The following is a 72,089-nucleotide window of genomic DNA, read 5'->3' as shown; positions in this document are numbered from 1 at the left end:
TGCTTACTGTTTCAGTTTTTGGGTTTCAGGTACCTCTTCATCCAAGGGGAAGGAGCCGGTGGCGTAGCATGGCATCACACACACTCACATATGATTTCCGCACGGTGTTTTCTGGGATTGTACTCTGATATGACATTTGTTCATGGTTGTGGGTTTCAAATATGATACTTGGTTTCGAGATGATGTGTTTATACAATATTTTCTAATGAATGTTTTATGAATTAATTAATCAAAAATGAAATTTTTGGGCTTGAATTTTGGGATGTTACAAGTTGGTATCAGAGCCCTGGTTTGAGGGATTCGGACACTCCCTCGGGGGTGTCTGGACTCAAACTTAGGGGATAAAAGATTTTTTTCAATAAAATGGTTTTCTAAAAATCAAAGCGAAAGGATTTTACGAAAGACAAGGTGTGTGATGCATGCGACCGGTCGGGCTCAAGTAAGTTTTCCCCAAGATACCCATGCATGTTATGTTATGCTATATGGCTTGATTCAGAATTGCATGCTAGAATATGACTAAGGATCTAGGAAGATGCCTTGTGTTCCTGATATATGATTCTGATAATCGCATGCTAGTTAGGGATAAGGATCTAGGAGGAGGCCTTATATGCCTATTGTATGAGTTGTATGCTAGGGCTATTTAGTCAGCAGTAGGATGGCCTGTATAGGTTATGCCTGATTTGGTTACTCGATGCACGAATGTTGCTTGCATTGTGCTATGGGGGTTCTGGCTATTTCCAACTAACTAAGGAGCGGATATGTAACAGTACTTGCAAGTTAGTTAGGGGAAATGGTAGGGGCTCCTGTGCAGCTGATGGCGGAGAGTAGGTCGGAGAGTGCCCTAGGGAAGCCTAGGATGAGGTTAGTGGAAAGGGGTATCGGTGAAGGGACCTGGTGAAGTTGAAGCAATCCTTGAGGAAAGCACAGGTAGATGTGGAAGGTAGTATGGGCCCGTACTACTGAAAGCAGAGGACCCGTACTCGAATCAAGGAGGGCCTAGACGAAATCGGGAACCTTGGGAAGTGTGTTAGATCTCTCGAGTATATGTATGATCCTGACCTTTATGCGTGTATTTTCAGTATGGTGACCACACGACTTGGAGCAGGAGGTTCCGGATCAGGATCAGGATCGGGCCCGGGTTCGGGATCCGAGCAGGTTGGTGACGGGCTACGCAAGTTCATCGCGTCTGAGATCACGAGAGGCATCCTTGAGTCGACCCCTATCATCGTCGGGTCGATCAAGGAGGGGATTGTTGAGCTGATGGAGGATCGTCTCCGATCATTCAAGAGTGATATGGCGTCTAGCCATATGGGTACGCACGCACTGTCCTTTAAGGACTTTCGTGGGAGTGGTGCGCCGGATTTCCAAGGGGTGAAAGACCCCATTGCTACTAGGAGATGGATCGCAGACATTGATTCTACGCAGCTGACGAGCTTCTGCCCAGAGGGGTCGAAGGTGAGATATGCAGTAGGATGCTTGCGAGACAGGGCTAGAGATTGGTGGGAGTCTGTTGGTGACTCATTGGGAGCCTCGGCTGTCGAGGCTATGACTTGGTCGGATTTTGTGACCAGATTCAATGCGGAGTTTACGCCAGCTGTGGAGCTTCAGCGGCTGGCCAGGGAGTTTTTGGATATGAGGCAGACTACGAAGACTGTGGCGGAGATCACCGCCAAGTTCCACGAGAGGGCATTGCTGGTGCCCCAATATGCGGGTGATGAAGATATGAAGAGGACCCGCTACCATGACATGCTACGAGCTGACATTCGGGAGCATGTTAGTTTTTCAGCTTGCCCTACCTTGGATTCTATGATTGCTAGGGCTAGGGAGAGGGAGATTGATCTGGAGCACGTCCAGAAGAGGAAGGCAATGGAGGGGCTGACGACTAGGGCTTCGGGGAAGAAGCCCAAGGGATCTGATGGTAGGCCGAAAGGCCAGGCAGGATGGGACCGTTGTGGGAAATGCAGTCGGTCACACGAGGGAGCTTGTCGCACTATGTCGGGTTCGGGCTGCTATAAGTGTGGCAAGGTGGGGCATTTTGGCAAGGATTGTACTGCCCCCGCCCATGTAGTACAGATGACAGAGTTGATTTGCTTCCATTGCAATCAGAGGGGCCACAAAAGGGCCAATTGCTCGAGATTGACGGCAGCGTCAGCAGCAGTGCCAGCGGTAGCACCGGTCTTAGCGACGGCGCGGGTTACAGATGACCGAAAGGTCAAGACAGAGGTTCCAGTGGTGCGGAGCCGAGCATTTCAGCTGACAGCCAAGGAGGCTCGCGTTGCACCTGATGTGGTGACATGTATGATTATTTCCCTCTGATCTCTTTCTGTTGTGATTGTGTTATTGATATGTGCTCTGTTTAGGATCGTTCCATGTGAACGACATCCCAGTTCTGGTGTTGTTTGACTCGGGCGCTACCCGATCATTTGTATCTCTTGCGCTTATCAAGAGATTTTCTGAGTCTTCGGGCATGTTGGATTGCCCTCTAGAGGTAGAGATTGCATACAACCATTCGGTGCGGGCATCGACGGTGTTTTGAGATTGTGTGCTAAGGTTATTTGAGGAGCGCTACTTGGTAGACTTGGTTCCCATTCCATTGCGTGGGAACAAGGTGATCATAGGCATGGATTGGCTCAGCCCTAATGGGGCAGTGATCGAATGCACGCAACAGTTGGTGTAGGTCAGGACCCCAAGTGGGGGAGAGCTGGTGATTCAGGGGGAGAGGCCACAGTGAGGACCAGCTTTATGTTCAGCAGCGAGAGCTAGGCGCTACCTCCAGCAGGGTTGCGCAGGTTATGTCACGTATGTTATGGATACCCGGGAAACGGGTAGGGCGACGGTGGACGATGTACCTGTGGTGCGGGAGTTTGCAGACGTATTCCCCGAGGAGTTGTCTGGGATACCTCCGAAACGACAGGTGGAATTCAGGATTGACCTAGTTCTTGGTGCGGATCCGATAGCCAAGGCACCATATCAGTTGGCTCCTCCTGAGATGCAGGAGTTGTCTACACAGCTGCAGGAGCTGTTAGACAAGGGTTTCATTAGACCGAGCAGTTCACCCTGGGGAGCCCCGATTCTGTTTGTGAGGAAGAAGGACGGGTCGCATCGGATGTGTATAGATTATCGGGAATTGAACAAGGCGGTGAAGAACCGCTACCCACTCCCCAAGGATTGATGACCTCTTTGACCAACTATAGGGAGCATCTTGGTTCTCCAAGATTGATTTGCGTTCAGGGTATCATCAAATGAGGGTCAAAGAGGAGGATGTGCAGAAGATTGCGTTTCGGACGCGTTATGGCCATTATGAGTTTGTGGTGATGCCTTTCGGGCTCACCAATGCTCCTGCCGCGTTCATGGATCTCATGAACCGCATGTGTAGACAGATGTTAGATCGGTTTGTGATAATATTTATTGATGACATCTTGGTTTACTCCAAGACGCGGGAGTAGCATGAGGAGCATCTGCGGGAGGTTCTGGAGACTTTGAGGAGGGAGAACTTGTATGCTAAGTTCTCAAAGTGTGAGTTCTGGTTATGCGAGGTGCAATTTCTTGGGCACCTTGTCAACCAGAACGGGATTTCGGTAGATCCGGCCAAGGTAGAGGCCGTGATGAATTGGGAGGTTCCAAGGTCTCCATCTGAGATTCGGAGCTTTCTAGGATTGGCAGGCTACTATCGGAAATTCATTCAGGACTTCTCCAAGATAGCGGTTCCGCTCACCCGACTGACTAAGAAGTTGGTGGTGTATCGCTGGGGGCCTGAGCAGCAGGCCGCATTTGAGACGTTGAGACAGAGATTGTGCGAGGTGTCAATCTTAGCCTTGCTAGAGGGCATGGAGGATTTGTTGTGTACTGCGATGTATCCATCGCAGGTTTGGGAGCGGTATTGATGCAGAGAGGGCATGTCATTGCCTACGCGTCGAGGCAGCTAAAGCCTCACGAGGCGAACTACCCGACACATGATTTGGAGTTGGGGGCTGTTGTGTTCACCCTCAAGATTTGGCGTCATTACCTCTATGGGGTTCGTTGTACGATTTACACGGACCATAAGAGTTTGAGGTATCTTATGGACCATCCAAATCTGAATATGAGGCAGCGTCGGTGGCTTGATGTGGTGAAGGATTATGATTGTGAGATCCTCTACCATCCGGGAAAGGCCAATGTCGTGGCCGATGCGCTTAGCCGCAAGGCAGCGCCGATCAGGGATATCTGTCTGAGAATGACAGTGATGACTCTGCTTCTGGAGCGGATCCGGGAGGCTCAGCAGGAGGCCATGAAGGAGGAACATCGGAAGAGTGAGCGGATTGTGGGGCAGGTTTCCTCTTTCGACTATGATAGCCGAGGGTTATTGACTCTGCACCGTAGGGTGTAGGTCCCTTATCATAGGGGAGTACGCCAGGTCCTGATGGAGGAGGCGCACAAATCCCGATTCTCCATCCATCCCGGGGCGACGAAGATGTATAGGGATCTTCGCCTGGACTATTGGTGGCCCTACATGAAGCAGGATGTGGCTTGGTACGTGGAGCGGTGCTTGACCTGCAGGAAGGTCAAGGCCGAGCATCAGAGACCTCACGACAAGATGCAACCGTTGGATATTCCGCTGTGGAAATGGGAGGACATTACGATGGATTTTATCACGAAGCTTCCCAGGACCGCGCGGGGGATGGATTCGATATGGGTCATCGTGGATCGATTGACCAAGAGCGCCCACTTTATTCTGATTCAGGAGAGCATCTCGGGTCGAGAAATTGGTCGATATCTACATCAGGGAGGTGGTGGCGCGGCACGGAGTGCCAGTTTCAGTGATTTCAGACAGAGACGTGCGGTTTACTTCCAGGTTTTGGAAGAGGTTTCATGACGAGCTTGGTACTCGTCTGCATTTTAGCACCGCTTTTCACCCGCAGACGGATGGCCAGAGCGAGCGGACCATCCAGACTCTGGAGGATATGCTGCGGGCATGCATTTTAGATTTCGGAGGTAGTTGGGATACCTACCTCCCGTTGGCAGAGTTCTCGTATAATAACAACTATCATGCGAGTATCGACCATCCTCCCTTTGAGATGTTGTATGGGAGGAGGTGCAGGACCCCGATATGTTGGGGTGAGGTTGGCCAGAGAGTCATGGGGAGCACCGAAGTAGTGCTCGAGACGACAGAGAAGATTCAGCAGGTCCGGAGCAGGCTTCAGACTGCTCAGAGTCGGCAGAAAAGTTACGCCGATAAGCGTCGATAAGACCTGGAATTCCAGGTCGGGGATATGGTTCTCCTGAAGGTGTCGCCATGGAAGGGCGTCATCCGATTTAGGAAGCGGGGCAAGTTGGGGCCAAGGTATATCGGACCGTTCAGGGTTGTAGCCCGGTGGGCAAGGTGACATATCGGTTGGATCTGTCAGCCGAACTCAGTCAGATCCACAACACCTTCCACGTCTCTCAGCTGCACAAGTGTCTAGTGGACGATACGGCAGTGGTACCCTTGGAAGACATTCAGGTTGATGGCAGCCTGAATTACATCGAGCGGCCTGTAGCGATCCTTGACCGGAAGTCGAAGGATATGAGGAACAAAAGAGTAAAACTCGTGTATGTGCAATGGCAGCACCGGAAAGGGTCGGAGTGGACTTGGGAGCCGGTGAGTGAGATGATGGAGCACTACCCCGAGCTGTTTCAGGATCGAGCGGCAAACTTCGAGGATGAAGTCTAAAATAAGTGGGGGAGATTTGTAGCACCTGGTTCTTGGTATGTATTCTATTATTAAATCTTCATTTATTTTTTCATTTTTGGCCTTGAACTCGGCAAGTCGAAGGACTGACTCGCCGAGTAGGAGCGGGATGAGGCGCGGGGTTCAAGTTGCGGACTCGGCGAGTAGCCGCTGCTTGGACAAAAACCCTAATCCAGGGGTTTGCACCCTATTTAAACAACCTTATGCAGCCTCCTTTCCCCCTTTATGCTCCCAAACACTCCTCATAGAAAACCCTAGCCGTTTTTGAGAAGATCTAAGGCTTTTTGAGTGATTCTTGTGAGTTTTGACCTCAAGGAAGAAGGAAGAGCATAGAAGGATCAAGAGGGGACTGAAGGATTCGAGTTTGGTTCATCATTTGTAGTCTTTGGAAGGTATAAAGTCTGAACCTTGCTCATTCATTTGTTAGATCCCTCTTTGAGGTGATTTAGGGCTTTTATAAGCCATTTTTGGTGGCCAACCATGTTTGCAAACATGGTTGGGGGTTTGGGCTTCTGAATCATGTCATTTTATGAGTCACAAGTCAGATCTAGGTTGCTTTTTGCACCAAGGAAGGCCTCATGCAACAAAAGAACCATTTTAGAGCCTTTTAAGCTCTAATATCCCATGCATGCACGTAAAGTTTGTAACTTTACGTGCTAGATCGAGTTTAGGGGCCTGGATCTATCATTTGGTTAAGTGTTATACATCAGAAATCGAAGTTCTTAGTAAAGGATGGGATAGACTCGGCGAGTCCAAGGGTTTTGGTCCCATATCAGTAAGGGTCATAAGGGCCAGTTGAGTGTGGAAGGGTTTTAGGAGTCCGGGGGAGTGACCCAACGTTCTGGACTAAGCAAAGTGTTATGGGAATTCATGGCACTCGGCGAGTGCATGAGCGGACTCGGCGAGTCCAAGACAATCTTCATGGTACTCGGCGAGTTGTTCATCAACTCGGCGAGTCGAGGACAGGACATGAGTATTAGTTGATGATGTACTCGACGAGTTGTTCATACAACTCGGCGAGTCAGATGTGGATTTAGTCAATGTTCTTTTAAAAGGAAAACTCGTTAAGTCGTCGCCTAACTCGACGAGTAGAGACGGGTATGAAGTCTGATGGAAGGATAGGGACTCGGCGTGTTGACGAGTCAACTCGGCGAGTCAGGTCAACTGGTAGTTGACTTTGACTTTGATTTGGTCAAGGGGTAAAATGGTCATTTTACCCTAAGGGTAGATGTCAGTTTCTGACTAAGTGTTTTGTGGGAATTATAGTCGGATGATTTTCGGAGCAGCAACGGCAACAGTCAGAGGATTCCCGCACAGTTCAGCAACTACGAGGTGAGTTACCTTCCAGTAGGGGTGGGTCTAAAGCCACAATGTCGACCCACCATTGAGGAGTATTTAGAAGATAATTGTCTTTGTGATGATTTATCTTGTCCTAGTATGCGTTTGGTTATAAGTTATATATGTATGATATGTTACATGATAGGGATAGTTTCCCTGATAGTGGTCCTTAGGACCAAGGGGTAGGTCAGTACCCGGATATGTCTGAATGTGTGCTTATATTTTGCTATTGTATTGCTAGTGGTAGGGGGTGTAATAGTCCCCAGTTACCGGTTGAAAGATACCGACGACGGTTACCGGTTGAAAGATACCGATGATGATTATCGGTTGAAAGATACCGATGGTATTGTATGATATGTGGTATGATGGGGGAACTCACTAAGCTTTGTGCTTACGGTTTCAGTTTTTGGGTTTCAGGTACCTCTTCATCCAAGGGGAAGGAGTCGGCGGCGTAGCATGGCATCACACACACTCACATATGATTTCCGCACGGTGTTTTCTGGGATTGTACTCTGATATGACATTTGTTCATGGTTGTGGGTTTCAAATATGATACTTGGTTTCGAGATGATGTGTTTATACAATACTTTCTAATGAATGTTTTATGAATTAATTAATCAAAAATGAAATTTTTTGGCTTGAATTTGGGATGTTACAATTGATTTTTAACAAAAAGCTTACTTTGGGTCTAATTAATGTATACTCTATATATCTGTTTTGAGAGGGTGATACGTCTATGGAAAGAACTATATACAAACAACGTAATCAGATTTAAAATATATGTATTTTAGTGGTGTGAAAATATCACGTTAAGTATTTTTTCACAATTTTTTAAGCATCATAAGATTATCTTACAACTATATATATATATATATATATATATATATATATATATATATATATATATATATATATATATATATATATATATATATAAAAGAAGCATTACAATAGACACTAAATTTAAAGACTCTTCAGTTTAAGGGATGTTTGAATCACGGAAAAAAACTAGGTAATCGGATTTAAAACAGACCTGTTAAAGTGGTGTGAAATGACATGTTAAGCGTTTTTGCACCTTTTTTCATATACTAATACATTACAACAACATCCTCAAAATTAAATACATAAACATCGCAACATCATCATAAAAATAAAATAAAAACGTTACAACACACGTTAAATGTAGAGACTCTTAAACTTATGGGAGATTTGTACGAATTCATAGCCAACAATGTCTTATTTCTTAGTCAACCTTATCAAATTTTTAGTCAAACCTAAGTATCTTAAAAAAAAATCGTAGATGAGGAAGAGAGCAAATAGCAGATGGAAGAAAACTCATATTCTATTTAGTGTTCTCGATTATAAAAAAATGGAATTATATAACATTCGTCAAATAACAGATGGAAACCTAAATAGCATATGAGTTCTAGACATTTGCGAAATTATAGGCTATTTTGCAAATGAATAAAAAAATGGTTTTTTTAGAAAAATAATTAATAAATTTAGCTTAATTACCAAATGTCTCTTTTTATTTTGTTTATTTAATTAGGTATATTGACCAATAAAAAATAAAAAATATATAATCCAATAACTTAAAATTTTTGGATAAAAATTAAAAGGTTTTATCATAAAAAATTATTAAAATGTTAAAAAGTTATTTTATTAAATATGTTGTTAGAGTGTTTTTTTATAGGTGTTTTTTATAATTGTTTTTCTTATTATGAATCGAACCATTAGAAAATAAATAATTTATTTGTTTATATATATATATATATATATATATATATATATATATATATATATATATATATATATATATATATATATATACACTAGCCGTTTACCCGCGCAAAACGGCGGACAACAAATAGTTTGTTTCGACAATTAATTTCTTTTCGATGGAGAATGATTATTTTCAATTCAATCATTAGTTTGCTTTAGAAAACATGTCATATTAAAAATAAAGAAAATTCATGAAATGACCAAATTATAGGGTGTTGAGTATTTATTTGGATGAAAAAATATCTGGTCAAAACCTTGGAAGAGAAGATTTATAGGAGTTTGTTTAAATTCTAATATTATTTTATTAGTGATTAGTTGTACAATTAGCTTAATGATTTGGACGTCTTAAAAAAATATTATTATTTTATTCAATCTATTTTTAGAAATAGTAGGATTTGTTTTATAAGATAGTAAAGATACATATATATATATATATATATATATATATATATATATATATATATATATATTAGTTGTGAGACCCATGTATTAAATGAGCTAATTAAAAATAATAATAATAATAATATGAAGGTCTAAATAATTGAGAACGTTGAATTTATAAGAAAATAATAAAAATAATGAATTATTAAAATTGAAATGTTTTTTATCTTTTAAATTTAAACAAATAATTTAAATGAATAAAACTAATAAACTTTAATTTAAAATTTTTGAAATTAAAAGGTAAACTCATTAATGAAATTGATATTCATTTATTACTATATTTATTGCAATTATTACATTATAAAATAGGAAAACCCATAAAATGACATGTGGAAAAAAAAAATTCAAAATTACCACAAATTGACATTTGTCAAATTGAAGGAAAGAATTTGTAACACCGTAAATTTCCAAACAATTTTTTTTATTTAAAAATCACATTAATTTCATTATCACAATCACAAAAACCCCAAACTATTTAGTTATCAAAACACATGTAAAAAATTGTTCAAAACACAATCCAGGACCCTCCAAATCATATCTCCACTCGTGTGTGTACATTCACGTCGGTGCCTTCCCGTGATCCTGGAAAGCACCTAAAACACATAAGACATAACACATAACACGGTAAGCACAAAGCTTAGTGAATTACCCAAAATACCACACACATCTCATTAGCCTCTCATGACTATAGTCAAATAAGACCCTCCGGTCAATATGTCTCGGTGGGACCCTCCAGTCCCACAACTCGGGTGGATCCTCTGGTTCTAACTCAATAAGCTCAGGATAATACACATCATAAATCACAAAGACATAATGCATGATATCACAATACTCAATATAAGCACATAAGACCCTCCGCCACACATAGATTACCACTCTAGGTAAGTATAGTGAGAAAACTCACCTCGTAAACAACCAAGGAAACTGAATACCCCTCGAACAGTCTAACCCCTGCCTACATGTAATAAGCATCTCTAATTAACACTTAAAGATCACAACTCGAAATAAACTCATGATAGTCCCTTTTTAACTCTTGGGATGGGTAAAAGACCATTTTACCCCTCCTTGACCTCTATCCTTCAAGTTTGACCAAACCCTAAAGTCAACAGAAGTCAACACTCGAGTTAACAGTCCATGTTAACCCAAATCGTCGAGTCCCTTTGGTTCCTCAGAACCTTCATGAAAGTCCAACTCAACTCGCCGAGTTGACCCGTCAACTCGCCGATTTATCGTGTGTTTAGTCTCATCGGGAAAACCCGAGCTGACTCGTCGAGTCAGCTCATTGACTTGGCGAGTCCATTCAGTCTGTTTTCTCATTCAGATGTTTTAAGGTAGATCTACAACTCCAAACCCTAGATCTAGTCTCCCAGGGCTCGAATGTCACGTAAAGCTTCGATCTTTACGTTCATGCATGACATATTTGCTCCATAATGCCAATACAAGCTCCCATAATGGTTTGGTTGTAACAACGTAAATTTTCAAAACAATTTTTCCATTTCAAAATACTATAAAAATTCATATGTAATATCTAAATCCATGTATCAACATCATCTTGATAAACAAATCCCAAGATCTCAATGTAAATAAAACTCCATCTGTGTGTACGGTCATGTTGGCGCCTTCCCGCGATCCTCACTGGTACCTGAAACATATAACACACAACACGGTAAGCATAAATGCTTAGTGAGTTCCCCAAAATATCACATACAACACATACGCCACTCAAAGCTACAGCAGGACCCTCCGGTCGATGTGTCTCAGCGGGACCCTCCAGTCATGTAGCTCGTTGGACCCTCTGGTCCGGTCATAGCTCGTTGGACCCTTCGATCTGGTTAGTATCGTTTCGGTCCGGTCTATATCGTTGGACCCTCCGGTCCGGTCTATACAACACATAGCATACATATATCACAATGCACATAATCTCATACATACATATAGCACACAAGACCCTCCGGTCTACACATAGATGCCACTCTAGGTAATGTATAGTGAGAAGACTCACCTCGGGTATCTTGAATAATCTCGCACACGAATATACTGATCTAGCCCCCGCCTAATCACATAAACATTATCCTCAAATAAATAATGGCTCTCAAAGGCTAGATTAAATCCCTTTCTACAATCCCACAGAAGGGTAAAAAACCATTTTACCCCTCCTTGACCCAAAAGTCCAAATGTTGACTAAAACCCTAAAAGTCAATGAAAGTTAATAGGGGCAGTATGCGACGCGTACCAGCTCTTGTACGCGGGGGGTACTCCGGCGATCCAGAATCGATGTCTCAAACCCTTACGCTGCGCGTACTGAGATTTACGCCCCAACGTAAGTCTCGGTTTCATGCTCTTATGGATTTTTGGTCTTAAACGGTTAAGACATAAACTCAAACTCTAGATCTGACTTTTCTAAGGTCACTTAATCCATAAAGTTGAAACCTTTAAGCCTTTGCATGGCTGTAAAGGTCACCAATCACTCTAAACACCTTTCCTCTTTCCACATTAAGCCAATATCTCATGCATGAATTAATATTCACGTCCAAGATTGGATTTTTATGAACCTTCAACTCCTAATACACTGGAATAGGGAAGATCTAAGCATATGGAGACCATTTGCTCATAAAGTCTCCACCTTGGGACCAAAAACCCTAAAAATTGGTCCACGAAGCACAAACAAAAAATGACAAGGAAAGCTTTGAGTTTTTTACCTCTAAAAGAAGCTCCAACCTCTGTAGAACTCAGATCTACTCTTGTCCACCAACTTCTAGCTCCTATAATGGCCTCCTTTTCTCCTTCACTACCTTGAAATGACACTTTCAAGCTTAAGAACACACACAAGCTTATAACGGGTTTTTGCTCTCTTAGGGTTTCACTCACTGAAGTATATATGGTGGCTGGGGTAAGGGTCTTATCATTCCTTTTATAGCGCACAAGTCTCATTTAGGGTTTTGAGTTTGGGCCCGCTACGCAAAGCGTAGCTTAAGGTACGCCCAACGTACCGGGTGGAGTGCGCGTCCATAACAGGCCCATAAGTACGCGCAACACTTTCACTTTTAGGAGGGTTAAACTTGACAACTTGATAAATAAGAAGGGTTTAAGAGATGCACCTGAATTTCAGAATGTTACATTGGTGCTCAAAGGCTTGCCTCTAGCCCCATAAAGCTTGGGTCTTTGGACTCACAAGACCTCATACAATCCAGATCTGAGGTTTCAACCTCAAGATATGCTCAAGGGACTTAATAACACAAGATAGATGGGGAAAAGCCTTAGAACTCCTCAAACTAAGATCTCACAAGAAAGATGATCAAGATAGCATCTTTTTACCTTAAACAGAAGCTATCCTCTGAGAACCTCTAGATCCAAACGTCCCTCCTTGCTCCAAGCCTTGATACTTTCCTCTTCTTCTCTCAAGGTGCACCAAAATGCTCAAGATAGCCTCTCCTTCTCACACAACAAGCTAAAACTCGATTAGGGTTCTTCACAATGCTCAAGGGTGATAAGGGAGTCATAAATGAGGGCTTAAGGCCCTTTAAATAGGCACAAACCCGAAAATTTAGGGTTTCCTCGCACAACGCCAACTCGGCGAGTCGGCTCTCTGACTCGTCGAGTTAGTCATTAAACCCACGTGACCAATCCGATTCTACTTGACGAGTTGGGGATACAACTCGTCGAGTCACTCATTAAATCCCAAAAATAAATATATAAATATTATACCTGAGAATCGGGATGTTACAATTCTCCCCCACTAGAATCAAACTTCGTCCTCGAAATCATGCTCCAAACACAACTCTGGATACTGCTCGCACATCTCGGACTCCGGCTGCCAAGTCCATTCAGATCCCCTGCGGTGCTCCCACTACACCTTAACGAGTCGAACCTCTTTGTTCCTCAAGGTCTTAACCTTCTGGTCCAAAATTGCTATTGGTTTCTCAATTTAATTCAGGCTAGCATCAACCTGAATGTCCTCTAATGGTACCACTGCTGTCTCATCGGTCACACACTTCCTCAACTAAGACACATGGAAGGTATTATGAATTTGGCTCAACTCTGCAGGTAGCTCCAACCGGTAAGCTACCTTCCCCACTCTGACAGACACTCTAAAAGGACCAATAAATCTGGGACCTAACTTTCCTCGCTTCCTAAATCGGATCACCCCTTTCCATGGGGATACCTTCAGGAGGACAAAATCTCCAACCTGGAACTCAAGCTCAGATCGTCACCGGTTTGTATAACTCTTCTGGCGAGTCTACGCTGTCAGTAACCTCTGTCTAACCTGTTGAATCTTCTCAGACGTCTAAAGCACTATCTCAGTGCTACCCATATGAAGGGTTTTGAGCATTTTAACACTCCTATGGTGTACATGCAACCCTATAAACCTTGGATCTATGTTTTACTAAGATACATGCAAATTTGATTTTTTTTCCAAGGTTCTTATCCTAACTAGCATGACATGGGGAACTTGAACATAAAAGCTATTAGAATAACATACCTTTGTTGTTGCTTGAATTCCTTAAGAACTTTGTGAGCCTAGCACCCCAAATGTGATGCCTCAAATGTTTCACACAACGCTAAAACTCTTTGAATAACTTGAGAGAAGTACACTATCACTCAAAATCGGCTAGCCCTCCTTGTTCTTTTCTATGTACCAATTTTGCTAACCTATGGGGTCTTTATATAGTGTGTCACAAGTAGGATTACACCATGTAAACCCTAATTGACATGGCTTTTCATTTCCTCCATGATCCATGGGTTTTAACCTCCATGGAGCATCCATGGAGCACCCTATGGGTTTTAACCCAATTCAACAAACCATGGATCTTAGCCCACTATATAAGAATTGATGATTTACAAAATCAATCCCCATATATTTAATTAGTCTCTTTTTAATCACAAAATTAATTCCAAATTAATTCTTGATCAATACTAATTAAATAATATGATTTCATATTAATATATTATAACTTATAATATATTAACAAATCATAAGTTTCATTCTTCTCATATTGTCTATCCAATTATCATGATGCCATGCAACCCAAATGGACCATGCCGACCGGGTCAAATACATACCAGAAATAGTTATGGACTTAGACACGTTATCCAACACTCTCCCACTTGGATAAATCTAATAACTATAACTGCAAGTATGACTTCAGGAACCGATCAGCAATCGTAGCTCTTTCAAAGTCTCGTTTCCATCGGAGGTGTGTGCAAGCGCCTCAATGGATCGATTCGGTTTTACACGATTAAAGAAAACTAGTGTTTTACTGTCTGTTTTCTTAAAACTATTGTATCTTTTGCATGCGTTTTGGACGTTCTTTATATTTTCGGAAACATGGGAACATGTACTATAAGGTTTTAATGTTTGCTTCGCTCATAACTGCTTAATACAAATTTTTAGTTTTTCAGACACAATAACTAGTGTTGTTGTGTTGCAGACGCATTAACGCTCTCACCGCTTTTACCTGTGTGGTAGTATGTATGTGATGAGTTGGGTCTTTATTGTTGATTCTTGTTTTATCTGAATTGAATTGCTGATAACTTTGGGATTTGCTGAGAATCAGTAGGGTTGCTGTAACCCCTGAAACGTGCTGTTAATCCACAACGTGTGCTGTTAGCCCACTGGGATTGTTGATAATCCACAAGATTGTTGATAACTCATAGTTGTTTATTATGTTGTGTTGTATGGATCTTTTAGGAGGGAGTCACTAAGCTTTATGCTTACAATTATGGATTAAATATATTTCAAGTACCTCTAATGATCGCGTGAAGACGAAGACATGACTGTACACTCCGACTTGCAAATCTTTTTATGATTTTTCACATTTTGATACTCTGATTTTGGGATGACTGTATTGATACAACTAAGATTTTTTTTGGTTTTTATGGTACTTGAGATTTTTGCTAAGTTAAAAATGAAAACTTTGTTGAAAAATTTTGGTTGTTGCAAATTTACATTTTAAGATAAATGAGTTGTCACTGGGTTGACCTGTTTATTTAGTTCACAACCCAACCTATTATACAAGTTTGTTACACTTGGGTTAATCCATTTAAAATCAAATAAATTAACTAAATATTACACCATTTAAATTAGTTCCATGTTGTCGGTGCTAAGAAAAAGGATGAGAATTAGGATTGCATTTTTTTAACATAAATAATAATACAATATTATAATTTATAAATTAATACTTTGATTAATACATGGATATATTCAAATAATTACTGAATTAAATATATATTAAGGTTAAATGGGCTAGCATGTTAATAACGGGTTGATAATTTTTACCCAACTCAACCTATTTAATTAAATGGGTTAAGCGGTTTACCCTTTTAACTTAAATAGGTTGAAAATCTCAACTAAACCCGCTAGTTTTGGGTTGGGTTTGGTTCGATTTAACGTTTTTGGTCAATTTTTGCTCGCTATAATGCTATTATCAAAACGAAGACAAGAAACACATGATTCTACTTCCAATACGAGCCACGTATAAGAACATCTTATTAATGATTTGTCCCATATAGAATGTCATGCGAGTAAAACCTGAAGAAATTTATCATAATGACTAAATGTATATAAAAACAACAAAAACTTATTTTGCAAAAAAAATATATATTAATGAATAAATATGTACAAAATGAAAACTTAACATAGAGTAGTTAGTCAGTCATAATAATTGAATGTGTAAAAAACAATAAGTTTAAATGCTTATTTTATAAGAAAAACAACAAAAAGTAAAGGTATATATATAGCGAAAACCATGTTAATCTATTAAGTATTAAGTCATTTTCCTAAAAAAAATATAGCGTAAAAAAATTTAACAAACTTATTTACCCAAAAATATTATCTAATAAATTCGTATTATAAATGTTTTAAGTTTGTAAACAACCAATGAAATATTATTAAGTTAATTGTATTATTTTAGTTAGTTATCATTGACTTAATTTTTTATGGAGACTTGAGACATCTAATCCAACATTTTGGAGATCTAAAAAATGATGTGGTTGGTAGTTGCTACTTGGTATTGGCATTCGCACTTGCTGGACTGGACCATTTCGGATCCCTGTGATGTGTCCAAAGAGGGACAAAGTCCGCTCACCCCAACCCTACGCCCACCCCACCCCACCCCACCCCCACCTCTCCCAAACCCCAAATCTCTGTAATTTTAACTCTACAATTTTATTCCAACCAAGTAGCGTTTGTTTCGATCCAATTTTCCTCATCACCATCGGTCTTCTCTCACTGCTTTGTAAGAACTCTCTATCTCTATCTCTATCTATATCCATATTCCTATCTATATCATATTATCAATTCCAATCTCGTCTTCACTACACGCATGCCTTGTTCTTGTTTAAAAACGGGATTCACGCTTAATTTTAGGGTTTTTAAAGTGACACCGGTTGTATAAATTTATGTTTTCCAATCTCGTATCTGTATACAATCGTGATTTACACTTAATTTAATTTTTTTTTTGTTTACTTATGTTCAATAATAGATTTCATTTCCATTGTTATTTGATATCTCTAATTGGTGATCGACGTCTGTGGTAGTTTGAATTTAAATTTCATCTCTTGTAAGAAAGAGATAGTCTTAGTATACTTAGACTTCGATGACAAAAGGCCACTATTGAACTTTAACATTGATTTGAAATCTCAAAAGGACTTCAAGTTAGATTGATAATATAATTTGAACTACATATATAAATCGATGCTGCATTAAGTTTGTAACAGCTTGCTAGATTTGAACTTAAACTATCAATGCCTGTTACTTATTATGCTTTGAACAGAGAGTGGGTATTTTTGGATATTATGCTAAATGTCTATTTGGAGATGTATTTCACTGTCTATACTTTGGATTTTGGAAGAAAGTGGATCATTGTATAGGTTGGTGAATTCTATTCCTGATTTGCTACAGTTTATATTTACAGGTCTATTTGTTAATGTGAAATCAGTTTTCAAAGACTGATGACAGAAAGCAATAGAACTTGATTTGCTTTATCTTGTTTAGAAACTGGCTTATGCTTATCATTACATAATCAATGGCTCGAAAAGGAAACCAACAGAAGAATGGGTTGGATGGAAGCACATCAAACCACAAAAAAGGAGGTCTCCAATCAGGAACTGCAATGCCAAATAAAAAGGGAAAGGGAAATGCAAGCAACTTGAAAGATGCGAAAAGGGAAGAACTTTCAAACGATACCCCACCAAACATATCTGTGACAGATTCCCTTCACAAGAAAAAAACAAACAAATCTGGTAGACATATTAAAGTAGAGACTCAGGGTACAGCTGGAACATCTTCTGTAGAACAATTAGAGCCTCGTGATGTTACTGAAGATTGCAGTGCTGACATGGCAACAACTGGAAGTTCTTGTTTGGAAGAAGAAAAATGGTCATCAGCTAATGGTATAAATGGATCAAAGAATCGAAAAAGTAATTCTGCTCACTCTTTAAATGGATTAGATGAAGATGGTTTACGTGAAAGTGTCGAGCTTCCGGAAACATTGGGTGTTAAATACTTGAAGACATTTGTGTTGTCTGTGTCACAGGCATCAACAGAATGGTTTGAAAGACACAAGCCATTGTTTGATATTTTAGTAACCAAAATATTAATCTCTCGTGAGTATGTTAGAATGAAAATCAAGTATGCTTACCCAATTGTGTTGAAGTGGCTTACACATTTCTTCAACATATTGCTTCTTCTTTCAATGGTTTGGTTGGATTGTGTCCTTAGAGGTATAGACTCTGTTATACGCATGGGGACAACATCATTTTTCACGGTTATTTGGTGCAGCATCTTTTCAGTGGTTGCAATGATTGGAATGCTTAAGTTTATTACTGTTGGGGTAAGTTTACTTTATCTTTTTTCAGCTTCTTTATGGTTTTGTTTGGTATGATGGAATTGGCAAAGGAATGGAATGGTTCTGAAATTTTTTTAGAGAGTTGTCATTAAAGTTTAAATAAGAAAAGTTCATTCCATTCCTAGAGGCCATTCAAAAGTGATCATGGAATGTAATGACTCATTCCATTCCATCCAACCAAACTATGATTTATTAATGTGGTTTGTTCAGAACAATGTACTCTGGCTCATTTGATAATTGACTTTCATGTTTTTTTACAGGCCATAGTTGCTTTAGTAGCACTTTTTGTAGGGTTCACAATTGGTCTTCTGTTGCTTGCTGTTTCCGGGTTTGTTTTCTTGTGGTTGTATGGAAGCTTTTGGACAACCTTAGCTGTCCTCCTTTTTGGAGGTGAGTCCTTTTAACTATTCAATTGGTGTCTGGTTCGCATAATGTCCCTGAAGGAAATGGAATCTGTCAAAGGAGTTGGAATCCAAGGGAATTGGAATGGAATTCAATAGTACAAGTCTTTTAGCAAAAAAAAAAAAAGAGAATGTAATTGAATTCCATCCACCCACCCACCTCTAGGAATGTAGAGATCCCTCAGACATGGGTTTTGAAGGAATTTCCCAGGATTTAATTCCGTTGGTTTGGCAACCAAACGTGCCATGGAATGGAATTCGAGATTCCAATTCCTTCAGATTCTTTGAACCAAACATGCCCATTGGACATGTTTAACTTTAACCTTCTTTTTGTGTGGAATAGCTGATATATATATATATATATATATATATATATATATATATATATATATATATATATATATATTGGTTTTGTTATTGATGTTATTCTTCTTTAATATGCAGGAATGGCATTCATGTTTAGCCATGAGCGTCTTGCACTGCTAATAATGACTGTGTATTCTGTATATAGTGCATGGACACTGGTTGGGTGGCTTGGTATTATTGTGGCTTTGAATTTATCATTTTTCTCAAGTGATGCTCTTATATTCTTCTTGAGAAATAACATGAATGAACAAAGAAGATCCAACAGTGTCCCTGAACAAAATGGACCCGGTGTTTTCAATGGTGAAGAAGCACGTGCTTCATTTATGGATGGTGGGACCCCCACCCACCCCCACCCCCCAGCTGACCGGAGCCCAGGGGTTCCTTCAACCAGTGGGTCTGATGACTTAACATCTGAAGATGAAGTTGTTCGATTGTTAAACTCTGTTGATCACTATTCAGCTTTTGGATTGTCTAGATTTCAAGAAATAGATGCGTTGTTTCTCAAGCGAGAATACAGAAAAAAGGTTTTTAATTTTTAATTTCATTTCAAAGATGGGTATTCTGACTATAAGAGAAAAGAATGAATAAGAATATAAGATGATGTGTTTATACTTTTCTTTTGTTTATTTGATTTTGATTCCAGGCGATGTTGGTACATCCTGATAAAAATATGGGTAATGAAAAAGCTGCAGAAGCTTTTAAGAAACTTCAAAATGGATATGAGGTACCCTTTTGTTGTTTCCTACTTCTGTCTTTTTATCTTGGTGCATGTGAATGCCTAAGCCTAACTATGGTGCAAATTTTTTGTTTATATCAAGGTTTTGCTAGATACTTCTAAACGAAAAGCGTATGATGATGAATTGAGAAGAGAAGATCTTCTGAATTATTTCCGTAGATTTCAAAATGCTTCTCCCAAGGTTTGATTATTATTAATTTCTCTTTTACTTTTGCATGGGTTGTTTCACTCAAGATTCAACCATCATATTATACAGCTTGTTATTGTCATATTTTTCTCTATTGTAGAATGTAGGCCCCTAATGTTTGAAAGAGTGAAGGTTTTTAGCATGTAGTTCACTCTCCATAGAAAAAAAGAAAGAAACAAATAGAAGTTAATGTCACTTGCTCTTCTTCCAGGAGTCCAATAGGAGCAAGTTTTATTGTACACATAGTTTAAGAGTAGCCTTTGATTTAGTCATGCATCAACAGAAGTTAAGAGCACAACCCTAAAACACCCTTTAATAAGACAAAATGTAGAGAACTTATTGTGGACCTCAATCAATTTCACCTGAATTTTGTAATGATTGCTGATGGGGAAATAGGTAAACATGGATTGGAATGTTTTTCAAAAAAAAAAGGAAATGTTTTATTTTTGTTTGTAACAAAATTTTATGATATCAATCAGAACAAACGAAATGGATTATTTGGATCTGCATTTGGGCGCACAGAGGTTCATGTGGATGATCCTTTGGGAGAGTCAAGGAGAATTGCATGCCAAAAGTGCAACAGTTTTCATATGTGGTTTTACACCAAAAAGACCAAATCTAGAGCCAGATCCTGCCAGGTATCATATATATATATATATATATATATATATATATATATATATATATATATATATATATATATATATATATATTTTTATAATCATCCACAAAAGTAAAAATAAACCCTTCGGATAAAACATTAAGGGTTAAATGCATGAAGTAGCAATTTACTTTCTATTTTTTTAAATAATATCATAGCATCGTGCTTTTGTTTTTCTTATTATAGCAATGTACTTTGAAAAATCAACCAATTTATAGTAATTGGTAACCACCTACATGTATCTGTCATTCCATTATTTGTTTTGATGACATGGTGATGGTGGACAGACAGACATCCTATGTGGACAATGATATGGCATAAAAACCTATCATCTTGTGCCATGTCATTATGTTTCAAATTAGCAGGTTCATCATTGCTATAACTGGTATTTTTTTTTGAAATACAATGAGCTTGTAAAAAAAACTGGAAGCATCAAAGTACAAGGCTGTAAAAGAATGAAAGTACGATGCTATAATAAATAAAAAATGGGAAGTACATTTATATATATGTTTTCCTTTAGCCCAATAATCAAATATCCTTATAAAGTTGCAACTGGAAGCCTTGAAGAAGCTAAGCTAAATTACTTGAATCTTAATTTTTTTCTTTTTGTAACATTGAAGGACTGTAAAGACTTTCATCCAGCGAAAGATGGGGATGGGTGGGTTGAACAATCATCGCAACCGCTCCTTTTTGGAATGTTCCAGAAGGTATGTGACTGTGAGCATCATAGGTGTTTTATTTTTACTTATTTTAATAATATTTATGGAAAATAATATGCAGGTAGATTCCCCTCGTGCTTATGTTTGTGCAGACAGCAAGATATATGATGCCACTGAATGGTATATCTGTCAGGTATATTTTTTTTCTTCTTCAATTAAGTTTTATAGAATGTTTTCAGAAGGAATCATAATCTTCAACGTGCAAGAAATGGAATGGAATTCAATAGTACCAATTAAAATTGTATTTACATATAAATATATTTTTTACGTTTATTGTTAAAAAAAAAATTAAAAAATTGAAAGTAGAATGCTTGAATTGGGTAGTGTGGTGAAAGTAGGAAAAAATAGTTAGAAGGAAATGAAAGTAATAGAATATGTGTGGGATTGCAGGGAATGAGATGTCCAGCAAACACCCACAAACCAAGCTTCCATGTGAACACAAGTGTAATGTCAAAGCACAGCAACAACACCAAAGGAGGAGCAAGCTCTAGTCGCAATGGAAATGGGAATGGAATGCCAAATATGGAGGAAAGCATGACGGAAGAGGAATTCATGGAGTGGTTACAAAATGCAGTTCAATCAGGGATGTTTGACAGTTTTGCAGCCAATGCTTCAGATACCACCCCTACCCCTAAAACCAATGCTCCTCCTGGTAACAACAGTAATAATAGCAGTAAAAGAAAGAAGAAAGGTAAGAAATGGTAATAATAATAATAAATAATAATAAATCATGTATATGGATTATGTAACTCCTCTCCTTTATTAATGAAATGGGAAAAATGATCTTCTGAGTCTGAGTCATAGGTAATAGTTTTTGCCTTTTTGTTTTTTTTTTCAACATTTAACAATTGTAATACTTGGAAAATAGATTCCAAAAGTCAATGTCCAGTGAGTTGAGTTTCTATTACGCTGCTTTAGTTAATTAATTAACATCCTGGATTTCATACACATTCAGCCCAGACCCAAATTATAAAAAAGATAAGTGCTGCACTTCTATAATGTATTTGGAAGAAATTGGAATTCAAATAAATGTCTTTGGAAGGAATTGGAAAGCTGAATAATTTCTCATATTATAATTTATTTATAGTGAAGGTATTTTGGTCTTTTAATACAACGAATGAAATCCGAGGACATGTCCTCATATGTTTTAAAAATTGAGTTTTTAGTTGAACACTGGTTGGTCAAACCCAGTTCAAACGCGATAACTTGATGGCTGATCGCTATTCAATCCACGTTAGAATGGGCCTGTGTTAATAACAACACACAGGTTAAGAGAAATCCAAGTCAAATATACCAATTCAATCGATTTATGACACCGGTTAAAGTTCAACCTAACCTGGTATTTGGAGAAATCATCTGGTTCGATCCTGTCTCAAATTGACATAAAACATATGATACTTAAACCATTCCCCTCTCCGGTTCAAATTGGTTTTTAAAACATTATATATACGAGTTTGTGGAGTAATTTAGGAGTACTCTTTGTATTAGCTTTCTTTTTACTATTATGACCAACTAGTTTTTTATATGTTTGCTATGGTTCCAACTATACTTTCATTACTTTATGGCTTTTAATCTTTTATACGTTTTCACTGTTTGTGTTTCTATACAATATTTACCTTCCTGATACTGCTTCCCTTCAAGTACAAATAAATTGTTTCTCATTTTCTCCATGTTGGGATGACGGTTTCATATGTAGAATGGGCTTGACTTCTTCCACCTTTTTTTTTTTTTTTTTTTAATGTTGGACGTCATGAACGAAACGAAAGCTATCACTCTACCCAAGTGACAACCTACTCATTACCTCTCCCTCACCATGATTCTTATCATATTACGGTAAGAAAACAACTTTGTAAAAATAAATCCCAATATGTCATATCCAAAAGTACAATATATCGTGAAATAGAGACTTAAAACATTAGATATAATATAGGTATGTTCGGCAACTAGCCTTTTGAGAGTTTTTAGAAACTTTATCTTTCAATTTTTAGAAAAACTCGAACTAAAAGAAAGTTTTGTTTTGGAGTATGAACTTAAAGATTTTATTTTAAGCAAAAAATCTTCCAATTAAAAAGCTACTTCAAATAGCTTTAGAGAGCTTCTATGTTTTGTCAATTTATACTTTTGAGAATTTCCAACTATTTCTGTAGAACATTTTTACACAAAAAAATTAAGGGTGTGTTTGGTTGTAGAAAACTGTTTTCACTTTCTAAGAAAATGTTTTTAAAAAATAGAGTTGAGTTTGAATTTTTAGTTTGCAATGAAAATTTTAAAAAACGCATTTGGTTGAAAGCGGTGGAGTTTTCATTTTCCGCCTTAGAAATTTGGAAAACTTTGTAAAACTGTAAAAATTACTTTTCTAATTTACATACAATTTGGGAAAATGAAAATTTTCATTTTCTAAGAAAACTTTGAAAAACTGAACGAATCAAACGCGTTTTCAAAATTTCCATTTTTCTTGGAAAATTTTCCTAGAAAACTGGAAAAATTTCCACAACCAAACGCACCCTAAAACTTTCGGATTTCAACTAGGGGTGAGCAAAAACCGAACCGACTAAAGAAAAACCGACAAAGCCGCAATAAACCGCAACCGAAAAACCGAAACCGATGCAAAAACCAATGGTGCGGATTTAATTTTTGCAAAAACCGAAGGTCAACGGTGCGGTGCGGTTTCTATCCTAAAAATCGGTCCACCAAAACCGAACCGCACCGCAAGCGCGTATAGTAATAAATCAATCAATGTATATTATATACATGCTATTTAAAATAGTTATAAACGATAATATATTTATTATATGTTTATTTTGTGTTTGTATAAGACTATATGGGGTGCAAAAGAAATGTTATATTGTTAGCTAAACGTACTAATCGATTACATGTAATAAGCTTGTAACAAATTAAGTCAAAATCAACCAACCTTCAATCATTAATTAGTTTGTGAGAGTGGTCACAAGTTGTATTTTAAACGACTTACAATTTTTGATTATGTAATTTTGTTTTGAGCTGAAAATGAATGTATTAAAAAAAACAACATAATACAAACTTATATGGACATGGTTTTCAGTTCTTACAGTTTTAAAAAACCGCACCAAAAAACATAAAAAAAACTGCACCAAATTCTTAACACGGTTTAAAAACCGAAACCGTACCGATACAAACCGAAACCGCATTTAAAAACCGAAAAACCAAACCCGACGGTTTTAAAAATGCAAAAACCGCACCATGCGGTTTGCGGTTCGGTTTGGTCTGAAAACCGCACCATGTTCACCCCTAATTTCAACTAACAACTAGTTCTGACAAATATACAGTAACTCCCAAAATGTAAGCTACAAAAGTTACCATGCTATGACCGTAAGAGAAAAAGTATAACCATAGCAATGTAATATACTTACCATGCTACATCAAAATCAAATTAGAGTATCTAGTGTTACCAGTTGCAACAAACTACTATAGGATATGAATAACGTGTCAATTACTCATCATATGTATAAAAAGAAGTGTTCTAAAATGATGAGATTTTATTCCATATAACATTTAAGAGTGTAACATATTCCTTTCTAATAAGATTTGAATTATATCTATCATTTTATTTCATAACATTTTTTTTATTGAGGGTTATTTTAAGTGTCTTAGGTAGTGTTTGTTTTTTGTCTGTAAATCTGCGTGACCTCTCCTGTCTGCGCCGTGCAGACCACACACAGGCATTAGCCTTCGCAGACTGTTTGTTTTTTTGAAGACTGCAGACCTAAAAATGTCTGCGCGTCCTCTTCTTGACGCAGATGTGGACCAAAGTCTTCTAACATCTTCAGACATCTTCTAGCCTAAAAAAACATATATATATATATATATATATATATATATATATATATATATATCTTTATTTTTTTAAGTTTTTTTAAATTTATATTTTTTCCAACTTTATTAATGATAAACAATTTGAAAAAAAAATTACAAAACTTGAAAAAAACGTTCGACGATACAAACATGATATTTTTGACAAATTTATAAATAAAGATTTATTACAATAATAATCGTTGAAGTTTTTTATATAAATATGAAAAAAATATAATATATTATTATATTTTTTTGCCAAATTTTGTAAAACATTATTTAATACAATATCGTCAATTTCTCGAGAAAATATTTATGGTACGTTTTTAATTGATTTAATTGAAAAAATCGAACTTTATTTCCATCTATTTATGTATCAAATTCTTTGATCACTAATTATAATGTTTAGTTATAACTTTGCAACCAAAGTTGGTTTTTATCAAATATATACATTAATTCATATCGTTTTTATTTTTATTTTTTTATACAATAATACATAAAAATTGATCCAGATTCGTTAATTATTTATAACAAAGTCATAAAAGTATTAAAAAATCACTTTGAAGTTAAAAAAAAAAATCAGTTTATTTAGATTTCAGTTTATTTTAGTAGCCCGCAGATGTTAAAAAAACAAACAATTTTCTTTTTTCAGACTGCAGACGTTTGGTCCACTTCTTCTACTGCAGAGGTCTACAGATGTGGTCCGCAGACTGCAGAAATTTTGTCTCAGAAAAAACAAACAGCACCTTAGACTCTTAGTATTGCCTAGAAACTTCTATTATTAAAAGTTAAGAATATATCAAATTAAAAAACAAGAAAAATAAAAGATCAATTAGAGCATATTCAATACAAATAATAATTCATAACTTATTATTATTAATCAATCACTTGAAACCAAGGTTGTCAAGATCGGGATCCTACCTAGGATCGTTTTTGGATTTGCAAGGTCGGGATCGTAAGATCGGGATCGAGATTCTAAGATCCCACAAAAAAAAATATAATTTTAATTTATAATATTTAATTATGAAAAATATTTCAAACATTTAATTTATCGTTCAAAAGTTAAAAAAAACTTCAAAATATTAGTCATAAGTCACAATAAAAAATATAAATGGTAGATTGGTAAGAGTAAAAGACATAAAGTGGTAAAAAAATTTCATTTGCAAAAAAAAAAAAAAGAAATCAAGGGAAGGTAGGATGGATCGGATCTCGATCCTACGATTTTATGATCATACCTGCGATCCTACCCCAAATACGTTCCTTTTACGATCCATATCGTTTTTTTATACCTGGGATCGTAGGATCGTACGATTCTACGATCAGGATCGCAATTTTGACAACCATGCTTGAAACCATTTACTATCATTGGAGTCTATGATTAATTTTGTTAATAACTACTAAATATTGTTCAGGTATTTAACTATCTATTGTGATATTATATTTTGGCCTTTCTATTTAATGACATTTTCATTTTATCCCTTCAATCATATTTTAATTTTTTTTGACTAAATAATCTAATTTATTAAATATTAAACATAAAATAAATAATATATAGTTTTTATTTTTGGTTTATAACTATGTAGTCTATAAAAGTATTACCAATATAATATATTATATGTATTTAAAAACAACAAATTAGAGAATGGTTCTTAAAATGTTTAAAATAGTTGATAAGTATTTATATATATATATATATATATATATATATATATATATATTAGGTATAGTTTATAAAATTATATCTTTTTAGTAAAATCTTAGAGGCTATTTGATAAGCTTCTTAATGGAAGCATTATAGTTTAACATTGGGTGTGTTTTGGGATTCTAATTAAAATTCCTTTTGTAAAAAGAACTTTTTCTAAAAGAATTTTTTCTAGAAGAAGATATTTAAAATGTGTTTGGATGGACTTTTAAAACTTTTAAGAGATAAAAGCCAAAAGTCACAAAAAGATAGGATTTCATGACTTTTTAAAAAGCTTCTTTTTAAGCATGACTAAAAGTTAATTTAAAAGGACTTTTCTATTTTGCCAAACATCTTTTGGACTTTTTTAACTTTTTGGAAAAGTAAAAAGTCCAAAAGTTGTTTTAAAAGCAAAGCCAAACACCCCCTAAGAGTGTTTGATAATCCGTTAATTTTCTTATGACAAAACTAGAGAGGAGAAACCACATAAACCTTTGAAACCATTCACCATTTGAACCATTTTTCTTTTCTTAAAACCTTCCTATTGCTCTCATAACGAAGACTTCTCTTTTATTTCTATTTTATTTAGATGGATGCCTCCTACAGTGTCAACAAGTCTATTGTCCTTGCCCACAACAACCACAAAAGCTGCACAACTACATCAATAGGCGGCACCTTCTGAATCATTGATTTTTTCTCCCAGCTCTATGTGTGTGTATTTTAGTGATCGATTTAGAATGTCAAAAGCAAAATCTTTCATGAGTTTTCATTTTTTACTTGTTTGATTTGGATTTCAGTGTTTTTCAGAAATGTGTGTTTTTGAATGCTTTAGTTCGTAGTGTGACATAATATTGCATCTGAGATTGTGATGTTTTAAAATAACTTAATAAGTGCTTTATATATTTAAAATCTTATCTGAATGGCTCAATAGTTTTTGTAAACTTGTAGCATATTTTATATAAATGTTCCAAGGGAATTTTTAAGCAGTGCAAATTTAGAACATAGTTTGATTTGTTGTCGATTTTGCGTTGATATATGATTTGGGAATACTTGTAGCATATTTTGATGGTTGTTATTGTTATTATTACATTTCAAATATAGATTTTATTATTAGACACATGTTTTCATATAGAACTCTTGGAGCATACCAACCAAAAATCCAATTGGCCCATAACTAAAAACCCAGTCGGCCCATAATACTTGAATGATTAAAAAACGAACCATTTACCGTTCGCCTCGTTATCGTTTCGACCAAAAAAGGAAGGTTTCTCAATGGAGTCACTGGTTCTATCATCGTCATCTTCTTCATCTTCGTATTCTTCAATTGGTGGCTTTCTGGAGCAAAAACACAACTTAAATCAACATTTAAGAAATGGATTCACTTTATCTTTCCCCTTTTCTTCACAAAATTTGCCTTTTAGCGTCAGAAAATCAGTAGTTATGGCCGCCAAGAAAAATCACAATTCCGACAAAAAGAAACAAGATAGACATAGCTTTGTAGCGAAACCAGATGAAACCACTGGTATTTTCCCTGAATCAGTTTTGCTTAAACAGGTAAACCCCTTTGTTCTTCATTTCTCTTAAATTCCAGTTTTCTTGTGGCCATGTGTGTTTCTAGATCCTTTTTTTTTTTTTTTTTTTTTTTTTTGTTGACTTGCTAAAATTCTGATGGAATAATTGTTCTGGAGAGTATGCTGGTAGACTGTAGAACTGGTGTGTTTTTAATTTTATAAATTTATATATTTTTTTTCAATGTGGATATGGATGATGGTTTCACCTATATACATGATTATTTTGAGCATTCAAAAGTAGAACAGTTAAAAATCAATATTTACATCAAACATCTTAGGGTTTGTATTTTTGATGTTTTCATGATTAATGTGGCTATTCATTCTTTACAAATTAGGAAAGCTCAACAATTTCATATAGCACAATATAAACTATTAAGCTGTGAATTCTCAGTAAATAAGGATTATGACTAGAAGTTTTAGATTATTAACAACAAATAATCAAATTTGGAGGAGTTTAATAAGTTGCAAAACTGATTATTATGAAAGTTCTTTCATTTGGGTTCAAAATTCTTCTATTAACATGTAGATTATTTGTTTTTTAGAAAGTAGTTCAAGAAGATGGTAAACTTCTTCCAGAATTTGCAGATGCTGATGAACGTAAGTCAATATGATAAAATTTGTTCCTTTTTTTTTTTGTTTTGATTCTTGATTTTACTTTCTAATCATTCCCACTAACAGACTTAGACTGTGATTGATGTCAATGAGATAAAATTTGAATTTTTTGTCCATTAAAAAGGTGGGACATGGACTTGCTTTTATTTCTTGTTTGTACAAAAGACGTGAATGCCCTTCTCATTCTCATCATAAAAGTTAGCCCTAGAAAGTTTGTCAGTCTTACAAGACAAATGTCCAGTCTTGTCATGTATAAGTATAACAAATGCAACCACATGGAGTGACATTATTACTAATTGTAATATTTTTTATTACTTGTAGAGGAACTCTATGAAGCTCTAAATCTTATGCTAGAGAGTGATTTGGATGAAGAACGAAGTATGCTCTCTTCTCTTTCCTTCATTTAATCTTAATTACTGTTATTCAACATTATTGTAACCCTGTGTTCCATGAAAACTGAACATTTGTTGTTTTCATGCAAAATTATAAGCTAAAGTTACCAATTTGCACGTAGTGATCATCACAAACAGTTGATTCTACTGAATTTGGCTTCAACAAGAAAAGGGTATTTTAGACATTTATGTTATCTTTGCAGACCGACACTATGAAGTGGTCTATTTAATCCATGAGAGCTTTGAAGAAGAAGTTGAGAAAGTAAATCTTAAAATTCAAGGTGATCCATTGCTACTCAAATTTTTTTATTTAGCTTATCATATATATAAATGCTGTCAAATATTAGTCAAAATATATTACTCTGCTGTAACTTTGACTTTTAACAATCAAAATGCATATCAACATTTTCCCTGCTTTTTTTTTTTATAACATTTGACTCTAAGCATCACAAAATAGTAAAATGTTGATGTTACCCTTTTATACGTCACACATATTTTGAATTTGTGACATGGTTGATTTGACTTTTGAAAGTCAAAATAATACATTCTTGACTCTTAAAAAGGTACAACGACTACATTTGACTTTTCAAGGATCACAAAATAGTAAATTCTTGATGTCACCCTTTTATAATAGAAACGTAATGTGAATTTTTCACATAGTGGGTTTGACTCTTGAAAGTCAACATCTTTTTCATTAAAGACCATTCTTCCATTTTTTTTTGGTGCAGAGTTTCTAACAGAGAAAAAGGGTCGAGTTCATAGATTCAGTGATTGGGGACTCCGAAGACTTGCATACAAAATCCAAAAAGCAAAAAAAGCGCATTACATCTTGATGAACTTTGAGATTGAAGCAAAATGGATCAATGAATTCAAGAGCTTGCTTGATAAAGATGAGAGAATCATCCGACACCTTGTCATGAAACAAGATGAAGCTGTCACAGAGGAATGCATCCCGCCCCCCGAGTTTCACACTCTTCGTGCTGACATGGATGACAATGATGATGATGATGATGATGATGATGAATATGATGATGATGAAGATGTAACGAATACGGATGATGGTGATATCATTTATGTTGATGAGGATGAGGATTTGGGTGATCATGGAAACCGCAAACCTGCAAGTTTAAAGGTTGGAGGACCAAGAAAACTTGAAAAATCTGGGAAAGTTAGTCGATAGTTGTTCTTGTTCTTGTTTTTGGGACATTGTGATTTATGTGTTTATGTTTTAAGTTTTTGTTTGTTGTTGTTATATGAACCAAGAATCTTTACAAGTGTTTTTTTGAGACCGATGGTAGTTTTGACTATTAAAGTCAAATGTGTTGAATTTGATCTTAATATAGTTTAGTGAAAATGCGACCAAATTAAGTGAACATTACACATGGTGAAAACTTTTGATTAAATATCCCATTTGGCATTTCCCTTTGACATGCATGTTGCAAACAATACAAGAAAATTAAGTTTGAACATCCTCTAAGAATCTTTGCTATGACTCTTTTGTTGTTACTTGTTACAGTAACTGATAAAAAATTATCATTTTAGTTTTTTCTTGTTATGATATGAACCAACAGTTAAGGTTTGAGACCCTTTGTTCATATAAAAGATTCATACTTTTGACTTTTCAAATCTAATGTGTTTGATAAGTTGATATACTCTGGTGAAAATATAGCTATGCTTTCCCCCAATTTTCGTTGGATCGAGGATTTGATCTTATTGTAACCCTTGCGCATTGAATAAGGTACATTTACAAATAATCATGTCAAATGTTATATACGATTTTTTTTTTCTAATGATGTGAGTGAAACGTTTATGGTGAAGTTTATGTAAAAGTTTAGGAATTACACTTGTAAAAGAGCTAATTACAAAAAATATCAAAATGGCAAGATTTTATTAATTACCATGCTTACAACATTTATCACAAAATAATAAGATAACATAAAAATATTTTTAAGTTCTAAAATAAAAAAAATAAATTTTTTTTTCCAGCAAAGATGATGTAATTGTGCAAAAGGATAATATAAAAATTATGTGAAACAAAGGTATTTCGAACTAGTAGAAATTAAAAAATGCAAAGAAAAATAAAGATGCCAAAAGATTTACATAGTTTACACGATTAAGATAATTGTTATATCTCCATGGGCGAACTAGAGATTTATTATTGATTTCAAAACAAAAAATTTACAAGGTTCAAACAAATAAGAATATGTCTAGACAATGCGAGACACTAAAACATAGTATCACCCTTGGTTTGATATTTATATTCTTCATCTTCACAATTTCCGACATGGGATACATTTGACACCCGTCATAAGCAATCAGTCTCTACAACTCAACAGTCTTTCACTTTAACCCTGATCAACGAATTAACTTCGTTCTATGGTATATATTTCTCGTAAACCTAACACCATACAATCTCTTATTCTCTTTAGTTTGTCACCTTCTCATCAGTCATCTAGAATGTCAGTTGAAGCTGAGTACATCAACTTCTATGTTGTCATCACCTTGGTGTGTTTGTCTTTAAATCTACTAGCTCAATATTTAAGTCTCCTTCCACCACAACACCTAGATCATGACTCATAGAGATCTCAGGTTGCCCAAAACTGACTTGTAGCACCTGGTTCCTGGTATGTATTCTTGGTTATTAAATCTCCTTATATTGCATGATTAACCTTGGACTCGGCGAGTTGAAGGACTAACTCGCCGAGTAGAAGCGGGACTAGACGTGGGATCTACTCGGTCTACTCGGCGAGTAGGTCCGAGGGACTCGGCGAGTAGACCCTGTCTGGACTTAAACCCTAACCCGGGTGTTTGCACCCTATTTAAACGATCTAACCCAGCCTCCATTTCCCCTAGCACTCCCAGAGATCTGTAGAATGAAACCCTAGCCCCTTTTGTGTCCTTGTGGGTGATTTTTTAGCATTTTGAAGGTGGTTTGGAGCTTGGGAGAAGAAGGAGAAGGTTGGAGAGTGCAAGAAGGGAAGAAGATCCGAAATCTACTCGGTGAAGGGCTTCTATTCAGGTAGAAAAGTTCCTACCTTGATCTTTAGTTCATTGAGTCCCCTTTTTGTCCCTAAAAAGAGGTTCTAAGCCCTAAGAACCTAAATCTCTATGTGTCTATGGTTAATGTTCTGCAAGGACTTCGGATTTGGACCTTTTGGACATCCTAGTAGCATAAAGTCTCTGTGGTTGAGGTGATTGAGGTCCCCATTGAGTTTTGGACCTCTTAAAGAGCTTGGAATTGCATGTTTGAGCTCATAGGGCCATGCATGCACGTAAAGTTTGCAACTTTACGTGGTAAATGAGCCCTAGGACCTTGGATCTGTGGTTTTGAAGTGTTGCATGTCCCAGATCTGGCCTACTCAGGGAATGGGTCGAAGGACTCGGCGAGTTCTATAAAGATGGTCGTCGACTCGGCGAGTCCTATGAAGATTGCCTGGAGCTCGCCGAGTAGTTCCTCAAACTCGGCGAGTCATACGAACATCCACAGATCACGAGGGGTTTAAGCACCGAAGGCTCAACCCTTCGTACCTGTGCGCGGAATTAACTGTGTAACGTAGTCCCGAAACCCCAAACCCTTGTATGGGGTGTTCTGGTGTGGATTGAAAGCGAGCAGGGGATCTGCTCGAGGAACTCAGCGAGTTGCTCGAGGAACTCGGCGAGTTGGGACTCGAGTCGGCCCCATAGTCCCGGGTAGCGAGTCAAGGGTGACTCAGTGAGTGGGGAGAGGGACCTGGTGAGTGGGACCAGATCAGTAAGGGATGGACTCGGCGAGTTGCTCGTGGACTCGGCGAGTCCAGTCAACTGGAAGTTGACCTTGACCTGGACTTGACTTGGTAAGGGGTAAAAAGGGTCATTTTACCCTAAGAACATCTAGCGGTGTTTGATTGATCGTTTTGTGGGAATTATAGCCGGGGGACGTCCAGAGCAGCAACAACAGTAGACAGTTAAGTCCCACACAGACCAGCAGCCTTTTCGAGGTGAGTTGCCTTCCAGTAGCAGTGGGTCTACAGCCACAATGCCGACCCACCAGTAGGAGTTGTATGTAGATGTTTGTCTCTATGATATTCATCTAGGGGTTACTACTACCTGTGCTATGTTTATGTGCTAATATGATATGATGCTATGTGTTAGTAGTGGCAGGGGAGATAGTCCCCAAGATATCCGGTCGATAGGGCCGAAGGGGTAGTTATACCCAGTCATGCTAGTTGGATTCTGATATTGTGATATGTGCTATGTGGTAGTAGTAGAGGGGGAGAGATAGTCTCCAGTATCCGGTCGAGAGGACTGAAGGGGAGGCCAGCACCCAGATATGCTTGGCAGTATCCGGTCGAGAGGACCGAAGGGGAGGCCAGCACCCAGATATGCTTGGCAGTATCCGGTCGAGAGGACCGAAGGGGAGGCCAACACCCAGATATGCTTGGCAATACCCGGTCGAGAGGACCGAAGGGGTAGGTCAGGCACCCAGATATGCCTGACAATATATGTGTGTTATGTTATTATTGTGGTATGTGGTACGGTGGGGGAACTCACTAAGCTTCGTGCTTGCGTTTTTCAGTTGTTGTTTCAGGTACCTCTTCAGCCAAGGGGAAGGAGCAGGCGCGGTAGCGGCTCATCACACACACTCTTGTTTCCGCAGTTATGAGTTTATTCTAGGATTGACACTCTGATATTCTGGTTGTTTAAATGATGGTGGATTTCAAATTGGTTTTCGATGTGAATTGGTTTAAATCAAACAATGTTTTAATTATTAATGCTTTTTATGTAATGTGTCATAACGAAATTTTTGGACGTGAAATTCGGGTCGTTACACGACTCATATAGATCTTAAGTTACCCAAAACTGACTTAAAACAAACGGTCATATTTTAAAACTTTCCAAATGACCACTATAAGGGGTTTTACCCCTTGACCCCACATAAAGGGTGTTATGCCCCTTATGTAACACCCATTTCCCGAGATGCCCTTTGTTACAGTGAGATGATGAATTTTGAGATTCTGCTCCTACACTAAGCTTAGGTCTAAGCTATGCTGAGCATAGGTATGTGCTACGATGAGCATAACGCCGTTGTTTGCACAAAATCGTAGATTTTAGGTTTGGTCACTATTTAAGCATCTCTAACTATTAGGGTTTCTGGAGATCAACCCATATCCTCTAAAGAACGGAACCCTAGCCTCCATTTCCTCATACTCCATCCTTTTGCTTCCTGTAGGTGCCATTTTGGGAGTGTTTAAGGAAGTTCATCATCCTTTGGAGCTTGTGTGAGTGTTTCTAGAAGAGATTTAGCCTCTTGTGCATCTTGTGGACCTTTGCAAGTCATTAAACTCCCAACTTTATGATTCAAACTTTCTAGATCTTTCATATTATGGTCTTTGAGTCCCTTTTTGTGGTTTTGGTTAGAGTTCAAGGAAGAACTCTAGATAAAGCTTGCAAATTTATCATTGTTGAATGTCCTTGGAGTGTTTTAGGTAACATCCTAAAATTTAAGACCATGTTCTTAAATTAACAAAGTAAATAAATGAAAGATGATTTATATAGATAAATCACCAAGTGATAATTATATCATTAATTTATATGAAGCTTAGAAAATTATAAGTGATTATATAACTATTTTAGTATTACTCATATCTCAGTGATCCACTTACTTGGCAAGGTATGTGTCCATTTTCAATTGAAGGGTAAAATTAGAGATGTCGAAGATTATAAATTTAAGACTAAATATGATTATATAACTTCTTATCTGGAACACATGGATTTATCTATATATAAGTTTTACAAATTTATGTTTGACTTGTGATGTGTTAGTAGTTTTGTGCTTAATTCGCTAACAAGGAGACTGTTGAAGATATATGACATTAGTGGCTTATAATCGTGCTCTAAATCTCTTCAAACAAGGTAAAGACATGCCTGCATTCAACAATACTCATTCTTTTCAGAATGGTTACATTTATTTGTTGATTCTTATCGTTTAGATGTAAAATTTTCAGTAATTCTCTAATGTTGAGTCTAAAGATGATAATGTAGAGGCAAGAATAATTCAATTTTTGTATTTGTAATTTATGTTTTTCTCATAAGAATTTTTGTTTTCCATTTGTAATTCATGTTCATTCTTACGAGAATTCCAATTTTTTCATTTGTAATATATGTTCTTTTTTCTTTTATTTATATAACTATGAGAATGCTATTTGTGTATTTATAATTTATGTTAATTCTCGTAAGATTAATACCTTTCCACTTTAATTTTTTTCATTTTTTTATGAAAATGTCAAATTATAAAAATGTGCATTCTTACGAGAATCAATTCTCATAAGAATGTTTGTTTTGTTATCAGAGATATGATACATGAAAATTTTTCAAAAAGCCCAGTCTTCCTTAGTTAATTATATACAAAAAGTCCATTTTACCCTTTTAAATAATTTAAAATTAAAAAATATTAATTATCTTTCTTTTAATTACCATCATGCCATTGATAATCATAACACTTAGATTTTCTAAATCTAATGGTTAGAATTATGTTATATATTTACATAACTAGTTTATAACTTGTGGAAACCATAGTTACAAAATTAATTAAACTTTCATAGTAAAAATTCATAATTATTAATCAATTGTTTTATATAAAGCATTTTAAATAAATTATTAATTAAGAGATATACCAAACTTTTAAAGTAATTATAACTTTAAATTTAACATATAATTAGAAAAAATAAATTTGAATTTTGAAGTGTTTGCCTGAATATCATATAATTAGAAAAAATAAATTTGAATTTGAAGTGATTTGCCTAATATATCTTCCTGACATGTAGCATAATATTAATGAGCGTTGTATTAGAGTGACACATAACAAAATGAGATTAAAATTATTCTTTTATTAAAATGATCATAGCCTATATATATATATATATATATATATATATATATATATATATATATATATATATATATATATATATATATATAAAGTAAAATGCAACCAAATTAATTGTATACGTCATTAGGACTACTATTTATCGCTAAAAGTCAAAGTTATTATGCAACAAAATTAAATTTTCAATCGGTTTGGGTTGAAGTGAGATGAACTTGAAATTCTCTTATTCCTTTTCCTTGGTCCAAATCTAATTTCAACGTGGCATGTCCAAACTCTGTCAAGTGTCATCACTCCCATCATTTCACTACTTAAATGCCTATAAAAATGATGCAAACATAACACTAAACTCAAAAATCACATACAACATATGATTCTTTCCCCTCTGCATCATCAGCCTGCCATGCTATCCTTCTCCACCACCACCATCACCATCACTAGTAGAATGATCATAACGACGTCACTCCTTCTTTTCCTCTTCACCCCTACCCTCGTGAGTTCAGAATGCGAATTACTCAAATACGACACAAATCTTCTAGAATTCCCTTTAAATTTAGAGTATTTTGAAGCTGAATACTTTTTGTATGGATCCATGGGTAAAGGCTTGGATAGCGTAGAACCGAATATCGCAGCAGGCGGCCCACCACCTGTCGGTGCAAAGCAGGCGAATCTTACTCCGGTTATTAAAGATATAATCACTCAATTCGCGTATCAAGAAATTGGCCACCTAAGGTTTGTTAATTATATATATCTTCTTTTACATGGTATACACATGCATGCATTCTAATATTTTGTGTTTTTTTTTTTTTTTTTTATTGATATTGATTATTGGTTTTTATAAATTTAGGGCAATCAAGAAGGTGGTAGAGGGATTTGCAAGACCACTCTTGAATCTAAGTTCAGAGTCGTTTGCAACCGTTATAAATGATGCATTTGGAAAACCTTTATCTCCCCCGTTTGATCCATATGCGAATGACATCAATTATCTTATTTCGTGTTATGTGATCCCTTATGTTGGTCTTACCGGATATGTTGGAACAAATCCAAAGCTTCAAAGCCCAGTTTCTCGAAAGGTATTAATCTTTCCGTTTCAAGAAATATGTTATTTAATATAAATACATGTAAACTTAAGAAAGAAAAGTAATTTTGTCAAGCTATGTTATCTAAAACAAATCACAACAATAGTTTCTATAAATCTATATTTATATTATAAACTTTATAAAAGTGTTTCGATGTGAAAAAATGAGTTCTTGACAGCCCACCGTGTTTCCCCACTATAAGTCATAACGTTATACGGAGTATAATTTTTTATTTAATATTTTTTTAAGCATTTTTATGGTTGTTTAGTTTATGTACCTATTACTTGGTCATTTTTGCAATTCGATCAAGATTTTTTTTTCTTACCCGAATCATTGTTTTCGAGCTAATATTACTATATCATTGTATACAAATTTGAGTTAAATATATTTTCACATTATATTCAATTATTGTAATTCTTAATTAGCTTAAGTAAGAACTAAACGAGTAGGGTTTGAGGCAACCAATTTTTGTTATAGTATTATATGTTTTGATAATATAACGTAAAATTATTCCATACAAATTAGAAAAATCAGGAAATGCTGCCGATAAATTGATTAACCTTAAATTTTAAGTGATTGATTTTGAATCATCATGCTTTTATTTGGTGCACATAACCCGTTACGTACTCGTGTTGCAATAAATATATAACGTCTTTCCTGCATTCATATTTTTTACAACTTGTCTTAACATATCATTAATTCATATAGACACTAGAGAATTTTTCTTTTGACATTCTTATGCAAAAAAAGGTGGTTATTTTGCAATGAAAATTAATGGTTCGTGACTAGCTATTTCCTTTTTTATATATGTATGTCTCCTGAATCATAAAGAATGTGTATTGATAATCATGAAAACGATGATCAGCTTGTAGCAGGATTACTGGGAGTAGAATCAGGTCAAGATGCTGTCATCAGAAGCCTTCTTTATGAACGTGCGAAGGAAAAAGTAGTTCCATACGGAATGTCTGTAGCTGAGTTCACAGATAAAATCTCAGAACTACGAAACAAACTAGGTAACAATGGCCTAAAAGACGAAGGCCTCAAAGTGCCAAGTGATATTGGGGCAGAAAAGAAGATAAAAGGGAACATACTTGCAGGTGATAAAGATTCATTGGCATATGGTCGATCTCCACGAGAAATACTAAGAATAGTGTATGGAACCGGAAAAGAACAAGTCCCAGGTGGCTTTTACCCTAATGGTGGTAATGGAGCACTTGCTAAAAGATACTTGAAGGGTGGAAAGAAATAGATTAAGACTTTTGATACATCTTTGTAGTAGAGGCTTCACTTTTTTTTTTTTTTTTTTTTTTTTTTTTTTTTTTTTTTTAATTTCAATAAATGTTGAGATGTTTTAAACACCACGACTTTGCTTTGATCCTTAGATCATTAGCCTATGCCCATATATTTGTGTAGTTTAGGGAAAATTTTACACCATTTTGATCTCTCCATGCATGTATCTATCATCATCAAATCAACTCCTAATTGCAAATTAATTTAAGGTTTAACAGAAGATCGGTAATCAAAATCAACATTTTGTAAGATCAAAATAATTAAAGTGACTTGATGTATAGATAAAAGTAAACAACAACAATAATACTACAACAACGTGTAAGTTTGAATTAGAACTTTTCATCGGCAAAAATTCAAAATTACTTAGTTAAGACGTTTGAAGTCGAAATTCAAATCAATGTTATATGTGTTGAATAATTTTATTAGTCTTTGTCAACTCGTATGAGTGATATTTAAAACAATTATATAATAATGTTTAAATATTTGTTAAGATTGGTCATAATCAAAGAAGTTGTGGATGAAGGAACATACTTGATTTTAGGGAAATGGAACATAGTTGTGATCAAACCTTACTTGGTCATAACAAATGAATCTAAAATCGTTGCAAAATAATGATACAAATTTAATAGAATCCAAAAAATTCTAATTTTCAATCAAACTTAAATTTTACCTTACATTCCTCCAAATTCGGTGGAAATCAAAAACATTTTCATTTACAATTGATTCGATAAATATGACTAACTCATTAGTCATTGTCCTACTTTAAGTTCCTCCAAATTCATTAGATATCAAACACACTTTCATTTACAATTGATTCGATGAACATGGCTGACTTGTATCCTACTTTAAATTCCTCCAAATTCATTGGAAATCAAACACATTTTCATTTACAATTGATTCGATAAACATGGCTCTGACTCGTTATCATACTTTAAATTCCTCCAAATTCATTGGAAATCAACCACACTTTCATTTACAATTGATTTGATAAACATTAACTACTCATTATTCTACTCTAAATCTAAATATGAATATATATGATAATAATAAATACTCGTAAAGTATAATCTTGGCCCAAGCCCAAAAAATAAACTGGGTGAAATTGGGATGTTTATTTTTACCATTTTCGGCTTGGGTAGTCCAACTTCAAACGGGTCATATTCGCCCAAAACAGTCCGATACATTCGTTTCCGGTGCTGAATTTACAGCATTTACGTTCGATCATCGTCTTCTTCGCTCAAATCCCTACCCTGCAATCAAGTGTACATCCTTGCTCAAGGTATCATATTTCGCTGCTCTTCCCTGTGTGATTAAACAGCTGAAATAGTATTCGGCACACTGTGTTGAGTCATTCTCTTGTCCTTCTCGTTTGATTTCTTCAGTTTTAGGTTTAGGGTTCCTTTGTTTATACTGATTTGTAGGACTTAAAATAGGATATGGAACATCATAATGGTTACTCTTTTAACTTTCTCGATTTGTAGTTTAAGGTTTCTTGGTGTATGCTGCTGATTTGCAAGAGTTGAAATAAGATCTGGAACACTGAATTCATATTTGTTCCATTTCCCCATTGTTCTTCAAATTTACCCGATCAATTGAGTTATATTATTATTATTATTCCATTTATACGAATATGAGATATACTCAAAGTGCATCACACTCTTGTTGTTCTTCAATAGGATAAAAGTGTTAGCGACCCAATACCCAATTCAATAACAAATTAACAATTCACAATTTAGAAATTATGGTGAAAATCTGGAGTATAACTTAATTTTTGTCTTAAAGAGAAAGAATGACGAGGCAATAAAACAAATTCTTTCTCTTTAATAGTGTAAGTAAAATATTGAGCATGAGGTAAAACTAAACATAGATCAAGATGAAGTGATTGTTTGGTAAAAACGAGGGGGGTTGTATTCACACACTCATAGATGTTAACTGAAGTATGAGTGTCCTTACCTTGTTAGTATCTTTGAATCTTTGTATCCACATATCAAACAATTTTATTATTTGGCAAAATTTGAAACTTAAATTACTTATTCGCTCATTGTCATAAACACTAATCACATATTGTGCTTGTTCTTAACTTATAGTTGTTTAGGAAAAAAAAAGATCTAGTTAAGTAAATGTTTATTTATTTTGGGATTTAAATCACTTCAAATCAATTTCACTATTTATATATATTCCACATCAATACTAATTACTAAGTGGTTGTTGGTTTAAAGAAAAGTGAGTTTTGGCTGTAATGTATGTCTGATTTATATATATTTTTATTCTTTTGTCATAAAAATTACAAAAGGTGGAGGCTATGGCTGGCCATGATGATTCTGGAAAGAAATCAAATGAAAATGAGATACCAACTTTTAATGTGGAAAATATGCAAAGCAACATGAAAGTCATATACTACAGGTCAGTTTTCTTACTTTGATTTGATTTTTTGCAATTTAGATTTTACTTAATTTTGTGATGCTTTTTATCTTACCTAGTGTTTAAATGTCCACAAATCAATAATCTACCCTGAGCTGAGTTATTACTTAATTATTTGTGGGTTTTTTTTTATTTTCTTTTCTTCATGAGGTGTAATGTTATATAAACTTATATTATAATTATAAATTATGTTTACTTATATAGTAATATTTAATAATGCTAATCTTTTTAAGAAAATTGTAAACTTCAATTAAATTATTTCTTTTTCTAAAAATAACTAAAATTATTTTGTATTATAATTATAATTAATTAATTATATTTCAAGATTTTATAATGTTTGTATCTGGCGGAATTGGATTTCAAGATTCCATTCCATGGCTTGTTTGGCTGCAAAGAAGATGATGGAATTGAATTCTGGATACTTCAAATGAAGGAATTTGTTGTTTCTTGGATTAATGGATCTTGCACATAAATAGCAACATATTTTCATTGATTTGTTTATTATAGCATCCTATTGTTATTTCTTCCTATTACATCATTGTACCATGAAATATCTATCTAATCATAACACTTTCATCCATAATCTCATATACAAAGCAATTTTCGTTGCTAAATCTTTCAGAGTCTAATGTTCTTATAAGAAACAAATTGAACATACAATGCCTATATTTGGGTATTTTTCATCAAATTACAATGCCTTAATAAGAAAAAAATTGCAAGAAGTACAATACTATAATAGAAAGAAACAAAAGTAGGATTTCATAATACACAAACAAATTACACCTACAATGCTATTTTGTACATTTTACTCTAGATATTTGATTTTTACATCACAAGATTGCTTACTTTTGTGTGTTATGATTATTTATTATATAAATAAAGTATTGAGAAATATTTTTTTTATATTGTTTTGGTGAATGAATTTATGATATTTATGAAATGATGCAGTCGGACATTCATGTCAATCATTGGTGGAGTGATTGCTGGAATTTTGGGGTTCACAGGCCTCATGGGATTTGTCATCTATTTACTTGTCATGGCTATAACCTCCCTTTGTCTAACAGCCAAGGCTGGTTTCTCTATCCACTCATATTTTGACACCTGGAATCGGATCCTACTCGACGGCTTTCTAGGCGGCCTTTTGGTAATTTTTCTCATATCCTTCTTTGCCTTTTGCATTTCTTGTTATACTGGACAAGCTTTCGAGGGCTATATTTGATGATCAGGGTCTCGAGGGCATTTATGTCTTTTTCACATACAAGATTTCGATGGTGATAGGAAATCCCTGTCCCATCTTTTTTTCAGTGAGACAAAAGTTTGCCATTTTTGTCACACTGTCATCAGTACAATCTCTTCTGTCATGTCATCAGTACAATCTGTTAGATTGTATATTAACCGGAAAACAATCTCTTTTTGCAGTCTTTCGTGCTGTTCTGGACGTATCCTTTTATTCATGCTTTCTTTATTATTATTGTATTACATACTCCCCATAAAAATCTATTTTTTGAAGTATATGATAAGTATGAAGAGAATATATGTTTTTTTTTTTTTTTGATAAACATAATTGTTTTTATAAAAAGTTCTCAATCGTGCAAGAATAGTTTAAAATTTTGACCAAATGGGGGACAGGACTTAATAATCTAATAAGCTATCTATGAGTTTTTCTCTTTTACATAATACACAGAGTCATAGAATTGAATTTGTTTTCCATTTTAAGTCCTAACTTTTTACAATTTTGATTTTATCTTTTTTTTTTTCCTTTAAATGTGTCCAAGACTCATTTTCCTAAATACTTTTAAATGTCGTTTATATAATTATAAAAATACATATAATGTGAAAAAAAGGAACAACTCGTTTTTTGACCAATTAAGAGAATTTTGTAGATAATGATCCGAATCTTTTTTTTTTATCAAATCAAGTCAGGAGGTTGTAAAACATTTTGAATATATTTTGGATAACTTTGGAAGTGTTTGACCTGTTTCTTTTTAGCATTCTTGTATATGTTTTTTTTTAAAAACCATCTATGATTACCTTGACATGATAAAAGATTTGCTTATGATATCGTGCATATCTTTTAAATAATTCGAACTGGAACACACAAAGCAAGTTTGGTTACTGGTGATGTTGCTTGACAAATGAAGTAACAAAAAGAAGGGGATTGAAGGTTTACGATGTATTTCAATTTTTGGATATTTTAATGAAAGTTTATATATGTTTTAAAGACCAAGATGTGATTTTGAAGAGGGATATGATAAGGTTTTTAGCAGTTTTGTATACTTATGCATTTTGTTTTCCTGTGACAAAATGGACATGTTGGGTGACTGGTCTAGCAAACATTTAGTGTTTTTATTATTATAACAAAAGATACGGGATGCATCCGTGTGGTTTCCCAAAATAGGTGTAGCACTTGGTCCTTGTAGTTTCAAAAACTTGGCTACCTTTATCTTGGGTAGGCCAACTGGCTTACATGGCTTCTCACATTAGCTGAATGCTTCTAAATGCTTACGTGGCTTGCCACATGGACACCGATCTTTTATCTCACATTGACAATTTACCTTCTCTATTGTCGATCTCGTTCCCAATTTCTTTGAACAAATTACACGCATGGTCCTTTAGCTTTATAGTTTTTCCCTGATATGGTCCCTACGAAACTTTTTTCCCTGAGATGGTCCCTACGGAGTAAACTTTGCACACAAAAAGTCCTTATGACTAACTTTGTTAAAAGATCCTGTTAAGTATATGTGAAAAGACGAAAATGCCCTTTGTTTTTATTTTTTTTATATTTCTTTTAATATGTTGTTAAGTTGAAATAAAAAATAGGTCTTCTCTCTCTCTCTCTCTCTCTCTCTCTTTCTCTCTCTCTCTCTCTCTCTCTTTTCTCTCTCTCTCTCTCTCTCTCTCTCTCTCTCTCTCTCTCTCTCTCTCTCGTTATATCACTCCTTCTTTCTCTACCCTCACCTGTCTCCCTTTCCCGTTTTTATTCACCACCGGCCAAGGAAAAGGCTGCCAACCACTGGAACTACCCTTTCCTTCCTCTTTCTGTCGCAATCCAACTCCACAAACACTCCCTACAGCTGTTGTTATCCCCCTTGATCTCTGAAGCCCTGCCAGAAGCCTTGGTCGCCGAAAAAATGAACTAGAAGAAGGAGGCGGTTGCCTCAGATCTGGCCCCCTCCACCTCCTTCTCCAGTCGAGTAACATCATCCCAAACACCATATGTTTCTATTTTGCTCGATCCCCACCTCCCCTTCTCCTTGCGTTCTATTGTCTGACAAAGAAAGAATAATCGATGAGGGAGCTACCGAAGCAGCCCGTTGCTAGCACCGCCGTCGATGCAAAAACCACCAGTTGCCACCTTTCCCTCTGCCTACTCTGATCGACAAAACCACCAGCGACCATTCCTTCCATTTTCTCAACGGCTCCTTGACCCTTCGATCCAGCTGCTTCCTTTTCTCCTCAATTGGTGGTCGCCGACGACAAGAAAAGAACCACAAAGGGTTGTCGGAGGTCTGCTGCTCCTCCTCGCGATCTGCTTGACCACCGGAGCTTCCCAATTGTCGCTTTCCATTTGTGTTTCTTTTTCTATGTCTCCGATCAGACTAAACGAGGAGCATTTCCCCAACATTTGTGTTGCCAGATCTCTAGTGGATCTACAATCGATGCCTGAGCTAAGGATGAAGAAGAGAGAAAGAGAGAGAGAGAGAGAGAGAGAGAGAGAGAGAGAGAGAGACCATTCGTGTACAAAAAAACAAAGGGTATTTTTGTCATTTACAATTAATTAACAGAATCCATTAACACAGTTAGTCATAAGGGCCTTTTACGTGCAAGGTTTGCTCCGGAAGGAGCATCTCAGGGAAAAAAGTTTCGTAAGGATCATATCACGGAAAAACTATAAAGCTAAAGGACCATCCGTGTAATTTGTTCAATTTCTTTAGCACCTGCAATGCAAACAAATCTCTCTCATTCTCCCTCATTTAGCCACCGTATCAACTATGATTTGAAGAAGAGTTCTTCAAATCTTTGGTAAAAAAAATCTCAACTATAGACACAGACGCCTCCTTACCTTGTATTTTTACATGAGTTCAAAAAGGGATTTAAGACGAAAATTAGCGTTTTCTGAATCTGAGGTAAACACTCAACTTTGTGTTCATAAACAATAATATTTAAAACAAAAACATAAACAAAACACTTCATTTGTCTAGACATCATTTATACCGACTAAGACTGTAACAACCCAAATTTGACAGAAAATTTCAACTTTTATACATATAAAAATCAACAACAATTGTTTCCAAAATAATTCCATTACATAGCCATAGTGTTTCAAAAGACCAGAGTATCAAAAACTAGATGTGAAAATATTGGAGAATGTATGTTATGCCATCAAGCCGGGCTCTTGCCCTTAGAACCAGAAGTACCTGAAACATCCACCAAAACTGTAAGCACACGCTTAGTGAGGTTCCCAAAACACACAAACATAAAATCACATAATATCATGCACACATACATATAAGTTTGTCATTGACTCCCTCCATGGTTTTCATTGGAATGCTATGGGCTACCCCCATGGTCTTATATCCCCGAGCCATAGGCTCCTCCCATGGTCTTGTCAAATGTCATGGGCTCCTCCCATGGTCTACACATAAGTCCACATATAGATAAAATAGCAAACAATTACATACTCCAATACAAATCATCTCATAACCATTAATGGACCGACATTGCTGTCTTCGACCCATGAGTGTAGTGAGAAGACTCACCTGAATATTGAATGATAGCTGACTAGGTCCCGACTCCGAATATCAGCTCTACTCAACCCCTAAACATAAACAATTCGTTAAATGCAACTCAAAATGCCTCAAAACCCCTTATAAGTAAAACTTGGTCAAAGATTAAAGTCAAAGTCAAAGTCAACGGTCCGAGTTGACCCAACACGCCGAGTTGTCCTTTAACTCGTCGTGTTTCTCCATTAACCTCACAGATCGGGAAAAATCTTATCAACTAGCCGAGTTAGCCAGAAATCCAACAACTTAATGCATTAAGCTGTTTCCATCGAATCTAGGAACTCCAAATCTTAGATCTCCTCCAAAATGATGTCTAGAAGGGTAAAGTTTCCAACTTTACCCTTAGGAACCACCACAATGAGTCAAACCCAAACCTTAGACTCAGTAGAGTGAGGCTTGACCCATTAAACCCTTAAACTCCAAAGGCATAGACCCAAAATGCAGATCTGGCATCCAAAGGGTTCAAGATGGGCTAATAAAGGACTTATTGCATGAATTGGACCTAGAACTTAGAAAAACTTGCAACTTTAAGCCAAATGAGGCCATAAAATGGTCAGATCTAACATAACAACCCCTAGAACACTTAACTTCTTGGACAACCCAACCATGAGCCCAAAATCAAGATAAAACCCAAAACAAAGAGATCTAGATGATAAAAAGCAAGGTATAAACTTGATACCTCCAAGAGACTGCAACAAGTGGGGAGATTAAGTCTTCCCTCCAAGCTTTACACCTCCAACTTCCAAGCTTCTTCAAAAGAGCACAAAATATCAACACTCAAGGCCCTCTACAATCTCATACACTCACAAAAGATGATATTGTAACGCCCGTAGATCTAGGCTAGTCAATTTAAGGACAGTGAGTGTCAAAAATGACTTTTTTGGGGAAAGATTATTTAGAAGGAGTAATCTTAACTAAGATGTAGTTTATGTTACGAGATTTCCGAATATATAAAAAACGTCGAAATCCGAGTTATAACGAAGAAGTTATGACCTGTCGAAGTTTCGCGACAAAACCGGCACGACACAGCGCGACGTAAATAGTGAATTTACGTTAGAGCGATATTTATCCAAAACAATCTAAATGAGAATTGAAGATCTCATCGCTAGTAGTGCAACGACGGAAAGACGGACGAAAACGGACGACAGACGAAGGAGTTATGAGTTTATAACGGAGTTTTCCTGTCCCGGCCTACTAAAAATAATATATAAGTAATATAATTATAATATATTAAAAATAAAGCCAAAATTAGCCAATGTAGTCTAAACGAGAGTTGTAGAGCATAATCTCACCTTCGCATCGATATAAAGAATGTCGAAAACGGAGTTTGTATGCGAATGTTATGAATTTCTGAAGTTCGGGGCGCGAAACCCCAAAACTGTCAGATACCACGACGTGGCAAGCAGTGCCACAACGTGGCCAGTCTTCTGACACCTCCGGGAGTCCCCCAGATGCAACTTGCGATGACGCATGCAGTGACGACCAAGCCCACGACGTGGAAAAAGGTGCCACGACGTGGCAAGGGCAGATTTTGCCCTATAAATAGATTTGAAGGGCCAGCCGAGTTTGGTTGCTCATTCTCTCATCTCTCACCTGTATTGCATCGATTTACGTGCAAAGAAATATCCCCGAAGCCCCGGTATCAACCCCGAGACCCGAAGCAAGTCTTGAAGTCCGAAGATCCCGAGAAGTAAAGAGTTTCCGAGCCGAAGCTCTTCCCACGAGAAAGCCGGTGTGTGAAGTAATTCCGGTTTCAACGAAGAATATCTACTTCTACAAGCTGTAGTGTTGTCCGATCATCTTCTGATCAAGTGAGTGTATAGTCCCTTTCATAAACACAATTTTAATACAAGTATTGTTTGAATGTATTAAGTGTATGTTTTGGGTGAGTGTGTGGTCACTTTCTTCTAACACATAAATATTAAGTATTTGCTATGAAATACGTGCTATGTGTTTATATATTGTTGTTTATTTGAGATGTTGGTGGAATGGATGAACTATATAGGTTTTAATGAGTTAAACTGTATATGTATTTTATATCTACAAATATGTTGGGTATGACATGGGTAGATGAGATCTGTGAGTATGGATCAGATCAAGAGGTTAGTTTTAGATCCGTGAGTAGGGATCAGATCAAGAGGCTAGTTTTAGATCGGTTAGTATGGATTAGACCAAGAGGTTAGTTTTAGATCTGGGAGTATGGATCAGGTAAAGAGATAAACTTGCTATTAGTCCGGGAGTATGGATTAAAACTAAGTTAATTGTCCCTAGCCCGGGAGTATGGATTGGGCAAAGTTATAGATCCGGGAGTATGGATCAGATATGGATTAAGACTAAGTTAATTGTCTCTAGTCTGGGAGTATGGATTGGGCACAGTTATAGATCCGGGAGTATGGATCAGATATGGATTAAGACTAAGTTAATTGTCCCTAGTCCGGGAGTATGGATTGGGCACAGTTATAGATCTGGGAGTATGGATCAGATCAGGATTAAGGTATAGTTAATTGTCCCTATTCCGGGAGTATGGATTGGGCACAATTATTGATCAAGGAGTATGGATCAGATCAGGAGGTTAGTTTTAGATCCGTGAGTATGGATCAGGTAGTTTTAGATCCGTGAGTATGGATCAGGGGATAAGGTTAGTTTTAGATCCGTGAGTATGGATCGGGTGAAAAGGTTAGTTTTAGATCCGTGAGTAGGGATCAGGTAAAGAGGAAAATTTTAGATACGAGAGTTTAGATCGTGTCGTTGTGAGGATCGATGGGGTGGGATAAGAGTTGTCTTTATATGGTGAAAATGTACAAGTTTGAATGTTCTATATTTATAAATATATGATATAACATTGTGGGATGAAAACCCTATATGCTCACCAGGCTCCCAAGCCTGACCTAGTTTTCTTTGTATCACAAGTATCGATACAAAGACATATTTCACAGAGAGATTTAAAGGGGATATAAATCATTGGTGTAATTAAATGTAAGTTCTGTTTATGCTTATATGTCTGTATCGGAACATGACATCCCGATGTTTTATTATTAAATGAAAATACATTCTCGTTGAGAAATGTTTTGATAAGTTATTATCATATCTTGTTTTGGGAACAAATTCCGCAACCGTTTTCTTTAAACGATTACTCTGATTTATAAAACAAAGCATAAACAAATCGGTCTTTTCTGACCGTGAAATTGGGGATGTCATAGATACACTCTATTTAGGGTTTCCGGACAGAGGAGGCTGGTAAGGAGGCCAACCAAGGGACTTAAGGCCTTTAAATAGGGTGCAACATCCTCAAAATTAGGGTTTCCTTCACAGTCGCCAACTCGTCGAGTGGGAACACCTCGACTCGCCGAGATGGTTCATTAATTTTCGCGGCCAAAACCCTCTCGACACGCCGAGTTGAAGCTTCCAACTCGTCGAGTCCCAAAGGAAATTATAAACAATTGGAGAAATAAACTTATACCGGAACCAAGAGTTACAAAGATTTACACTGTAAAGCTTCAAGATTCCAAAAATAAATAAATAAATAAATTTAAACCCTAAGAACATTCATGAAAAAACCATTATAAACCATAAAGTTTCATCATTTTTTAAAATTGTGTAGCATCTTCTTCCTCCTCTCCAATCATTCATTAAGAACCTACACCATATTCACCAACTCAACAACGATATGTGGATCATTATCGATGCATTAATTGAGTTTACATTCTGATATGATCCAACTGACTTAGAGAAAAGCTAGCAAACATGAGGTATATTTGTATATATTTGTATATATTTTTATTTTATCTTGGTCCTTCCACATATCATGTTTGACTGCTAACATGAGGTAGTTGTTGAACAAAATTCTTGTCATTTTTTGTTAATGATGATGATAGTGGGTTAATTCTTTTTGAACTTCTAGTAAAATTAACCTTTATTTGATTGATTATACAGAGTAAAGGCAATATATAATTGATAGGTTATTTGATACAACTTTTATTAGTCCTTTGGACTTTCAACAACACAAACATGATTGTTGAAGAGCACAACACATAGCTTGTGTTGCATATTGAGGAGGAGATTAAAAAAGACGGAGAAAGAGAGTCAATTCTTTGTGTTAATAAATTTGATGGCGGAGGTGGTGGTTGCGGTGGCAGTGACGATTGGTGGCAGAAGAGATGTCAGAAGGGTGGAGATGGTGGCGGAGGTGGAGGTGGCAGTAGCGATTGGTGACAATGAATATGTTTTATGTATATGTTTGAAGTTAAAGTATATGTTTTATATTTATTATTTTAATATATACATGTCATATTTGCATTTTATGAAAGACCAGATATTTCCAACTCAACAAATCTCTTATCAGCGGTAATAATAATGTTTTTTAAAAAGTTTAAAAACTTTAATAATATAATATACAAAAAAATGATATATGAAGCAGTGAGCTGATATGATAGAAAAATGTCTGTCAAATTGTTGGGTCTACATCAAATAGATTGAAAATGTTTTCTAATGAAGACCTATGTATAGATGATGTTATTCTTCCCAAAGAATCAAATGCAGTGTTATGCCAAGAAAATCTAGATAAGGTGGAACAAATGCATCACCTTTTTTTTTTTTGAAAATGAAGGAAAGCAGCAGACTATTCAGGAATCTCCTAGCTTTGCTGCAGACAGAGCGAGAAGAGAGGATATCTTTTATCCTGTTGCATGAAGGCTTTCATTGAAGAATCGAAAGAATCTACCGAGTCTAGGGCTGAAAAAGAGGGGGGGGGGGGGGGGGGGGGGGGGGCTTAATGCAGAGACAAGACAACTGAGGATAGTGACTTTCTCCTGTAATGACTTCCTCCTTTTTTTGATCCGCGGGAGGTTCAATTAAGGTTGCTGTTTAAATGAGTGAAGTTCTTGAATTCTAATTAAACTTGGTTTTGAACCTACGACATCAGGTTTTGGAGACCTGAGACCCACGTTCGGTATAAACAAAATGAAAATTGTTACATTCCCAAATTTTGTTCTCTAGCTTTTACAAACAAAACTAATGTAATTCTTTACATGTCATCCTAAAAATAAAATGTGCAACTTTGGGAAACAAATACGTCATCTATAATACAACTATTTTGTCGACTTCCACTAATTGTTGTTAAAAACCCTAATGTTTTCATTAAATCGTTGACGAAGAAATAAACATGTTCATTTCTTTAAATAACACAAGCCTTCTTCCCTGCCGACAACAACAAAAAAATATGTCAGTAGAAATAATAATAAAAAGCCATCAAATAGAAAAATACAAAACAAAAATATTCGTTTAAAACTTAAATAAATAAAGCAAAATGGAAAGAACGCGTAATTAAGTCAATGACGCGTTGCGTTAGTGAAGGGCTATCGATTCATGGACAACGTGGGATGTCGAATTACCATACAACACAAATTGGCTTTCGGTATCCAAAGGGCAAAACTGTAAAATCTCATATTCCTCCATAGAAGCGTTTTTTAGGCTTTTTTTTAACCAATTTCATTTTGTATATGAGATTTTTGTATTACAAAGGTACTTCTAATTTTGCAATTGGTTTGCTTCTTTATAAAATAAAATTTACGAAAAAGGTCCATATACTAAGCACGAATTCGAATTTAGTCCCTAATTTTTTCAAAACTTCATTTTCACTCATTTCTTCATCAAAATTCAAAAACATATGTAATTGTATCAAACGTTAAAAGTCAAAAACAAACCCTCAATACTTTATTCGATGAGATCTATCCACCCAAATACTTCCTATTAAATCCAAAAATCTTCCATTTTTCTAAATATTCTTAAAACACTTTATCCAAACATGTGTAGATGTTAAAATATAAAAATCGCAACAAAATTAGATCGAGAATAATAATACAAATATGATGAACAAAGAAAGTCATTGCTAAAATGTGAGAAAAACACTAAACATTATCCAACGATACACATCAAGGAAAACATAAGAGTGTCCTAAATCATCTAAAAGTTACATAAAATTAAACATAAAAAAAGTAGCAAACTTTTCTTTTGTTTTTTTGTTCCTAAAAATAACCCCATTGTGACACTATGCAAACCCTGATAGATATAACTGCACCATGAAAAGTTACATGAAAATATATGGTAGTAAACAAGATGATCCACCAACCATAATATAAAGTTTTTAACATAAACCCTAGAGAGATAGAGAGAGAAAGAGATGGACCTATGTATCCATGATCATCATCATCATCATCATAGATCCCAAGAAACCAAACTATCTCTTGGATGGTCTATCATCATCATCATCGTCATCACCATCATCATCATCATCAGATTCATCATCATCTTTAGTTGACCTTTTTCGCTTCGGTGGGGCTTCCGTTTTTCCAACTTGTTCATCATCATCTTCTTCTTCTTCTTCAAATTCATCTTCTTCCGCTCCATTTTCTTCGGGTTCAAAATCACTTGCATCTTCTTCATCTTCCGGGTTAGCCACGGGTCGAACCAAGTATTCGGTCCCCATATCCTCCTGTAAACCAGATTGAATAATTTGAGTTAGTTGAATAAACTACTGTTAAATTGGTAAAAATGTAAAATTTACACAAATATCTAATTATCGATAACATAAAAGTGGACATGTACAATTTGATAAGTTTCATGCCAAAAACCTGTAAGAAGCAGAACGCCAAAACAGAAACACATATTGGGAATTATATTGTTTGCTACATGAACGGAATCATTACAGATCAATCATGACGTATACAGTCAGAGTAAAAAAACTGAAACAGTCAAAATCACAAACGGTTTTGACAGAAAATAATCAGATCTGAAATTTTATTACAGAAAACAAAGCAAATTTAAAACAAGATTGCTTGAAATGAAGCATGAAAGCAAATTTAGATAATATTTAAAGAGCGTCAGTAAAATAATATCAATAAGAACAGATCTATCACTGGCAAAAAAAAAACATGGATCTGTGTAATTTTTGGAAGATAAATTGATAAAAACCACAAGAAACATAGAGATAAAGTGAGGTTTTTGACTCGTAGTAACAACTGACAGAAATAATAATTAAACTCGAATTATAAAAATTAAAAAAGGTAATTTGTCTATACGCTAGATTGCAGATACAGGCAAATAATCATCAGATCTGAGCTAAAATTTTCACAGAATTATCAACTAAGATATGATTTACTCAAAGTAATAAGCTAACTAATTCAAACAAAATAGTCAAAGTGAAGATAAATATTACCTCCTCTTGTTCACCTTCCTCATCGTCATCGTCGTCGTCGCTATCTTCTCCGTCGTCATCATCGTCGTCGTCTCCATCATCGTCTTCATCCTCTTCGTCCTCGTCCTCGTCGTCATCGTCGGCTTCTACCGGCTGAGCCGGTGGACCACTGCCAGAGCTTTGGAAAACCTCCTGCACATCATCGTCGTCGTCTTCTTCCTCCTCCTCTTCGTCGGCGTCATCATCATCTTCGTCGTCGTCCTCGCCGTCGTCTTCTTCAACTTCAACTTCACTATCAATTTCTTCGGTATCATCCACAACGATTTCTTCAACCTTGTTCTCACCTTCGAACTCCAACTCTTCTTCGATCAACATCTTCATCTTTGCCGAAAATTCACAGCAAATTTTTTGTCAGAATTGGGGGAGATAGACGGTGATGAGAGAGAGAGAGGGAGACTAGAGGGGGTTCTTCGTTCTTCAGAGTAGCTACACGCAACGCGTAATCTGGACCGTTGAATGTTTGCTTGACGCGGATTAATGACGTGGAACTTCATCCAACGGCTAATATGAACCGTTAACCTTGCGGCGCCTCTGTATTACGGGCTCACGTGTTTCGCGCGTGATATAGCCTAGGGTTTTCATCGGAATCATCTCTTGCCTTGAGGTACCAACAAAGGGGTAGTGTTGTCAATTTACATCCTTAACCTGATAAGTGATAAAGCAATATTCAGTAGCATCACTTTTGGGCCGTTTATAGTAAGAGCCCATATTTGCCTTGTAAAAATTAACATTCCTTTTTACACAAAGTATAAACTTTGAATTTTACAAAGTCCTAGAACAAATTTTCATATTTATTTATCGGAACATTTTCAAAAACTATTATAACTTTAATTATTTATTTGAAAATTCGTTATTTCATTTTATTTTTTCGAAAAAAAAAATCAATTATTTTATTAAAATTTTATAGGAAACATATGTATTTAAAACTTAAACATCAATTTATAAGAAAAATATTATTTTCCATAAAGTAAATTTTTTTTAAACGATTCGGCTATTGACTAAAATCAGAATAATATCAAAGTTAATTTTTCAGTTTTAATTTCTTCTTTTTATTATTATTATTATTTAATCCAACTTTAGTTATCATTTTTTTAGTTTCAACCATGTTTAACTGGATTTAAACAATCTCCCTTATATTCTTTGTTTGGTAATTTAATTAATAGTTTTGATTTTCTAAACACAAATCATACATGAGTGTTCGATACCTAATATATATTAGCTATATTATTATTACATGATTATGTACACTACCTAATGTAACAGCCTGGTTGTGATAAACCAATTAATAACTTTAAAAGTTGTTGATGAATCCACACATCAAGTTTTTAGTGTCCCTGGCGAGAAACAACTTAATTTCTTTAAATTATTTAATCATTTGTTATTCGATTTTTTGTGGGTTTTCTGGTGAAAAGTTAATTTTTTGTTTTGTAGGCAAACACATTGTGTTCGACTCTGTTACGCGACATGTTTTTTTGGGCGAAAACAAGCTGCATGCTTTATTTATTTTTATTATGGTTTATGTTTGTTTTGCAGATAGTTTATGTCCCGATGATTCACTTCTAAAGTAATACCTCTATTCAACAAGCTCGAGCAAGAATTTCACAAAACAACAAAGACAACAAAATGAAGATAGCAGCCAAGAAGAAAGCGAAGACGGAAGGATGACGGATACTGCAAATCCATTGTTATAATACTAATACACAAGCCGTACGAGAGATGGGATTGGACGAGGTCTAGTTCGCCCAGCACTATCGTTGACTACAAATTTTGGGCTCAAGGGTCAATTCCTCCAATTATTAAAAGAAACATATTTTTCCGGTAAAGACCATGAAAACGTGCACAAGCATGTGGACGAAGTGATCGAAACTACCAACTACTTCTAGTTACAAAATACTCTGTGGTAATGATACAAGTGTTTCTGATCACACTTAAAGACACTACAAATCAAAGGGTTAAATCTTTCCGTCCACATCAATTACCATACGGGATGATTTAAAATCTAAATTTATTCAACAATTTAGTCCACTATTAATTAAAAATAGCGAAGATGAAGATCCAGAACATGCAACTACCAGATGACAAAACACTTTACAAAACTTGTGTTCGATACAAAGAGATGCTCAAAAATTGTCCGCACACGCTCATCAAGTGATGCAAACTTTTTATAATGGGATCAATGTGTGTACTCAATAATTAGTTAGACTCACAATAGGGTACATGACCAATCATACAAGTACCCTCCTTGGAGAATAGTTCCTGCTCGGTCCGGGATAGCCCAACCACAAAGGGTCATTCCGAATGACCCAACTAGAATCCTGGTTCGGAATATTGTATATGATCGAACCTCTGAAGATGAAGAAGGGAATCTACACAATAGAAGAAGCAATGTTTTAAAAACCGGTTGGACCGTGAATCGGAGAAGGGAGCGGTTCAACTATCATCGGTTTTATGTGGATTTCTAAACCGGATTGAACCGGTCGGTTTTTAGAAAAACCCGGTTGAACCGGTCAAAATATATAGCAATTGAACCGCTTAAACCAAATAAAAACACATGGAAAAGAACAATTTTCATAATAAACTTTAGTGAATTTTTTCAAATCTATATAGTTTTCTCTAAATAAAAACATATGATAAATGTTATAAAGTTTTTAATGTATTTGGAGTGATCTACAACTTATTTATATGTATACGAGTTTATAACCCGTGGGAACCACGGTTACAAACTTAATTAAACTTTAATATTAAAAACTCAAAATTATTAATCACTTATTTTAAATAAATTATTCATTAAGAGATTTTTTAGTTATATAAAATTATAATCATTGCTTTAAATAAATATGTATAATTATATCACTTTATAATTTGTGTTAATTTTATTTAATTTTCATTCTAATGTTATTAATTTAATATAATTAGAGTGGAAAATTTGAAATTTGAAATTTGAAATATGCATTAATTATGAGCCTAATATGGTGACACATGTTAAAAGAAGAATAAAACTATTCTTTTATTAGAATATGGATTTTTAATGTTTGAACATGTAAACGTCAAACTCATGATTTATATATTTATGTATAGGAAAATAGAAAAAAAAATATGAAAATTATAGAAACCGGTTAACCCGCCGGTCGAACCGGTTGAACCGGAAACCGGTCACTATACCGGTTCAACTAAAAAACCGGTTTTTAAAACATTGTGAAGAAGTGATTAACAAAACCAATGTATTCACAATCAATGCCAACAAGATACATGATGTAATATGGATACAATCTTGAAATAAAGATCATTGTCTATATCTTGTAGTTGAGTATCGTATTACAATTCTCTTTGTACACAAATTTTGTTTCTAGTAGAAAAAAAAAAAGCAATCAAGGATATTATTTCGGAATGCATTCGCTCTTATGGAGTAGGCAAAAATCAACTAAATTTGATTATAAAACACTCAAATTTTGATTCAAGTAGACAAAAAAAAGGACTCGAGGATATTATTTCGGAAGGCATTCGCTCTTATAGAGTACTCAAAAATCAACAAAATTTGATTATAAAACATTCAAGAATATGGATTTCTTTTTTCTCGAAGTACCAAGATTATCACTGTGGAATTGATTAGAAACTAATCACCGAACTTATTAAACATACGATTAATAGAAAATACTAAAATACACCAATTCAAGTCACTATATAGTTATCGTATAACATTGAAAATTGTTAGAAAAGAATCCATCACAACAAGATACGTTTTGTCGTTTCTTCTCTTTTTGTATTTTTAAGAAATATGATGATCTACATATAAAGAAACTATAAGTATAATAATTAAAAGAATTATTTGCAACGAAGTCTTTGACTTGTAGGCTATCCCTATATATATTATTAGAAGGCACATGAAAGAGAAAGGTCGAGAAGGTCAAATGGAAAAGCAAGTGAAAATGGTATTATTGCTTAGTTTATGGATCTGATTCACATGTATTTGATCCAATTCCAAATATGAATGAATTATAACCCAACATCACCATATGGTCTCTGGTCACCCAGGTTGTTTCGGAGGGGGTGTGGGGGGTGGGGTATCCCATGCCATGCCTAGGTCTCGGAAGGTCCATGAGGGTCAATTATACCACAATATTTAGTTTATCAAATATTTATTTGCTATCTTTGTATATTAATTATTTTGAAAATAATAATGTTAAGTCTTCTTGCTCGTGTTATACCGATGAGACTGAGCTGAAGATGACTCTATATACTTACACGAGTTATTTTTGATGATGATGATAAGAAGCACATGAATGCCTTTTACATAGACGAGAGGTCGATAGCAAGTCAGTGTCCTTGTTTTATCTTTTTTGGATGGGACAAAAAATAACATTTTTGTCCGATTAATCTGTTTTAGTTCAAGTCCAATACAATACAACCCAGAACAAGCTTTTATTTATTTATTTATTTATTTTTATCCTTATATCATGCCATGTCTTAGGTAACAAACTGACTTAATTATCTTTACCAAAAGAAACCATACTTGTGAAATTAGTACCTAATGAATGCAATATCTTTAATCAGATACGTATGGGCGACATGAATGAGTCTGTTAGTCGACCGTTGAGGGGTATAAATGTAATTTTGCATCACTTCTCAATTATTTCAAAGTCTATCCAAAATAAGTCCATACCCAATTTATGCAAAATATCATACCAAAATCCTCGATTATCTATGAATGCTCATCCATATGCACATGCATGTCTTAAGAATCACATACTTCCTTGTACCAATTTGTCCGGATGCAAAAAAAATCCCTTTTGCTGAAAATAATATTGGCAACATCAATTATTTATAATGATGATAATAAAAAAATAAGTAAAGTTAGACAAAATATTTTTCCTAAAAGGGAAAAGAGACAAAGGGTGTAGTTGTCATTTTACATTAAATAGACTTCTTCATAGTTATGAATATAGCATCATATAACTATTTGTCTAATAATAATTCCCCAAAACACCCTTCGAGCCGGTGTTTGTTGCCCTTTCAAAAAGAACAAATAAAGAAGGGTATAATTGTCTTTTTAAGAAAAACAAATAGCATCATGTAACTATTTGTCTAATAATAATTCCCCAAAACACCCTTCGAGCCGGTGTTTGTTGCTCTTTCAAAAAGAACAAGAAAAGAAGGGTATAATTGTCTTTTTAAAAAAAACAAATAGCATCATGTAACTATTTGTCTAATAATAATTCCCCAAAACACCCTTGGAGCCACCCTTGGAGCCACAGTGTTGCTCTTTCAAAAAGAATAGAAAAAGAAGGGTATAATTGTCTTTTTAAGAAAAACAAACCTATCTCTCTCTCACAATCACTCATAAACTCTCACACATGTTTTGATGCATCACTAAGCAAATAATTAAGAAGCAAATCTGAATCTTATAAGTGGGATATTAAAAATTTGAACTCAACTGATTTACATAGATATCAGATCTCGATTTTTGTTGAGTACAATACATATTATTTAACTTGTTAATTACAAAACAAAAAGACCTAACTCAACTCCAGCTAAATTGCCGATTTCTCATCTCTACATAATTAAAAAAAAAAAAAAAAAAAAAAACCCTGTTCTATTAGCACAATTAGAATAAGTACAAAAACTATCCTTTAAACTAAATTTTGTTACACAAACAATACTTAACAGAACCAGACTAAATTGTAGTACTGGACCGGAGGAAACTGAAACTTTCGCAATTTTTTGACGATGAGGAGGACATTAACGTCTTTTTGCACAAAACACAGACCGCAACGAGTCCATGTTACCCCTTTTTGGGTGCCACAAAAATCATAATTTTGCCTACTGATTCTCAGTCCAGCTGTTCTGTTCTTTCATGTCATATATCGCATAACAAATAACGCGTTACTATACACATGGTACAACATTGTTGTCACAGGCATTGCCACATGGAGTCTACCTTTTTGTTTTTTTTTTTTTTTTTTATTTAGCTACTGTTTTGTTTTCTCTTGTCTTGCATAACACTAGACGAAAGTACTTTCCTGCTAACAAAACCTGAACCGGGAATCTTTTGAAAAAAACTGCAAAATACAAAGAAAAAAAAAAATTAATTTCCTTCCAATAACAAGCATGTATTTATATCATAAAGAAAATATAAAATGGTTTGCATACCTTGAAGATTTAGAATCGGGTAGAATGGAATCACTAGCGGATGGATTGAGTTGTTCTTGTGTAAATACTAAACCATTTTCGTTTGTTTGAGCTGTTTGAGGAGAACCCTGAGAAGTTACACTCGAATTTTGGCATGAAATTCCTGAAAAAACATAATGTAAAGTTTTTTCTTAATGGACAAATATAAAAACAATAAGATATTCCTGGTGTTTATTTTTTATTTTTGAATAATGGTGAAAGTATGAAGATAGAAAGAGGGATAATGATAACCATTAAGGTGTAATTTATTACCTTGGTGGAATATCATTAGAAAGAAGATGATTGTAAAGATCATGGCAAACAAGCTACCACTGATTGATGATGAAGATGAAGCTTTTAATGCTTTCTTGTGCTTGAGTGCTTTCATCCTCTCGATTCTTGCCCTTTTCATCATGGCAAGTTCAGCAAGCTCTTTGATAAGCTTCTGATCAGCAGCATCTAAAGAAAAGCCTCTAGGTGGACGTGGTGGTTTAGGTGGTTTTTTAGCACTTGAACACGACTTTTTACGTTTCTCTTTCCCCATTTTCTTCATTGTCGAATCTCCTTCTATCTTTGAGTCGATTACCACATTCACATTTAATGGATCGACATTCAATTGGTCACATAATCTGGTGGAAATGAAATCGTTTCTTGCTAGATTTTCATCAGATTGGGGATTAGGGATTCGTTCTTCAATGGTGCCACTCTCGAGATCAACGATAAAATCTTCGTCAATAGGAGGACGATGTTCCATTACAACTTTAATTTCCAAGTAAACATAAACAAAATTTATGTTGATTTGTAATTCAAATCTCTGTTCGATGATGAAATCCTGAAAACAAAATAGATCGAGCTGATTAGATTATTGCATCTCATCGATTGTACTTCATTTATATAAACTAAAACCTAAGGATGTGAGCTAAATTTAATCACAAAGCAAATGCCATAATTGTTTGTAGATGAAGCAAAAGTAACCAAGTAGAGGTGACATTGTTCAACACGGTGAGTTGAAAACTTTAAAATGCCAAAACAAAGAAATCAAACCAAAACACGTATAGAATATTCGAAAAGTGTAGAAGTTTTTAAGCAAGTATGAACTTAGAAGTCAATAAAATTGAGCTTAAATTGCTAGCTGTAATGCACAAAACAAAAGCAAAAAATGTCAAACAATTAGTGTATACAAAGTAATGAATGATTAAACAGAAGCTTAGAGAGAAATCAAGACAAAATTGCGTAGAACTGAACCTAAATCTTAAGAAACAGCAACGTATAGATGAATTCAGACACGATTATACGAAAATCTTGATAGCAAATTCATCTCTGAACAATAATAATAATAATAATAATAATAATAATATGAGGGGGAGTACCTTAATTGAAGGCCCTAGATCCAAAATTTAGAGTGAAATCAAAGGATCTCTCTCCTCAATTATACACAGAAAATCAATCAGAGAGCGATGGTACGTAATTTTGAAAGGGGGAGACATTATATATAGGGTAATTTTAAATGCAAGAAAGAAAACTTAAATCCACGGACTCTGATACCACCATCAGTTATGAATAAAATATTAATATTCTTAATATATTTATATTTTCAATTCACACCCTTTAAATTTTATCAAAAGTTTCAAATTTTACTTTTTATTCTCTAAAATTCTAACTACATGCCAACTTAATGTGTTAAAATATATACCGAAAGTTAGAGTACATTAAACTTATAAAAACAATATTTTGGAAAAATGTCAACGAACCCTTTTTCTTATTATTTCTAGACGATGAGTCGATGATGAGTAGGGGTGTTCGTTTGGATCACGGGCAGAGGATGCTTAGGGGCAGGAGGGGTTGTGGCCCCCCTGTTTTTTTTTTTTTTTTTGCCTATAACTGGTCCTATCCCAATAGTTTTAATACACGTTAGACCTTAAAATAAAAGAGATGGACTGCAACCCCCCTGCTCTTTGATGTACTCCGACTCTCAATCCCTTGCTCGGTCTTTTGATGCTTCATCATTCGTTCGGTTCTCCAACTTACCATTTGTCGCCTCTCCATTTCCTTATATGCTTCTTATGCTTCTTGTTCTAAAGATATCTCTCTGTCTCTTTTGTTTGTATCTATGTGACATTTAAAGCCACACCACACCTTAAAGTTACAATCATCGAATCATCTTAAAAGAATTAAATACTTGATCAACAATCATAACTTGTCGCTTGTACTGATAGGTTTTGTTTATCAGTGTTTGTATCTAGATGAAAGTTTTTGAGAAATCTCATGGTTTTGCTCTTTCTCCACACCCTAAAAATACAAATAGTATCAGAGATTGTTTTAAGTATTAAAGTTTCATATAGATGCAAAATAGGTAAAGTAATAAAGTATGTTGTTGTTCCCCATAATTTGCCCTAATTATTTACCTTAGTAAAACCTTCAGATGCTCTTTGGATTTGAAACGGGAATGACATCTCTTCACTTATTATGAGACTTAATTTTGTTGCCAAAAAATGGAATACTTCTTATAATTCAGAGAATTTTATTTGGGGTAAAAAATGTTCTGAAGGTCTCTCTTGTTTGTATCTATAATGATTGTTCATCTTTATTTTTTAGTCTCATTGTTGTGATTTGAAGGGGCTGAAAAATAGACAGGAACCTGTGACAAATTATGTTTGGTTTAATGAGATAGTGTTGATGTGTAGATGGAAGATTGGTAATTAGATTATTATAAAAAACATTAGTAGCAAAATTATTATTAGAATCTAGCATGATTTGTTTGACTGTAGAATTTCTTTACAACAATGTCCAATTCTTTATTTTCCCTTCACTCCCTACATATTCTTGCAGGTTAAGATATATTATTAGGTTCTATTCATTGGTTTTCTATTTATCATTTCTTCCCTTGACTGTATGAAGGCTTTCTTTCTCCATTAACTCGAAAAGAAACTAACACCTTATAAATCATACAATATCATGAGGAGAAAAATTGGTGTTTATTGATGAAAAATTAGTTTTTTTTATGTTTAAAAACGTTAATATTAGTTTCTAATACTTTGAGCCCCCCAAATTTATTGTTCAAGCTTTGCCCCTGATTTGGATAAACCAATTTGATCATTTCCAATCAAGTGAATCCAAATAGATTTCGGTTTTCAAAACCTAGATCCAAATAGTTCAAACTAAATTCAAATCCGATCCGATCCAACCAAATTACAATTCAGTTTGATTGGTTTTTATAATTCAGTTTTTAAAAATCGAAACATTTTGAAACTACATATAATTAGATACTAGTCAACTTTATAGAAGAAACAAAAACAAATTATTTAGTTGTGGTTTAAAATTTATAAACAACTACTAATATATATATATATATATATATATATATATATATATATATATCATTTAATATTTTATAGATAAAAAACTTTTAAGAGAAAATACATACTAAACTTTTTATTAAGTGAAACTTTTTGAATCTATTTGAAAAAATAAATTAATAAATAATTATAGATATATATTAAAAATAAATAAATAATAAATTGTTATTCGGTTTTTTGGACTATTATTTTCTTATTTTATAAACCAAAACCAATATGAAATTCAAAATAATAATTCGGTTTTTGTTGAAAACCAATCCAAAAATCTGAATATCCAAACCAAATAGTCTAATTCATATTGTTCAAGTGGACAATTCAGTTTTATCCAAATAGTGAACATCCCTAGTGATGAGTATTTTAGTTTTATGTTTATCGTGTATTTTGTTTAGAACTAATAAAATATGACTTTGTAAATTCAGAAAATATGTAGGGTGTCAAATCAGATACCCATGTCGTGTTTTTAGTTGACACGACAAAACAAAACAATTTTTATATAACACATACATTATATAATATCATCTTTTATTTACACTAACAAAAAAACAATTAAGTTAAAACACGATAAAAACAACCAATGCAAAAAAACACAAAACATGTAAAAGAAAAAAACACTTTGTTTATTTAATTCAAAATTAATCTTACAAACAAGACAAACACATAAACATGATAAACACATTTAATTATCATGTCAACTTCTTATCAAATCTTGGCATGACCATGACATGACACGACTTTAAGTTTTTAACACTTGACATGAATATGAAACAAATATTTTTTTTACTTAAATATTTTAATATATGTAAAGGTTAATGTGAGACAAGTTTTATTTGTGATACCATGAAATTATTTGTTTCTATTAAAATATTTTAATATTTTGGTATTAATACAAATGTAATATGTGAAATATTCTAATATTCTAAAATAATATTGTTAACGTTTACATTGGAATATTCTAAAAATTTAAAGATTAGAACATTACACATACTATATTTTTATAAAAACTAGAATATTATAATATTTCACTAAAAAAATTTGTCTTATAATCTTATAAAATATGATATGTCTCCAATACACACACATACATACACACACACACACACACACATATATATATATATATATATATATATATATATATATATATACTAGATGTGAAACTCGTATATTATACGGGTTAATTTAAAAGAAATGATTAAACATTAAAATGTAAATAGTAAATATTTTTTAATGTAAAACTTTAAAATAAGAAAGGAAGAAACGTATTCATTGAAATTTAATTTCATATATATTATATTTAATACTTTACATATATAAATATATGACTTTAATTTTAAAAATTGAAACAAATCAGAAATTGACAAGTGGATAATATTTATTTCAAAAATACCACAAAATGACAAGTGGCAAAACTCATGAGAGATTGACAAGTGACAAAAATAACCTTCATTTATTAGAGAATATATATATATATATATATATATATATATGTGTGTGTGTGTGTGTATATATATATATATATATATATATATATGTGTGTGTGTGTGTGACGGTTCACTTGAGATTAAAAAAATAGAATCTTGAGATTCAACCTCACCCACATATTTCTTATTTGTCGTTTTAGCGTTCCAACGTACCAGCAGCAACGAGATATGTCATCATAAATGATTATATATATATATGTATATATATATATGTTCACAAATTAAGTAATCATATATGATTATAACAGTTGGTGGTGACAGAAGTGGCGGTGGTATAAGTATGATGGTTAAATACCCTAAATATTACACACTGAAATAGTATATAGTGGTAAAGAGATTATATCCACGAAAATTTGCTCAATTTATATCTCTACGAAAATCACTTGTTCAAGTACTTATGAACACAAAGAAATAAAAGTAAAATGGGGGTTTAAATCTTTTTTATTGTTTTGAAAAAACTAAAACTATGCTTGAATGTATAAATTACAAATAAACAAGTAAATGATTTGATTTAAAATCAACGAAGGGAAGTTGGTTGATTTTGGATTACAACACATGGATTTCTTAGTTAACTTATCAATACACAAAATGGAACAACATTTGTGGTTTACTTTAACTTGGCTATAGCAATTCATAAGCACAAATTACATAAACTCTTCTTTGCTATTAAAATGGTAGAGGAGCTCCAAACACATTTCCTTAATCAAAGTCACAAAACCAATGAAGCATGTAATTTTGTGAAACACAACTAGCATTAAGCTTTAAGAGTCACCAAGCCCAAAAGATAGTTAAATGCTTACATTATCATTATGGAGGACATATTCCCATGGTTTAAATGAAATTAAAACAAACATATAAACCATTTGTTGCTTACTAATTTAAGGGTCCATTATTTAACCAAGAAATTAGCCAACAAAATAAACATTCATTCATCCAAGCACGTGATCAAGGAAAAATAAACACAAGCATATGTTTAACTAGAAAACATTCCCATAAATTTCAAACACAAGTTCATAAGAAGTCTTCAAAGTAACTAATCATCCATGGGTTAAACCAACATCAACCAAAGATAAATCTAGCCAAGCATGACTAAGATTAAAGAAAAACAAGGTAGATTAAAGATACCAAAGATTGTTCAAAATGAAAGAAATCCACAAATCTTCAAGTATTCTTAGAGAGCAAAATGAGTGTTTTTTTTCAAGAATTCCCCCTCTTCTTTCTTCAAAAACCCAGCAAAAAACGTTCAAACTCGGATCAAAAAATTGCTTAAAAGTATCCCAACAACATTCCCAAAATAGGAAAAAGGCTAAAATCTAGGTCCTTCACAACACGATCCACGCAGATAGTTTGTAAATCCATGTGGACCGCTTCGATGCTGTTAAGTTGGCTATTTGGACCATTTGATTAGTCTTCTAATTTGCTCCACTATTTCTTGGTCCAGCCCACATGCAAGATTCTTGATAGCCCAAATGTGTCTTCTAAACTCTCCCAAGATAGCCCAGTGCCTCCTTGATAGTCTATAACTCTAATTCTCTTCACATCATCATCATTCTTCAACAAAGATTAAGCATAACTTGCTCCATCATCATGTTGACAATAAGCCCAATTGCATCACTTTAAGCCCTCAAGTAAACCACAAGCTTCCAAAGGTCCCGTATTCCTCCATGTTGAATAGTCTTCGAAAAGATCTTGCAATTGAGCTCAAAAGACTAGAAAGCACCCGATAAAGATGAAAAATAACATAATGAGAAAATATGCATGATGATTAACTAAAATGAGATGGAATGAACTAAAATAAACTAGGAAAAGAAGTAACAAAATGAAACTATCAAAGTAACGAATGTGGCAATGGTGGGGTCGGTTGGTGGTAGAGGTGGTGGCGATGGCGGTTGTGCTGGTGGGGAAGGTGGCGGAGGTGAAATGAACGGACGACGCTACATAATCATTTATGATTATAACTGACCCGCACGTCGGTAAGCCGAAAGGTTAGAGCGACATATGTGAATTATGTGTCTGATGTTGAATCTCAAGATCTCGATCTCTATTTTATTTTGAATCTTAATGGATATATATATATATATATATATATATATATATATATATATATATATATATATAATACAAGGACTAGAAATACTTTTTATAGAGTGAAAAGGATATAAAGAAAAAAGAAGGTATAACTAAAAGGGCTATCTATATAACATTTGAATTTATGATTTATTTTACACGTGGCGTACGAGGGCTTTTAAGGATTTGGGGACACTGAGACAGCCAGGAAGCACCCAATTTTGATTTTTTTATACACTTTTATCTTTTTGTTTTTAAAAAAAGAAAAGAAAAGAACATAGTGTTAGATTTATACGCTAAAACTATGGGGTGGAACATCTCATTTCCCACCTTTTTTTTTATTTTTTTTCCATACTATTTAAGTGTCATTTTTCCGTGTTACGTTACTCTTGTATATTTTTTCTGGTTTTCTCTTTTCATTTAGAGAAAAGATACTATTCTCTTTTAATTTTAGTTTTTATTATTAATGATTTCATTAATTTAGTTAATTTATAAAAAATACGACAAAAAAAAAAATCAAAAGTACATAATAATAAAATAAAAGCTTTTACATTGACGTTGCATATTCATGATTTCATTAGGAGAGGTTTTTAGTATGAAGGTTTCAAAAGATTAAGAAAGATTACAAAGCAAATGAACAACTTAGCGTATTTATACACAATACAAAATAGGTCGATCGTTTTCTCTAGAATCGATCATAGCAAAACACTTGTCCTACAGTGTGCCAGACTTCAATCACATGGCATTTTGCAGTGCTCCCTCTCAAATACCAAAAAAACAAAAACATAAAACAACAAATAATGAATTTAGCATCTCGCAATGCTACACTATGAAACCAAAAACGAATCAAAGCAAAATCGTCTTCTGCAAAAATAATTTTATAATGGGGTTCACAAATCACGATTTCTCAGTTATCCAAACTAAGAAATTTATTGCTATTTTAAAACATAAAAAATGTGGCTATTTTCTGGCATGTCCTAAGCGAAATATGTTCGCATTTGTCTTTTCTAAAATTAAAACACATAAATCCTCATCTTTTTAATCGTTCATCTAATACTTGCATTTTCAAATTACCTATACATATAAACAAATTTTGTGACCCTCTTAAGTCTTAACTCTTTAACTCAAAATTAATATTAACTTCTGATGTGATAAATTTCTTATAAAAAGTCAATGTTTCAATATAATACAGTCCTAATTGGCAAAAAGATAAGGGTTAAATTAAGAAATTATCTACTTTTAGTATATTTATGGTACATCTACTATGTTTGGTAAATGTATGACATCATTCGGATGGTTTAGCCCAATGAAATAGAACATTATAAAATAATATATCTGTATATGAAAACATAACACGATCAACTACATTAAATAAATTGAAAACTAATTGAGCTGGCATCGGAAGCAATCATCCAAATTCTTTATTATCCTTTAGCCATATACTAGTAAATTATTTTAGTAGTAACAAATGGTAGGAAGATATTTAATTTCTCTTATTTTAGTAGTTATTTTAGTAGTAAAAAAAAAAGAACTTTAACTTTTTGACTTATATATTGTGTAACTACCTAATCTAATAAAATTTTATGGAAGCTGATAAACAACTATAATAAATAAGTAATTCTTAGTTTAAAACTAAACATAACGTTCAAGAAAATAGGAAACATAAACATAACGTTCAAGAAAATAGGAAACTTAGGGAATTATGAAGCAAAAAGATATTATATATGTTTATTAAAAGCTATAACGTCTTTATTTTCAATATAACCCATAACAGCTATGAGAACTTTTAATTCTTCGACAACATCAAGTTTTTTTACTCTAATGTTTGGCTTTGGTTTTTGGTCTTAGAGTTATTTTTTTTATCCAGTTAATAAGTCTTGTATAAATTAAAAAAAATACTATCTCTCATAAACTGTTATACATACAAACTTGTTTCATTTTTGGTTTGCTTGGATATATTTCTCCATATGATCATCGAAGTCGGAGAGACAAAGATATAACATCTCAAATTTGGAGTTACGAATCAACCAATTTTTTAGTCTACTTAAATCTTGATAAAAAATTTATTATGGACACATAACTTTCGACTTATAGGGAAACGAGACTCCCTCATTTCTAATTCATATTCGTTAAAGGGACTATTTGATATGCCATTTATTAGGTTTGTTAAGTGGTTGAGTCAGATTCGTTCACATTCAGACGTTTAATACTACAATTAGTTAGGTCTGATTCGGTTTTACTAGGTCTTATAAGAAATTGGGTTTGACTCTTTTAGATATTAACTCAATTAGATCCGACTAAATCAAGAACTATTAAACAACTTTAAATGTTTTACTCCTCCATTTTGCATAGAATACTAGTGCTTAAAGATTCTAAATAAATTTAATTTTGAGTTAGTTTCTAGTTCTAAGATATTCATTCCTATATTAAATATAATTTCATATAACTAAGATACTTTATTGGGTTTTAAATTAAAATTAAACTAATTTGACTACTAAAAGTCAAAATATTTTTTAATTAGAAAGGAAAGGCAACCCCAACACTTAGATGCATTGAAACTGATAGATGCCATGTGATGTGAGTACCATTAAGTTCCCCCTGTGGTCGAAGTGTGGACTTCTAACATTTATGGACCTCCATACATGCTCATCCCTGTTAATCATATTCAATTTATCTATTTCCATTATTTCTAATAAATGAATTCATCTAAAATAATTTATTCATATCTATTTACGAATATAGACAAGAATAGTATCATCGTTTTCTTTTTTTTTTTGAAACTGCTTATGCTTTTTTTTTTTTTGAATATTTTATAATTGCATATGTAGATAGAAACAATTTACTAATCATACATGTCTCCTTTTGTAATTACCAAAGATCACACTAATACATTTTATTTCAACCAAATTAGTTAACATAATAATTTAGTAGCATTTTTTTTTTGTGATACACAATGATTCCTATCACTATGGAACCTAGAATAGAAAACCACATAGTTCCTTAATATGTACAAATGAGTCTAAAACATGATGTGTAAAATCCAATTTTAAATCTATAATAGATTTCATTAGAACCGATGACTATTACACAACTGAGAAAATATACATAATCATATAACATTGTAATATTGATAAGAACGAGTGTCGAACACTAGGAAATGTGTAACACTAGGAAATGTAGTTTATTTGATTCCTTGAAAACCTTGAGAGTCTAACACCTCAAGTGTGATGCCTCAAATGTTTCACACAACACCAAATACTTTGGAATGACTTTGAGAGAATGTATAACACTTGCAAAAATCGGCTTGCCCTCTCTTGTTCTTAGTGTGTTGTAACCAATTTTGGTGTGCATCATGTTTTTATATAGTGTCACATCTAGGGTTACACCATGTAAACCCTAATGTGACATGACTCTTCATTTCCATGACTCATGGGTTTGTAACTCCCATGGAGCATCCATGAAGCATCATATGGGTTTTAACCCAACTTGATAATTCATGGAGCCTTTAGCCCATTATACAAGTTATGGATGATTTACATAATCAACCCATATATTTAATTAGTCATCTTTTGATCACTTAATTAATTCTTGATCAATACTAGTTAAATAATACTATTAATATATTAGAACTTATAATATATTAATAAACCACAAGTGTTATTTTTCTCATTAAGTCTATTGAAATGCATGATGTCATGCAACCCAAATGGATGCCGGGTCGGGTCAAGTACATACCAAATATAGTTATGGACTTAGGCACCTTATCCAACAAAAATATCCAAAAAAGCAATCCAATCATACACAAGAGCACACCGCCACCAAAGGTGGTGGCAGAATGGCAGTGTGAGGTGGCAGCCACCGCCTCACGGTGGTGGTGATGGGTTTTTTCTGGCCAAATTAACAACATACATACAACATAATATCCAAAATACACACACACTCAGCCACCCTTGTGGCGACATGTGGTGGTAGAGGGTGACAGCCACCACCTCACGATGGTGGTAATGGATTTTTTTGGTTTTCCGGACGAGATACACCCACACAACGAACAACAACATCAGAATACACACATACTTGCGACACAGAAGCTGGAATACACGCCACAACTTCCATCGAGGTGGCGGATGTTGACCGAAGCGATGAGAACGAGTCATACGGCGACGATGGGTCGTTGCTATGGTGTAGCACCGAAGTGATGGAGAAGAAATGATGAAGCGAACGACAGCAGCAGCAACGACAGAGGAGAGCGCCTGCTTGGTCTTCGCTGATGGCACAGGAGCAACCGACGTCGTTGGGAACGGCAGTTGCACCGTACGACGGTAGCTTCGTCTTCTTCATGGAAGCGGTGTAGCGACAACAACACTCTGGTCGTTCAAGACCCTCACATTCCATCCATGGTCTTGACAGTCCTCCCTCGATTGCTCACGGCGTCACCGACAACAGGCTGTGGCGGCCGATCTCGACTAAGCGGCGACGACTGAGGAGGCTGCACAAGGTGGCGGCTGAAGAGAACATGTTAGGGTTAGGGTTTGCTGGATAAGGTGATGGGACATATACCCCCGTCCAAAATGAATACTTTTGCCATACTAACGTTTTCAGTCCCTCTTCCTCTCATTCTTTTCAAATAAGGTCCATAAATTACCATTCAACCCCTTAGCCTCCAGAATCTATTCAATGTAAGTCCAAATGATACCAAACACCCCCTAACTTCTGAAATTTTTTACAAAATAAATCCCAAAATTACACTTTAACCCCCGAAAGTCCAAATTATATCATTTAGCTCCTCGAAACCAGCACCCAGCTAAATATTATGGATTTTAGGGCCACTATAAAATAATATAAAATATAAATTTACATCTTGGTGTTCCGGGTTTATTATTTAATTACTTTATTTCAAACGGAATGTTACAATCATCGTTCATCAGAAGAAAGATATATATTTACCGGAGGCACCACCATTGACACCGATTTGGTTGTAACACCATTAGAAATCCAAATTCGGTTGAAGCCCCACCGAAAATCCATATTTGGTTGTAACACCACTGATAATTTGGCTGTAGCACCACCAGAACCTCAAAATGCAGATTTAATGAAATAAGTTGTAATTAATTTTTGTATACATGTTTCATCTTCTCACAGAAGCATTTTGTCGAACAACTTAAGAGAAAATTTAGTCAAAGAAGTTGATTTTGTTGTTTCTTGACTCAAAACCCGAACAAGCATATATTAACAAAAATCTATCAGGGAAATCGAAAATAAAAAATCCACCAATCGAAAATCACAAATCAAAAATCACAAATCGAAAATCAAATCTCTTGGTTTGGATGATAACGATGAACAAACAACCGATGTACATCTTGTTCAATTGATTCATCCTAATCACACAAACATCAGTGTGATTAGGGAGAAAGAGAGACAGAATAAGGGAAAACCTGGAGCTGTTGGGGATTAGCCTACCACTCACTATCTTATTCTTCCTCACGCTCCTTCTATCCCAAGTCGATCTCGCAATTACCTTTCTTCGTTTCCATCTTCTTCATCTTGGAGGTTCTAATTGCGTAGGTGTGTGCATTGCCGGAAATTAGAGAAGATGAACATAATGGAATGTCGGTCGAGAAATAGAGAGATAATAATGCCTATGTGTGTGGTTGGAGACGGGGGTGTGATGGATTTTTATTTTGTTTTAATATTTAATAAAAATAGAAAATAAAAATTATTTTAAAGGTATATTAGTAATTTCAAGTGGGGGTTGGACAAAATACACATAAAATCAAGTTTGAGAGGGATCAAAACCACGAAAAGTTTGTGATTTTGGACCAGTGGTGCATGTTGGAAACTTTTTGAACCGTATCCATAGTTTTTTGCAAACCATAAAGACTAAATTTACAGTTTAGTCTAAAAAAAATATTTTTTATTTGCAAAACATTCATAAAAATCCTTAAATCATAGCTTTTCCGTTAATACTCTCGATATATAAGGACTTTTATGGATATAAAATATTTTATTTTTATTTTGATGTCACTTTTATTAAAGTCACAACTTTTCTTTTACATAAAAGAACAAA

The 72,089-nt window shown here is 34.7% G+C and overlaps 6 protein-coding genes across 10 annotated transcripts; 4 read left to right on the top strand and 2 right to left on the bottom strand.

Annotated features, from left to right (window-relative positions):
* The first annotated feature begins 16,352 nt into the window (after nt 1-16,352).
* LOC145057758 (Chaperone DnaJ-domain superfamily protein) lies at nt 16,353-22,091 on the top strand. 2 transcript variants are annotated; one of them, XM_079005645.1, is made up of 10 exons: nt 16,353-16,503; nt 17,182-18,099; nt 18,375-18,504; nt 18,960-19,405; nt 19,525-19,605; nt 19,700-19,798; nt 20,284-20,442; nt 21,086-21,172; nt 21,246-21,317; nt 21,575-22,091. In XM_079005645.1, the coding sequence occupies exons 2-10, from the start codon at nt 17,293-17,295 to the stop codon at nt 21,887-21,889; spliced, it is 2,196 nt and encodes a 731-aa protein (XP_078861771.1). In that variant the 5' UTR covers nt 16,353-16,503; nt 17,182-17,292; the 3' UTR covers nt 21,890-22,091. The 2 variants fall into 2 exon arrangements, with proteins under 2 accessions (XP_078861771.1, XP_078861772.1); XM_079005646.1 differs by having other exon boundaries at nt 16,377-16,503; nt 17,169-18,099.
* Nucleotides 22,092-27,920: 5,829 nt separating this feature from the next.
* On the top strand, nt 27,921-30,622 carry LOC145057757 (Translation elongation factor EF1B/ribosomal protein S6 family protein). Its single transcript, XM_079005644.1, has 5 exons — nt 27,921-28,247; nt 28,807-28,861; nt 29,198-29,254; nt 29,472-29,549; nt 29,997-30,622. Exons 1-5 carry the CDS (start codon nt 27,966-27,968, stop codon nt 30,446-30,448), a joined length of 924 nt encoding a protein of 307 aa, XP_078861770.1. The 5' UTR covers nt 27,921-27,965; the 3' UTR covers nt 30,449-30,622.
* Nucleotides 30,623-36,500: 5,878 nt separating this feature from the next.
* LOC145059399 (desiccation-related protein PCC13-62-like) lies at nt 36,501-38,633 on the top strand. The gene is made up of 3 exons (XM_079007249.1): nt 36,501-36,862; nt 36,978-37,203; nt 38,075-38,633. The coding sequence occupies exons 1-3, from the start codon at nt 36,501-36,503 to the stop codon at nt 38,456-38,458; spliced, it is 972 nt and encodes a 323-aa protein (XP_078863375.1). The 3' UTR covers nt 38,459-38,633.
* Nucleotides 38,634-39,625: 992 nt separating this feature from the next.
* LOC145057756 (uncharacterized) lies at nt 39,626-43,315 on the top strand. The gene is made up of 5 exons (XM_079005643.1): nt 39,626-39,778; nt 40,793-40,902; nt 41,869-42,064; nt 42,340-42,359; nt 42,968-43,315. Exons 2-5 carry the CDS (start codon nt 40,802-40,804, stop codon nt 42,996-42,998), a joined length of 348 nt encoding a protein of 115 aa, XP_078861769.1. The 5' UTR covers nt 39,626-39,778; nt 40,793-40,801; the 3' UTR covers nt 42,999-43,315.
* A 7,340-nt stretch (nt 43,316-50,655) lies between these two features.
* LOC145057754 (uncharacterized) lies at nt 50,656-53,453 on the bottom strand. Of its 3 annotated transcripts, none has more exons than XR_013686180.1 (3): nt 52,918-53,453; nt 51,889-52,194; nt 50,656-50,900 (listed from the first exon to the last, which is right to left on the bottom strand). XR_013686180.1 is itself a non-coding variant. In XM_079005642.1 (2 exons), the coding sequence occupies exons 1-2, from the start codon at nt 53,275-53,277 to the stop codon at nt 51,940-51,942; spliced, it is 615 nt and encodes a 204-aa protein (XP_078861768.1). In that variant the 5' UTR covers nt 53,278-53,452; the 3' UTR covers nt 51,573-51,939. The 3 variants fall into 3 exon arrangements, 1 of the variants encoding a protein (XP_078861768.1); XR_013686179.1 differs by lacking the exon at nt 50,656-50,900 and adding an exon at nt 51,573-51,774; XM_079005642.1 differs by lacking the exon at nt 50,656-50,900 and having other exon boundaries at nt 51,573-52,194; nt 52,918-53,452.
* A 4,871-nt stretch (nt 53,454-58,324) lies between these two features.
* On the bottom strand, nt 58,325-60,636 carry LOC145057753 (uncharacterized). 2 transcript variants are annotated; one of them, XM_079005640.1, is made up of 4 exons: nt 60,492-60,636; nt 59,395-59,953; nt 59,104-59,245; nt 58,325-59,012 (listed from the first exon to the last, which is right to left on the bottom strand). In XM_079005640.1, the coding sequence occupies exons 2-4, from the start codon at nt 59,873-59,875 to the stop codon at nt 58,919-58,921; spliced, it is 717 nt and encodes a 238-aa protein (XP_078861766.1). In that variant the 5' UTR covers nt 59,876-59,953; nt 60,492-60,636; the 3' UTR covers nt 58,325-58,918. The 2 variants fall into 2 exon arrangements, with proteins under 2 accessions (XP_078861766.1, XP_078861767.1); XM_079005641.1 differs by lacking the exon at nt 60,492-60,636 and adding an exon at nt 60,367-60,433.
* Between the last annotated feature and the right edge of the window lie 11,453 nt (nt 60,637-72,089).

This window comes from Lactuca serriola, chromosome 6, assembly GCF_051521515.1.
Source record: "Lactuca serriola cultivar US96UC23 chromosome 6, Lser_US96UC23_V15, whole genome shotgun sequence".
NCBI lineage: Eukaryota > Viridiplantae > Streptophyta > Magnoliopsida > Asterales > Asteraceae > Lactuca > Lactuca serriola.
This window is presented reverse-complemented; position numbering and strand designations above follow the sequence as displayed.

Coding starts and splice junctions, on each gene's coding strand:
- LOC145057754 (XM_079005642.1), bottom strand. CDS start 53,277: ATGAAGATGTTGATCGAAGAAGAGTTGGAGTTCGAAGGTGAGAACAAG. Junction 52,195..52,917: donor AGGAAGGTGAACAAGAGGAG/GTAATATTTATC, acceptor TCTGGTTTACAG/GAGGATATGGGGACCGAATA.
- LOC145057758 (XM_079005645.1), top strand. CDS start 17,293: ATGGCTCGAAAAGGAAACCAACAGAAGAATGGGTTGGATGGAAGCACA. Junction 18,505..18,959: donor AGCTGTCCTCCTTTTTGGAG/GTGAGTCCTTTT, acceptor TTTAATATGCAG/GAATGGCATTCATGTTTAGC. Junction 19,606..19,699: donor AACTTCAAAATGGATATGAG/GTACCCTTTTGT, acceptor GTTTATATCAAG/GTTTTGCTAGATACTTCTAA.
- LOC145057753 (XM_079005640.1), bottom strand. CDS start 59,875: ATGGAACATCGTCCTCCTATTGACGAAGATTTTATCGTTGATCTCGAG. Junction 59,246..59,394: donor TCTAATGATATTCCACCAAG/GTAATAAATTAC, acceptor ATGTTTTTTCAG/GAATTTCATGCCAAAATTCG. Junction 59,013..59,103: donor CCCGATTCTAAATCTTCAAG/GTATGCAAACCA, acceptor TGTATTTTGCAG/TTTTTTTCAAAAGATTCCCG.
- LOC145059399 (XM_079007249.1), top strand. CDS start 36,501: ATGATTCTTTCCCCTCTGCATCATCAGCCTGCCATGCTATCCTTCTCC. Junction 36,863..36,977: donor CAAGAAATTGGCCACCTAAG/GTTTGTTAATTA, acceptor TTATAAATTTAG/GGCAATCAAGAAGGTGGTAG. Junction 37,204..38,074: donor AAAGCCCAGTTTCTCGAAAG/GTATTAATCTTT, acceptor AACGATGATCAG/CTTGTAGCAGGATTACTGGG.
- LOC145057757 (XM_079005644.1), top strand. CDS start 27,966: ATGGAGTCACTGGTTCTATCATCGTCATCTTCTTCATCTTCGTATTCT. Junction 28,248..28,806: donor AATCAGTTTTGCTTAAACAG/GTAAACCCCTTT, acceptor TTTGTTTTTTAG/AAAGTAGTTCAAGAAGATGG. Junction 29,255..29,471: donor TGATTTGGATGAAGAACGAA/GTATGCTCTCTT, acceptor TTATCTTTGCAG/ACCGACACTATGAAGTGGTC.
- LOC145057756 (XM_079005643.1), top strand. CDS start 40,802: ATGGCTGGCCATGATGATTCTGGAAAGAAATCAAATGAAAATGAGATA. Junction 42,065..42,339: donor GCTTTCTAGGCGGCCTTTTG/GTAATTTTTCTC, acceptor CTCTTTTTGCAG/TCTTTCGTGCTGTTCTGGAC. Junction 42,360..42,967: donor TCTTTCGTGCTGTTCTGGAC/GTATCCTTTTAT, acceptor ACATGATAAAAG/ATTTGCTTATGATATCGTGC.